Here is a 72,089-nt window from a genome sequence, read left to right on the forward strand (position 1 = left end):
GCGTGGATGGCTCTTGCCCGTGTTAAAACATATTGGGCAGATGTGGAGGCCACCATCATTGCAACCCAGAATCCGGCGGGGAGCCAGGATCCGGCCGAGCACTACTTGGAGCAGGTAACAGAAGGTGCTCGTTTAATAGAGGCTCAATGCTCGAAGAATGTCATGTTTGAGTGACAAATCATTTCTTTGTAAAAACAATTGTATTTTAATTAGAGAGGCTATGTTTATACTTTCGCCCGAAAGTGTTATTGTGCCTCCTGTGCGGCCGTTTGATGTGTATATAACCTGAAAGTTAGCAGTCGTTGGCTTCAGCCCCCACGCATATAATGCGGGGGTGTTCGCAAAAATGTGCGTGAACACACTTGATCCAACGTCTCGGTCCATAAAGGAGGTGATCGCACGTCGAACTAGGCAACCGGACTATATAGCTTTAACACTTTCACTTGGGCACGTGTGTACATGACAGGGAAACGGTCCTTCATTAATGCGGAGGGATCCTAACGATTCCGATGAGTTCTCAAGTGGTTGACCAGTCTCTCGCTATATAATGACAGTCAGTTTTTGGCTTTCTATACTGAGGCGCTCATCCGGAATAACCAGGGCACAATCGCAGTAGTTCTCCTTTGGCCGCCTTGGCCGATAGAAGCGGAACGTAAGGCGGCAAACCTAGGAGCCGGGCAAACCCAACATTTGACCAAAGACATGATTCGGAGCTGATGCATATAAGGCCTAACTCGCGACACCGAACACTCCCGAAGGTATTCGGACTTTATAACATATACTGGACTGAGTAGTGCCCGTGATTAGGAACCCTGTATTTCCAGGTACGTGCATTAGTCTGTCGTGGCGAAATGCCAATAACGCCAGTATCCCCTGTGGGTGTATTGGGTACCCATGGGATGTCAAGCAACAAGAGACAATAAAGAAGGTTTACACAGGGGCTTAATCTAAAGAGAAACCTTTGAGCGGGGCCCTGCTGCACGTCTGCACCTTTGTCTCCGTTGTGCCATGTCCTGGGAGGGTATCGCACGAATGGTGTCTGTAAAAAGGAAAACTCATGTAAAAGAGTATGATGTAAGCGTGCGAAGAGTTAGTTATTATCAATGGATAGTAGAAGTGTAAGACATTGAACTGTTAATAAGGTCAAGCCAAAATGTGGGCTTTATTTGCATGTTTGCAGCCCTTGGTCCCATCTATGGGATTACATGTATAGCACCCAGCTTAGGTTTATCTGGGCTGTTACCGCCGATGGTGTGCCGGGCTCGTCTAACCGTGTCCGTGGTCTTAACGACCGAGCATGCGTTCTGATAGGAGAGGCCGCTTAGTATCCGGCTGCTAGAGCCGCCACATACTCTTCCGCACGTAAGGAACGCTTTATATTTCCGCTAACGGTGATGACGCCACATGGACCGATCTTGAGTTTAAGGTAGGCGTAGTGCAGTACTGCGTTGAAGCTAGTGAAGGTCGTTCTTCCGAGTAATGCATGATAACCACTTCGAAGGGGAGCGATGGTGAAGAGTAATTGTTCGCTTCTGAAGTTGTTTGGGGAACCGAATGTCACCTGTAATACAAGGGAGCCCCTACAGCGGGCCTCAATGCTAGGTATCACCCCTTCAAAGGTGTTGTTACTTTGGCTGATTCTGGATGGGTCTATCCCCATCCCGCGGATAGTGTCCTGGTATATTAGATTGAGACTACTCCCGTCGTCCATAAGGACACGAGTGAGATGGTACGGTCGATTATTGGGTCGAGCACCAAGGCAGCCGATCCTCTGTGCCATATACTAGTCGGGTAGTCCCTGTGATCAAATGTGATTGGGTAGGCCGACCAGGGGTTGAGTTTGGGGGCGACGGGCTCTACAGCGTGTGTGTCTCTGAGCGCGCGTTTGCGACTTCTCTTGGGTATGTGAGTCGTGTAGATCATGTTTACTGTATTTACCTCTGGCGGGAATTTTTTCTGTCCCCCAGTGTTCGGCTGGCGAGGATCATCATCGTCTTCACTTGGTGTTTCCCTTCCCTTGTGTTCGGCATTTAACTTGCCGGCGTGCTTAGAGACCCAACATTCTCTATGAGTGTGGTTCACAAGTTTTTCGGGGGTGCCATGAATTTGGCACAGTCTGTCCAGGACTTTGTTCAGGCCGGACAGTCCCTCTTTGCTTCCTTTAAATGGCTTCTTTTGTTGACCGGGTCGAGAGCCCCTGAATCCGGTGTTGACCGCTGTGTTGTCCGGACTTTCTTCCTTGTTGCGACGCTTGTTTTTATTGCACCATGGTTTCCTGTTGCCATCCCTGATTTCGGATGTGCCTGGGTCGCTGGTGCCTTTACGGGCCAACCAGCTGTCTTCACCCGCGCAAAAGCGGGTCATAAGGCTTGTTAAGGCTGCCATTGTCCTCGGCTTTTCTTGGCCGAGGTGTCTGGCAAGCCACTCATCCCGGATAATGTGCTTGAAGGCCGCTAGGCTTCGGCATCCGGAAAGTCGACAATTTGATTCTTCTTAGTGAGGAATCTATTCCAAAGCTTGCGGGCTGACTCTCCGGACTGTTAAATTATGTGACTTAAATCGTCAGCGTCCGGAGGACGGACATAGGTCCCTTGAAAATTGGCCCTGAAAGCGTCCTCAAGTTCCTCCCAACTTCCGATTGAATTTTCGGGGAGGCTTTTCAACCAGTGCTGAGCTGGTCCCTTCAACTTCAGGGGAAGGTATTTAATGGCGTGGAGGTCATCCCCACGAGCCATGTGGATATGAAGGATAAAATCCTCAATCCAGACCCCAGGGTCTGTCGTTCCGTCATATGCCTCTATGTTCACGGGTTTAAAACCCTGTGGAAATTCGTGGTCCAGTACCTCTTTGGTGAACCACAGAGGGTGAGCAGCCCCTCTGTATCTGGACATATTGTGGCATGATGTCGACTGTTGTTGTGTCCGGTGCTGATTCTGAACTAGTATTCTATTAGTCTGATCGTTTTGGTGACCATAATCCTGCGCCGGAGCGTGTCCTCTAGATCCATAGATGGACCTGGTCGCGCCGGCCTTTTTGTCCAGGAGCTCATGTAAATCGTGTGCGGCATCAGTAGCTGCTCTATTGCGGTCATGAAGTGGTTGGTCTGGCCTACTGGCCATATTGTTCTTCGGCGGAATGGCCTCATCGTCGAATTCTGGCAGCAGCTTACGGTTTGGGTAGCTCTTTGTGTGGCGATCGTCGCCGTATTATTCTTTAGTGTCTATTACATTATTCCATCTGCGGTTGAGCGTTTCCTGCGCGGCCTTAAGCCTTTGCTTCTGCTTTTTTAGACTTCTCGCAGTGGCCATAAGCCTTCTGTGGAGGTTATCTCGTTCCAAACATTTTTTCGGGATGATGAATGCATCATCGTCCGGACTGTGCTCTTCTCCCGAGGCAGGTTGATGAGTTCGGCCCTCGGGATCGCTGTGATCAGGTGTCTGCTCCGAGCTGTGTTCGGCGTGACCTGTCTCATCCCGCTCCATCGCTGGGTCCATATGGTCATTGTTGCCTGTGCAGTTTACTGGGGTGTCGATCTTTCTAGTGTTGTTATCGCTATTATTACTGTGGCTGGATTTAGAGTGGCGCCTGCACCGTCGTTTTGGCTTTTGTCCAGGGGTTTTATCCTCCGTTGTGTCTTTGTTGTCGCCATCGTCCTCCTTAGGCGTGTCCACCATGTATATATCATATGATGAGGTGGCATTCCAGCGCCCCGTGGGCGGTGGTTCCAAATCGTCCCCCGTGCCGACGTCCATACCGTCGGTATCATCGGAGTTGGAGTCAAGCATGTCTGTTATGTCATCGATAGTGGCTATGAAGTGGGTGGTGGGTGGGTAACAAATTTCTTCATCGCCTGCTTCCCCCTCGAGCCGGAAATAGTTCGGCCAAGAGTCTCCTGACAAAGAGAGAGACCTTAATGAATTCAGCATGTCGCCAAAGGGCGAGTGCTGGAAGATATCCTCAGCGGTGAACTCCATTACTGGAGCCCAAATAGATTCAGCGGGCTCAGGGGCGTGCAATCTGGAACCTACAGCCGGACACAAGTCCGGGGGTCCAGCGACACAGACTTCCTTAGGGGTGGAGTCCGTGTTCGGCTCTACGGCCGGTGAGTATGTGGCCTCTGGGCATGGTCCATCCACCCGTCCTCGGACGACGCGATCTGCCCCGGATTTAGGTCCGGAGCTCTTGCAGGTGCGATATCCCGAGTATTGTCTGACAGCAGGTTTAAGCCGTGCTCGTCGTGACTGTTCGGCGCTCCTGGCGTAGGCCCAAATCCGTTGAAGATCAAGTCTCCGCGGATATCAGCCATGTAGTTCAAGTTTCCGAACCTGACCTGATGGCCAGGGGCGTAGCTATCGATCTGCTCCAGATGGCCAAGCGAATTAGCCCGCGGTGCGAAGCCGCCAAACACAAAGATCTGTCCGGGGAGAAAAGTCTCACCCTGGACTGCGTTGTTGATGATTGAAGGAGCCATCAAGCGTTGCAGCGATGACACAGAGGAACTCTCAATGAAAGCACCAATGTCGGTGTCAAAACCGGCGGATCTCGGGTAGGGGGTCCCGATCTGTGCGTCTAGGCTAATGGTAACAGGAGGCAGGGGACACGGTGTTTTACCCAGGTTTGGGACCTCTCGATGGAGGTAAAACCCTAGGAGCTAGCCTATGATGATTATGATTGTCCTTGTCCTATGGACTAAACCCTCCGGTTTATATAAACACCAGAGGGGGCTAGGGTTACACAGAGTCGGTTACAAAGAAGGAGATCTAACATCCGGATCACCAAGCTTGTCTTCCACGCAAAGGAGAGTCCATCCGGACACGGGACGAAGTCTTGAGTCTTGTATCTTCACGGTCCAACAGTCCGGCCAAAGTATATAGTCCGGCTGTCCGGATACCCCCTAATCCAGGACTCCCTCACCCTTCACATGATGAGGAGGGCCAGCATGCGCGCCGAGGTGCTGACGGAGATGGCGAACGACTCCGGGGCCGTGACGTGGCTCCTTGTAACATGGTTAGAAGTCGAGGCGCATTGCGGTCCACACAGCTTTCGCCGCCACCCACGCCAGCAGAAGCCCTAGCACGCGCGCAGCTACTCCTTGATTTTCCTCCCGCCACGGAGAAGCTCGACGAATGGAGGGCCACCATCCGGGGCCTCGTCGGCATCGCTAACAACGATGAGTTGCGGCCGGCAGGACCCGTAGGCTATCGCTCCGTCAGGCCACCGCATGCCAGCGGAGGCTGGGCCGGAGGCGATGCGGCCACGGTGCAGTCCCCTCCTCCATCCCGAACCCCGCGGGTGTCGGTCCGTCGCGACGTCGCTCGTGATGATATCTCCATAGCATCGTCTGACCCGCGAACCCACCGCGACCAACGCTAGGTTCTTCGGGAGTGAGTTCATGAAGACGCTCGAACCACCATCGAGCGCCGGCATGACGCGCGCCACCAATCGGACAGGCGGGCAGGGCCCACTACGGACCACCCAGCACCGGGAGGCTACGGTGGCCTACCTTACGAGGTAGGTTGTCCGGCCTTCACCTATGAGCTGCGGCAGTTCCAGTGGCCCTCCCATAGCACGTTCAAGCCCGACGTTGGCGAAAAGTACAACGGCAAGACTCACCCGTTGCAGTTCCTCAGCATCTGCACCATCGCAATGCAAGCTACTGGGGCCCGCGACGACAAGGTGCTTGCCAATTACTTTCCGTTGGCACTCAAGCCCAATGTTATGTCATGATTGATGCACTTGCCGATAGACTCCATTTCTTCTCGGGCAGACCTATGGCATGATTTTGTTGGCGCCTTTACCGGAGGCCACCAAGCTCATGGCTAGGCGAGTGATCTGCATATCATCCCCCAGAAGGAAGGAGAAAACTTGCGCAAGTACATCCAAAGGTTCAGCCGAGTGTAATACAACATCCACGATGTTCATCCTGCCGCCTTGATCAGTGCATTCCATCAAAATTTCATAAGATGCGTGAAGAGCTGGCAATGAACAAGGTCCGGGATGTAGCCGAACTTTATGTTCTGGCCGATCGGTGCGCTCGCTCTGAAGAGGGAAGGAAGTACCCCGACAAAGACGCCAGCGCGGAAACCGACTCCACGGATGATACCACCACCCTGACGAAGAAGGGCCGGCGTCGTAACAGTAAGCACAGGAGCAAGACTGTGCTTGCCATCGAGGGGTCCGACGATATCGGCACCACCAAGAAACCCAAGGCAAGTGACCCCGACAAGGACATTGCCGGGTGTGCCGCTTGCTGGGCCTTGGCGGCCGCCGATAAGCCAGGGGGCTCCGACAAGCAGTACTGCAAGATCCACTGCACCAAAGGCCACAATCTCTAGAACTGTCGGCAAGTAGAGCTGCTCGCCGAGAAGCAGAAGGCCGAGTACGAATGGCGGGACAAGGAGAAAGGCCAAGAAGGTGCCAAAGGATCTGGCAAGAAACGTGGCGGCCAAGGGGGCCGCCACGGCAAGGACAATCAGCGGGAGAGGCCCGCCCGGGGCCGCGACAAGAAGCAGGAAGATGATGATCATGACGAGGACGATGAGTCCGCCCACCATGAGTTTCAGAAAGCCACAGAAGCCATGTGCGTCGATGGTGGCGCCTTGCTGCATACATCCCACCGCCAGCTCAAGCAGTGGGCGCGTGAGATCACAGCGGTGGACTCGTCGGTCAACGCACGGAAGCTACTGAGGTGGTCCAGCACGCCTATCATCTTCGACATTGAGGACCACCCTGACCGCACTACTGCGGTCGGGTGCTTGCCGTTGTTGGTCTCACCAACAATCCGCAACCTCAAGGTGACGAAGATGCTGGTTGAAGGCGGGGCCGGTCTGAACTGGATCTCGCCTGTTGTGATCAAGAGGCCGCAAATCCCTGATGGAGACCTCGAGGAGACGGGCATGTTCCAAAGGGTCAACCCAGGGAGGAGCCAGCCGAAGGGAAAGGTAACGCTGCCCGTGACGTTCGGAGGCGAGCTAAACCACAGGACGGAAAGGATTATCTTCGATGTAGCCAAGATCCCCTTACCCTACAACGGGATCCTCGGTCGCCCGGCACTAGCCAAGTTCCTGGCGGCTTCACATTACGCCTACAACACGCTGAAGATGCCCGGGCCGATGAATATCATCACTGTCCCCTCCGACAAGAAAGATGCTTTGATTTGCGCCGACCAATTATACCGGGAAGCAGGTGCGGCAGCTGCCGCCAAGGCACCTGCTCCTGCCGACGAAGCCCCAAGGGGAAGAAGACCAACGAGACCCCTCGCACCTACTCCGGCAAGCGCACCTCTTCGGGGTGTTGCGCTCCCGTAGAGGACGTGTGATACGTCTCCAACGTATCTATAATGATTGCTCCATGCTACTTTATCTACTATTTTGGCAAATATTGGGCTTTATTATCCACATTTATATTATTTTTGGGACTAACCTATTAATAGGAGGCCCAACCCAGATTTGCTGTTTTATGCCTATTTCAGTGTTTCGAGGAAAAGGAATATCAGACGGAGTCAAAACGGAACGAAGTCAACTGGAGAAGTTAATTTTGGAAGGAAACAAACCTGATGGGCTTGGAGTGCACGTCAGGGGAGTCCCAAGCCGCCCACGAGGGTGGGGGATGCTCCCCCCTGGGCGCGCCCCCCTACCTCGTGAGCACCCCGGAGGTCCACCGACGTACCCCCTACACCCATATATACCTACGTACCCTAAAACTTCCAGAACAAAAGATAGATTGGGAGTTCCACCGCTACAAGCCTCTGTAGCCACCAAAAACCTCTTAGGAGCCCGTTCCGGCACCCTGCCGGAGGGGGATCCCATCACCGGTGGCCATCTTCATCATCACGGCGCTATCCATGACGAGGAGGGAATAGTTCACCCTCGAGACTGAGGGTATGTACCAGTAGCTATGTGTTTGATCTCTCTCTCTCGTGTTCTCTCTCGTGTTCCCTCTATGGAACGATCTTGATGTATCCCGAGCTTTGCTATTGTAGTTGGATCTTATGATATTTCTCCCCCTCTACTCTCTTGTGATGAATTGTGTTTCCCCTTTTGAAGTTATCTTATCAGATTGAGTCTTTATGAGAACACTTGATGTATATCTTGCCTTGGTTATCTGTGGTGAAAATGGGATATCATGTGCCACTTGATGTATGTTTTGGTGATCAACTTGCGGGTTTCGTGACATTGGGAACCTATGCATAGGGGTTGGCACACGTTCTTGACTCTCCGGTAGTAGCTTTGGGGCACTCTTTGAAGTACTTTTATGTTGGTTGGATGAATCTGAGATTGTGTGATGCATATCGTATAATCATGCCCACGGATACTTGAGGTGACAATGGAGTATCTAGGTGACATTAGGGTTTTGGTTGATTTGTGTCTTAAGGTGTTATTCTAGTATGAACTCTTTTATAGATTGATCCGAAAGAATAACCTTGAGGTGGTTTCATACCCTACCATAATCTCTACGTTTGTTCTTCGCTATTAGTGGCTTCGGAGTGACTCTTTGTTGCATGTTGAGGGCTTGTTATATGATCTATCTATGTTATTATTGTTGAGAGAACTTGCACTAGCGAAAGTATGAACCCTAGGCCTTGTTTCGTATCATTGCAATACCGTTTACGCTCACTTTTATCATTAGTTACCTTGCTGTTTTTGTATTTTCAGATTACAAAAACCTATATCTGCTATCTATGCTGCACTTGTATCACCATCTCTTCGCCGAACTAGTGCACCTATACAATTTGCCAATGTATTGGGTGTGTTGGGGACACAAGAGACTTTTTGTTATTTGGTTGCAGGGTTGTTTGAGAGAGACCATCTTCATCCTACGCCTCATACGGATTGATAAACCTTAGGTCATCCACTTGAGGGAAATTTGCTACTGTCCTACAAACCTGTGCACTTGCAGGCCCAACAACATCTACAAGAAGAAGGTTGTGTAGGATACATCAAGGTCTTTTCTGGTGCCGTTGCCGGGGAGGCTAGGTAAAGGGTACTCACACTCCGTCACTAAGCTCTTTTCTGGCGAGGTGAGTGCTTGATGGTATATCTTTAAATCTTGCAATCGAATCTTTTTGTTTCTTGTTTTAGCACTAGTTAGTCTATAAAAGAAAATTACAAAAAAATTGGAATTGAGTTTGTCTCATACGCTTCACCTTTTTAATATCTTTCGTGAGTATGATGGAAAGGAAAATTGTGCTCAAGTACTAGAAGAAGAATTACATAGAATTCTTGGCATAAAATATGTGAATGATGAGCATGATTGCAATGTTGTTAGTATGAATTCCTTGAATATCCATGATGCTAATGATATGCAAATCCACAAGCTTGGGGAAGCTATGTTTGATGAAGATGATATTTTTTGTCCCCCAAGCTTTGATGAGCAAATTTACTATGATGAAAGCATGCCTCCTATCTATGATGATTATTGTGATGATACCTATGCTATAAAGAAGAAGTTTGATTATGAGAAGAGTGGTAAATTTTCTGTGCTAGTAGATCATGAAAAAATGCTTTAGGTGCTGGTTATATTGTTGAATTTATTCATGATGCTACTGAAAATTATTATGAGGGAGGAATATATGCTTGTAGGAATTGCAATAATATCAAGTTTCCTCTCTATGTGCTTAAAGTTTTGAAGTTATGCTTGTTTTACCTTCCTATGCAAGTTGATTATTGTTCCCATAAGTTGTTTGCTCACAAAATCCCTATGCATAAGAAGTGGGTTAGACTTAAATGTGGTAGTCATATGCTTCATGATGCTCCCGTTATGTTTCAATTCTTATCTTTTATGTGAGCATCATTGCCATCATCATGCCTAGCTAAAAGGCATTAAAGAAAAGCGCTTCTTGGGAGACAACAAAATATTTATCCTTACTGTTTTTGCGTGTTCACATGATTATGCTACAGTAGTAATCATGTTTTATAGCTCTTGTTTCAATAAAGTGCCAAGTAAGACCTTTAGGATGGCTTACTGTGATAGTTGTGTTGATCCTACTGAAAATCAGAAACTTTTGCACCCAGTAAATTAGTTTTGTTAATTCACAGAAACATGCTTCTGATCTGATTCTTTTTGCTCTAGATTGGTGCATGAATTTCTTCGGACTTCCTAATTTGGTAGGATTTTTGGAGTTCCATAAGTATACATCTGATACAAATTACTACAGACTGTTCTGTTTTTGACAGATTCTGTTTTCTATGTGTTGTTTGCTTATTTTGATGAATATATGAGTAGTACCGGAGGGTATGAACCATAGATAAGTTGTAGTACAGTAGATATTACACCAATATGAATTTAGAATGAGTTAATTACAGTACCTAAGTGGTTGTTTTATTTTCTTATACTAACGGAGCTTACGAGTTTTCTGTTGAGTTTTGTGTGGTTGAAGTTTTCAAGTTTTGGGTAAAGATTCGATGGACTATGGAATAAGGAGTGGCAAGAGCCTAAGATTGAGGATGCCCAAGGCACCCAAAGGTAATATTCAAGGACAACCAAGCAACTAAGCTTGGGGATGCCCCGGATGGCATCCCCTCTTTCGTCTTCGTTCATCGGTAACTTTACTTGGAGCTATATTTTTATTCACCACATGATATGTGTTTTGCTTGGAACGTCATTTCCTTTTGTTAGTTTTTGCTTTCTGTTAGTTATAATAGTGTTTTCCATCTTTAGTTTCAATAAAGAAGTCAAGGATAGCCTTTGCCATGCTTATTTTGCTAGTATACATGTTGCTGTTTGAAAAACAGAAAGTTTACCGCTGTTGCAAAAATTCCCTAGAAAAGTCAGAGAGTGGTATAATGTTGAATCTTTTTGAATAATGAGCTCTGATAAATTTATTACAGTGGGAATTTTAGTTCATAATTTTTGGTGTTAGGGAAGTATTGATACTCTTGCATTCTTTACATACTGTACTGTTTTGGCAGATTGCTGTTATGTTTGCATTGTTTGCATATGTTTGCTTGTTTAATGATTCTATTTGAGGATAGGAGAATTAAATATGAAGAGGCATTTAGTATTCAATGTTGAATAATAATTTTTGTAATTTGTTACAGTAGAAAATGATAAGGTTTTGCATTGGTTTATACTAACCTATCTCACGATTTCTTGTTGAGTTTGTTGTGAATGAAGCTTTTGATAAAAAGAGAAACCATGATATGAGAGGAATTAAGGAGACACAAAAGTTCGAGCTTGGGGATGCCCAAGGCACCCCAAGATAATATTTCAAGAAGTCTCAAGCATCTAACCTTGGGGATGCCTCGGTAGGCATCCCACCTTTCTTCTTCAACAACTATCGGTTAGTATCGGTTGAGCCTAAGTTTTTGCATCTTCACATGAGTTGTGCTATCCTTGCAATGTAGTTTTCTTTAGCTTTGATTGATGTTTGAATAAAGTATCAAGATCTGAAATTCTTAAACGAGAGGGAGTCTTCGCATAGTTGCATAATTATTTGACTACTCATTGATCTTCACTTATATCTTTCGGAGTAGTTTGTCATTTGCTCTAGTACTTCACTTATATCTTTTAGAGCACGGTGGTGGATTTGTTTTAAAGAAACTATTTGATCTCTCATGCTTCACTTAGATTATTTTGAGAGTCTTTAATAGCATGGTAATTTGCTTAATGTTAATATACTTGGTGTTCAAGATATGTGAAAATTTCTTTTGAGTGAATTGAATACTAAGATAAGTTTGATGCTTGATAATTGTTTTGAGATATGGAGGTGATAATATCAAAGTCGTGCTAGTTGGGTGATTATGAATTTGAGAAATACTTGTGTTGAAGTTTGCATATCCCGTAGCATCCACATATGGTTAAAGTTCTGTAACAAATTTGAAACATGAAGTGTACCTGGCTTGTGCATCCTTATTAGTGGCGGTCGGGGACGAGCGATGGTCTTTTCCTACCAATCTATCCCCCTAGGAGCATGCGCGTAGTACTTGAATTTTTGATGACTTCTAAATTTTTGCAATAAGTATATGAGTTCTTTTGACTAATGTTGAGTCCATGGATTATACACACTCTCACCTTTCCGCCTTTGCTAGCCTCTTCGGTACCATGCATTACCCTTTCTCACCTTGAGAGTTGGTGCAAACTTCACCGGTGCATCAAAACCCCGTGATACGATACGCTCTATCACACATAAACCTCCTTATATCTTCCTCAAAACAGCCACCATACCTACCTATCATGGCATTTCCATAGCCATTCCGAGATATATTGCCATGCAACTTCCATCATCATCATCATGACATACATTACTTTTGTCATCTTGCCATTGCATGATCATGTAGTTGACATCGTATTTGTGGCAAAGCCACCGTGCATTATTTTTCATACATGTCACTCTTGATTCATTGCACCATCCCGGTACACCGTCGGAGGCATTCATATAGAGTCGTATCTTGTTCTAAGTTTCGAGTTGTAATCCTTATGTTGTAATCAATAGAAGTGTGATGATCATCATTATTAGAGCATTGCCCCAAAAAAAGAGAAAGGCCAAAAAAAAGAAAGTCCCAAAAAAAGAGAAAAAAATAAAAAGGGCAATGCTACTATCTCTTTTTCCACACTTGTGCTTCAAAGTAGCACCTTGTTCCTCATGTAGTGAGCCTCATATATTGGCTTCCAAGTAGCACCTTGTTCCTCATGTAGCGAGTCTCATAAAGTTGTCCTTTTCATACTAGTGGGAATTTTACATTATAGAACTTGGCTTGTATATTCCTACGATGGGCTTCCTCAAATGCCCTAGGTCTTCATGAGCAAGCAAGTTGGATGCACACCCACTAGTTTTCTTTTGTTGAGCATTCATAGCTCTAGTGCATCCATTGCATGGCAATCCCTACTCCTCATGTTGACATCAATTGATGGGCATCTCCATAGCCCATTGATTATCCTCGTTAATGTGAGACTTTCTCCTTTTTTGTCTTCTCCACACAATCCCCATCATCATATTCTACTCCACCCATAGTGCTATATCCATGGCTCACGCTCATGTATTGCGTGAAGGTTGAAAAAGTTTGAGATTATTTAAGTATGAAACAATTGCTTGGCTTGTCATCGGGGCTATAGAAGTTGGGAACATCTTTGTGTGACGAAAATCAAGCATAGCCTAACTATATGGTTTTGTAGGTTCTTTTGCCATGTTATTTTGAGAAGACATGATTGCTTTGATTAGTATGCTTGAAGTATTATTATTTTTGTGTCAATATGAACTTTTGTCTTGAATCTTTCGGATCTGAATATTCATATCAGAATTAAGAAGATTTACGTTGAAATTATGCCAAGTAGCACTCCGCATCAAAAATTCTTTTTTATCATTTACCTACTCGAGGACGAGCAAGAATTAAGCTTGGGGATGCTTGATACGTCTCCAACGTATCTATAATTTTTGATTGCTCCATGCTACTTTATCTACTGTTTTGGGCAATATTGGGCTTTATTATCCACTTTTATATTATTTTTGGGACTAACCTATTAACCGGAGGCCCAACCCAGATTTGTTGTTTTATGCCTATTTCAGTGTTTCGAGGAAAAGGAATATCAGACGGAGTCAAAACGGAACGAAATAACTGGAGAAGTTAATTTTGGAAGGAAACCAACCTGATGGGCTTGGAGTGCACATCAGGGGAGTCCCGGGCTGCCCACGAGGGTGGGGGGCGCCCCCCTACCTCGTGAGCACCCCGGAGGTCCACCGACGTACCCCCTGCACCCATATATACCAACGTACACTAAAACTTCCAGAACAGAAGATAGATCGGGAGTTCCGCCGCCGCAAGCCTCTGTAGCCACCAAAAACCTCTCGGGAGCCCGTTCCAGCACCCTGCTGGAGGGGGATCCCATCACCGGTGGCCATCTTCATCATCCCGGCGCTATCCATGACGAGGAGGGAGTAGTTCACCCTCGGGGCTGAGGGTATGTACCAGTAGCTATGTGTTTGATCTCTCTCTCTCTCTCTCTCGTGTTCTCTCTCGTGTTCTCTCTCGTGTTCCCTCTATGGCACGATCTTGATGTATCCCAAGCTTTGCTAGTGTAGTTGGATCTTATGATGTTTCTCCCCCTCTACTCTCTTGTGATGAATTGAGTTTCCCCTTTCGAAGTTATCTTATCGGATTGAGTCCTTATGAGAACACTTGATGTATGTCTTGCCGTGATTATCTGTGGTGACAATGGGATATCATGTGCCACTTGATGTATGTTTTGGTGATCAACTTGCGGGTTTCGTGACATTGGGAACCTATGCACAGGGGTTGGCACACGTTCTTGACTCTCCGGTAGTAGCTTTGGGGCACTCTTTCAAGTACTTTTATGTTGGTTGGATGAATCTGAGATAGTGTGATGCATATCGTATAATCATGCCCACAGATACTTGAGGTGACAATGGATTATCTAGGTGACATTAGGGTTTTGGTTGATTTGTGTCTTAAGGTGTTATTCTAGTACGAACTCTTTTATAGATTGATCCGAAAGAATAACTTTGAGGTGGTTTCGTACCCTACCATAATCTCTATGTTTGTTCTCCGCTATTAGTGGCTTCAGAGTGACTCTTTGTTGCATGTTGAGGGCTTGTTATATGATCTATCTATGTTATTATTGTTGAGAGAACTTGCACTAGCGAAAGTATGAACCCTAGGCCTTGTTTCCTATCATTGCAATACCGTTTACGCTCACTTCTATCATTAGTTACCTTGCTGTTTTTATATTTTCAGATTACAAAAACCTATATCTACTATCTATTTTGCACTTGTATCACCATCTCTTCGCCGAACTAGTGCACCTATACAATTTGCCATTGTATTAGGTGTGTTGGGGACACAAGATACTTTTTGTTATTTGGTTGCAGGGTTGTTTGAGAGAGACCATCTTCATCCTACGCCTCCTACGGATTGATAAACCTTAGGTCATCCACTTGAGGGAAATTTGCTACTGTTCTACAAACCTGTGCACTTGCAGGCCCAACAATGTCTGCAAGTGTCAGGACCCCGACTCGATGTCACATCGATCTAGCCGGTAACACTTCGTATCACTTTGCGGCCTCACGCACGGTGTTCCCACGGGTGTCGCCTTACCTTTGCCCGGGACCGTTTGCGCCTTTTGGCTCACGTATATGATAGTGTCGCTAGCATCCATATGATAAAGAGCCCGGGCTGACATGACTAGTCGTAAACCCAAAGTGGCACAGACTTACAGGGACAGGCATCCATGACCCTAAGTGTTCCAGAGCAGTAGCAAGCTACCATGGCTCAGCGGTAACACTAGGAGACATTTCCCGGTAAGAGAGGCTACTAAAGATAAACAACTAGATAGTCAGATCCCACACATACCAAGCATTTCAATCATACACACAATATGCTCGATATGTGCAATACAACGAAGCATCACAACATGACTCTACGACACAAGTACTTTATTTAAGGCTCAGGGAGCCATACATAACATACACCAAGGTACGGGTCTCACGACCCAACATACAAGTCATACAGTCATACAAACCAGCAGCGGAAGTAACTTGTCTGAGTACAGACAACTAGTAAAATAAAAGAGGCTTGGAAAGCCTAGCTATACTACGTGGTCCTTCACAAGCTCAGGGTCACCACCTGGGTCTTTAGCCTACTCGTTGATGTCAACGTCTACATAGAACCCATCAGAAGGGGTTGCAGCGACTTCTGTAAAAATGTAGATTATAGCAACATGAGTACAAAGGTACTCAGCAAGACTTACATCAGATCCTACATACATGCATAGTATCAAGAAGGGTTGGTGGAGTTATTGCAGCAAGCCAGCTTTGACTCTTGGCTAGGCTATCCTACGATACTCCAACTTGAAATGGTTTTGCGCACACGAGTCCACTACTCACCACTTCAATACACTACCGAGGATCCACCTCCGTCTTCCTACGGAAGAGCCATCCTCGGCACTCACTCTTATCTTGAGGCTTTTAGTAGTTTCCATTTACTTGTCTATGAACTGTATAGGCAACCAAGTAGTCCTTTACCGCAGACGCGGCTATTCGAATAGATCATGTTAACCCTGTAGGGGTGTACTCCTTCATACACGCTCTCACCACTTACCGTCGTTTACACGACATGTACTCGGCAACCTTCAAGCGGAAGCCCAACGTGGGTGTCGGCCACGACCTACCTAATCACCTAAGCCTCCAGTCCAGGTTTATCGCCTATCCAGGTTCCATCCGCAGGGAGTCCGGCCGAGGTTTCCCATACGGCCCCGAACGATGTGAACAGGGTTCCCGAGATACCTAACGGGTATTCGGTACACCGTGCCACGTACCTACCGCATCACAGCCCACCCCTATGGTCAGCGCTGTCCACGGCCTCCAGTAGGCTACAAACACCAGAAACTACTTGCAACTCCTGGACGGAGAACTAGGGTGAATAAGAAGCCGAGAGGGTCCATTGGTTTCGGGCCCAATGCATGGTAGTAGCTGATTCTTAAATCACACATACAGATCTCAGTGCTTAAGGCCGGCTTCAATGAAACAACCCACCATGTACTCCTACATGGCCTCTCATCGATACCTTTACCAAATCGTGTTCACCACACCACTCTCATTACCGACATAATCATTTCACTCTAGCCCATCACCCAGATGAACCAGACCTGACACGACTCTAAGCATAGCAGGCATAGCAAGGTAGGAACAACACATACATAGGGCTCAATCAACTCCTACACATGCTAGTGGGTTTCATCTAGTTACTGTGGCAATGACAGGTCATGCAGAGGAAATGGGTTCAACTACCGTAGCACACAGCAGTTTGAATCGCGTTGTCTTAATGCAGTAAAAGAGAGCAGGAGCGAGAACATGGGATTGTATTGATATGATCAAATGGTTGGTTGCTTGCCTGATGGTTCGATGCACTGATACGGTTCTTCGCTAGGGTAATCACGGTACTCCTCGGAGGCAGAACCTGTCGCAAAGGACACCGATACACAACCATCACCAAACAATGTGCAACAATATGATGCATGCATGAAACATAGCAATATGAGTGTGTTGGGCTAATGCAACTAAAACCAGAAGGGTTTGAACAAATTTGAATCATAGATTCAAATTTCAAACTCAAACATGGCCTCTTAAAGTGCTTTTCCTTGTTCTGCTTGAAACATCAATTTAACTTGTTTAATCATGCATGAAAATAGTACAGATGGATAGATTGGATTTTTCTGATCATTTTTCATATATAATTTGTCCAATCTGGAGTTACAGAATAAAAGTTATGAAATTTTGAAGTTTAAATAATATTCTGGAATTTCCTGATTTAAATTAAATCCAGAAATTATAATTATTGCGCCAGCATGACGTCAGCATGACGTCACTAGTCAACTGCGGCTGGCTGGGGTCAAACCTGACGTGTGGGGGCCACACGTCAGTGACAGGGGGGGTTTAACAGGGTTAAATTAATCCTAATTAGGGATTAGTGGCGCTGGGGCCCACTGGTCAGTGTTAGGGGGTTAACTAACAGTGGTTAGCGCTAATCCTAATTAGTTACAGGGCTGGGCCCACCTGTCAGGGACTCAGGGGGGTCCTACCGTGGTCAAAGTGGGTCAAACCCACCGGCGACGTGACGCCGGCGAGGCCCGAGACGGCGGCGCGATGCGGGATCGCGCTATAGGGCACGGGCGAGGCCGTTCTTGGGCTCGTTGGAGAGCTCTTGCTCCCGCGCGTCGAACGGTGGTGGTGGCCGAGCCTGGGGTGGCCGGTACCGTCGACGGCGAGCTCGTGAGCGGCGGCCGGAGTTCGGGTGCGGTCGGAGTCGGCGTTGCAGGGTGTTTGGGGAGGCGTTGGTGCGTGCTGCGTGCTCCTAGTGAGGCGTGGAGCACGATAGTGTGTTCGGTTGGGCGCTACGGTGACCGTGGCCACGACGGCGACATCGCCGGCGGCGTGGAGCTCTCGGCCAAGGTGGGGCTAAGGCCTAGAGGTCGAAAGAGACCAGGGGAGAAGGGGGAAACGACTCGGGGGCTCACCGCGGTTGCAGTGGGCGTCGAAGCGGGCTCGGAGACGCGCTGGAGACGGCGAATTCGACGGCGATGATGGTCGGAGCCCGAAGAGGGGAACGGCGACGTGGCGGCGATGCAGGGCTTCCGGAGGCCCGTGGAGCGGTGGGGAGGAAGAGGGGGTTGTGGCGGAGCTTCTGAGCTAGTCGGGGGAGCGAGGGGTGGCCGGAGACGGCTGCTATGGCGAACGGCGGCGACGGTGGTGTTCGGCCGTGTGAGAGAGAGAGCGAGGGAGAGGAGGGAAGAGCCGAGGGCGAGTGAGAGAGAGCAGGGGGGAGGCGTGGCGTCGTCCGGGGCATCGAGCGAGGAGGGGAGGGCAGGCAAGCAGGGAGAGAGGTGGCATGGGGCGATGGCGCGCGCGCGCGCCGGCCACACTCCCCTCCCTCTGTCGAGGACGAAGACGACAGAGGAGGGAGGTGGGCTGGGCCGGCTGCTGGCTGGGCCGGCCAGCTGGCTGGGCTGCACAGGGAGGAGCCCAGGTAAGCTTCTCCCTTTTATTTTTTTCTGTTTTCTAATTTCTGACATTTGTTTTGATTTAAATAATATATTAAATCATTTATTTAACTTATGCCAATTTTTGCAGGGGCTAGATATATTATTTCAGAGCTCCTTTATAAATGGCATAATATTTGGACATATATTAATATATATAATTAATATATTTCCAAAGCAAATATTTATGCATTAATTCCAAATGCCCAAAATAAATACCTATGAGCTCTTAAAAATATTGGTTTGATTATTATCTCTGTCCAATATTTTCAGAGAGCAACATGAGCATTTTCTTGGACCCTTTTGGAGAAATTTTTATTTGGGTCATTTTCAAAATGATTCTGAGGGTTTCACAAATCCCCATTTCAAATTAAATGGAATTTTAAACATGATGCACACACTCTGATGCATGACTAGCTAGGGTGTGACAACTCACCCCCACTCAAAAGAATCTCGTCCCGAGATTTGGGTTCCTCCGGGAAGAAGGCGGGGTACTCGAGTCGAAGATGATCCTCCCTTTCCCAAGTTGCTTCATCCTCAGAATGGTGCGACCATTGTACTTTGAGGAACTTGATGTTCTGACGTCGGGTGATACGTTCGGCCTGATCGAGGATACGAACGGGGTACTCCCGATATGTAAGATTATCTTGGAGATCAAGCGTTTCGTGGTCCACTTCACGGATAGGATCCGAGAAGCAACGCCTGAGTTGCGAAACGTGGAAGACATCGTGGACTCTGGAGAGATGCGGAGGTAGTTCCAGCTGGTAGGCAACTTCTCCTCGTTTGGCGAGAATGCGAAAAGGTCCAATGTAACGAGGAGCCAATTTGCCGTTGATACCGAAACGATGGGTTCCCTTCAGAGGGGTGACCCGAAGATAAGCCTTCTCGTCAACCTCGAAAGTCATAGCCTTATGCTTTCGGTCATATTGACTCTTTTGACGGGATTGGGCTGTTTTCAACTTTTCACGAACGATACGAACTTGTTCTTCTGCTTCCTGAATCATATCCGGGCCAAAGAATTGTCTTTCCCCGGTCTCTGACCAGTTAAGGGGTGTTCGACACCGTCGTCCATAGAGAACTTCAAAAGGGGCTTTACCCAAGCTAGATTGATAGCTGTTGTTGTAAGCGAATTCGGCAAATGGAAGGCACTTCTCCCAGTCCATTCCGAATGAGATAACAGAGGCTCGAAGCATGTCTTCTAGAATCTGGTTGACGCGTTCCACTTGACCACTCGACTGAGGGTGGAAAGCGGTGCTAAAGGAGAGACGAGTTCCCATAGCATTTTGGAAACTTTCCCAAAATCGAGAGGTGAAAAGACTTCCTCGATCCGAGTTAATTTCCAAAGGAACACCATGGAGGGACACTATTCGGGAGATGTATAAGTCTGCCAGCTGACTAGCAGTTATACTCTCACGAACAGGTAAGAAATGGGCTACTTTGGAAAGACGATCGACCACGACGAAAATAGCATTATTCCCTCTCTTGGTCCTGGGAAAACCGGTAATGAAATCCATACCAATTTTATCCCATTTCCATTCAGGAATAGCTAAGGGTTGAAGGGTGCCAGCAGGCCGTTGATGCTCTGCTTTTACACGACGACAAACGTCGCAATTAGCAATATACTAAGCAATTTCTCTCTTCATCCTAGTCCACCAGAACCTCTGGCGTAGATCCTGATACATCTTAGTACTACCGGGATGAATGGCGAGAGGGGATTCATGAGCTTCCTTAAGGATCAAACGCCTCAGTTTCCGCACTTTGGGAACCACTAGTCGATTCCCGAAGTATACGACCCCTTGATCATTAATGGAGAAGCAATTCGCAATTCCTTTCTGAATGTTTCTCTTGATGCGGGAGATTCCCAGATCTACCTTCTGTGCTTTGATAATCTGATCCGTAAGGGTAGGTTTTGCCACCAAGGTGGAAAGAAAACCTTGAGGAACAATGTGAAGGTTAAGCTTCCGAAATTCCTCATGGAGAAGCGGTTGACTTTGTTGTAACATCAGGTTGTTACAATAAGATTTACGACTTAGCGCATCAGCCATGATGTTGGCTTTCCCTGGGGTGTAGGTTATCCCTAAATCGAAGTCTGTGATCAACTCAACCCAACGTCTTTGCCTGAGGTTCAGATCCGGTTGGGTGAAAATGTACTTCAGACTTTGGTGATCAGTGAATATTTCGCAACGATTACCGAGGAGGTAATGTCGCCAAGTCTTAAGTGCATAGACTACGGCTGCAAGCTCTAGATCATGAGTAGGATAATTCTCCTCATGTGGGTGCAATTGCCGTGAAGCGTAAGCAATTACGTGTCGATCTTGCATGAGAATGCAACCTAGTCCTTGTCGCGAGGCGTCGTAGTAGATAACAAAGTCCTTGGAGAAGTTTGGCAGTACCAGTACGGGAGCAGCGGTCAGGCGTCTTTTCAGTTCCTGAAAGCTGTGCTCACATTGTGGAGTCCATTCGAACTTCTTATCTTTCTTGAGGAGTTCGGTTAGAGGTTTGGCAACCTTGGAGAAGTTCTCGACAAAGCGACGACAATAGCTCGCTAAGCCTAGAAAACTCCGAACTTGCTTGACCGATTCAGGTGGAGTCCAATTAAGGACGGCTTGAACTCGCTCGGGGTTAACAGCAATACCTTTACCAGATATTACATGACCCAGATAGGTCACTTCTGACAACCAGAATTCACATTTCGAAAATTTGGCATAAAGGCGATGCTCTCGAAGTTTCTTCAACACTAGCCTTAAATGTTTGGCATGTTCTTCCTCGTGCTTGGAGTAGATGAGTATATCATCGAGATAAACTACAACGAATTTATCCAAATACTCCATGAAGATTGAGTTCATTAACCGAGAAAAGGTGGCTGGAGCGTTGGTTAAACCGAAGGACATGACGGTGTACTCGTATTGGCCATAACGAGTAACAAAGGCCGTTTTAGGGATGTCCCCGCTTCTGATTTTTATTTGATGGTAGCCCAACCTCAAATCCATCTTGGAGAAGACTGAGGATCCAGCGAGCTGATCGTACAGGTCGTTGATCCTGGGAAGTGGATATTTGTTCTTGATTGTGACCAAATTGACAGGTCGGTAATCTACAACCATCCGGTCCGTACCATCCTTCTTCTTGACGAAGAGGACGGGGCAAGCCCACGGAGATGAGCTAGGCCGGATGAAACCCTTTTTCAAGGACTCATCGAGTTGTTTCTTAAGCTCGGCTAGTTCTAGGGGTGCCATCTTATAGGGTCTTCTAGCAATCGGAACGGTTCCTGGAATGAGATCTATTACGAACTCAACATCCCTGTCAGGTGGAACACCTGGCAATTCCTCTGGGAAGACATCCGGGAAGTCACAGACTACTGGCACGTCCTCAAGGTCTGGCAAAGGGCTGGCGTTAAGAGAATATAATTGTCGCTTGGCTATTCGGGTCAAGACATTGACTATCTTCCCCGAAGGATGGGTGAGTTGAATAGTCCTAGAGAAGCAATCAATTTTGGCTTGATGAGCTGACATCCAGTCCATACCCAAAATGATATTAATATCTGAAGATTTAAGGGCTATCAAAGATGCGAGAAAAACAAGTCTGTCGACTTGGATTTCATTTCCATGGCTTACTCTAGAAGTTTGCCATTTGGATCCCGGAGTTTGAATTACCATAGAGGTTGGCATATCACCGAATGCGACGTTATGCAAGCGAGCATAGTTTTTAGATATAAAAGAATGAGAGGCTCCTGTATCGAAAAGAACAGATGCCGGGTGGCAATTAACAAGAAGCGTACCGAGAACGACGTTGGGATCCTCTTGAGCTTCTTCGGCAGAGATACAGTTAACATGGCCACGTGAAGCGGTGACAGGTTTGGCGTGGAATATTTTCCCTGTCGGCTTGCCACGGCCAACAGCTTTAGCAGACTGGTTGGGGTTGGTCTGGGGAGACTCACGCATATAGTGACCAGATTCCCCACACTTGAAACAAGTCACGGAACTGGTACGTGGAGGAGCATTGTTGGTTGGACCCCCATAGGGCTTGGTCGGTGCAGACTGTTGAACAGGGCGAGGCGCCTGGAAAGATGGCCTCGGTGTGAACCTGGGTGGCAGGGCGGTGTTGGGCACCCACACGCGGTGCTTCTGAGGACCAGCACCGGATGAGGAACCCATATCACGGCCATGCTTGCGTGTTGCGTCATAGTCAGTCTGACCAGTTTCAGCACTGATGGCTTTGTTGACAAGTTTCTGAAAAGATGTGCACTCATGCAGACGGAGGTCGCGGCGAAGCTCAGGACTAAGGCCCTTACGGAACCTTGCTTGCTTCTTGGCGTCAGTAGACACTTCCTCAGTTGCATATCGGGCGAGATTACCAAACTCCCTGCTATAGGCATCCACAGAAAGTCGGCCTTGGGTGAAACTGCAAAATTCTTCACGTTTACGGTCCATGAGACCCTCCGGAATGTGATGTTCACGGAAAGCCTCGCTGAATTCAGCCCAGGTAGTGACATGGCCCGCTGGGCGCATAGCTCCATAATTCTCCCACCATAGACTGGCGGGGCCTTCAAGATGATATGCAGCAAAGGTGACCTTGTCAGCCTCCGCTACCAGTGCGGAACGCAGTTTGTGAGCGATACTGCGAAGCCAGTCATCAGCGTCGAGAGGCTCGACGGAGTGGTGGAACGTGGGTGGATGCAATTTGATAAAATCACTGAGTGACACCACGTTAGCCCACTGATGGTGTGCTGTATTCTGTTCAATACGCTCCAACAAACGGTTGGTCTCCCGCTTGTTTCTCTCAGCTTCCATCATAACCTCGGCTAGTGAAGGAGGATGAGGCAGATTTTCATTCCTGCCTTCACTGCCTTCGGCCTGCTCTTGAGGAGCAGGGTTAGTGCGCGTGTTGACCATCCTAGGTAAACAAGACAATGATCTAGTCAGGATGATAAAATTCCGACATAGGACATAAAATGTAAGGAATAATTCGGAATGCAAGATGATCATCCGTATGACATGGTAAATACAGAAACTGCTTCTTTATTCCATCGTCATACACACCATACAGGGTTTAGTACAAGACCAAACAAAGTACTATTACGGTGAAAGAGGATTACATCTCATTGGAGGCATTCCAAGCTCCTATACATTATTTTTCTACACCTCCGGAAAGAGTACAAACTAGGTCATATCCCACGAGTCACGCGGGACGATAGACGACACAGCTAGTGCGAACTAGTGATACTATTGCTAACTCAGACCGATCCGTAGTACTCCTAGTAGAAGTCGCCTCCATAGCCTGGAAGCTCAACATGATCATCCGGAAACAGACGATCTCGCGGAGCTTGTGGACCATAGGGGCTAGGATGAGGTCTTGGACCAACAGACGGTGGCCTGCGGGGACCGCGAGGTGGGGTGATGCCTCCTACATCACGCCAAACCATCACGTCCGGCAGAGCAGATCTCACAGGATAGAGATCGCGCATATCCGAATATCCAGCTTGCACCGCCGGTGCGAACCGAGTCAAAGTGGCCCAGTGGTCAGCACGGGTATTGAAGAGCTCTAACCTTAAGGCCCGATTTTCACGGTCCTTATCCTCGAGCATCTCAGCAGTGGTGCGAGTCCGTGAATCCTCCTGAGTGGGGTCAGCATAGATAGCCTGGAGATACCCTTGTGCTCCTGGAAGTGATCCTGGCATATACCGGAAATCAGAGTCCCGAAATAAACCAGATCTGACTCGCATAATGGTCATCATAGAGTAGGCGGCGTCCTGCACAGCCATCTCAATAGTAACCCCGAGTCCATAGGAGCAGTGAAGAGGCTCAGTGGATCCAGGATAAGATGGAAATATCCTGACAGTGCAGAGATACTGGCTTTGATTAAAGTCTCGGAATTGCTCTTCGACCATGTACTCAGGATACCAGCGGTATCCAGCCTCAGTCATTACCCTGACCAACTTGGCAGTATGGCCGGGTACATCTAGGCATCGAGTCAGGCGAACCACTTGATTGAGGTCGCGAGTGGCCATCTGAAAGCACAATCATAATGCAAAGGCATTAGAATTTCTAGCAAAATTTCGGCAGCATAACAGCTGTAAATGCTCAAAAAGGATTTTGAGACATTTGACAAAGGATTTCGTACACACTCAACATCATCATATCAAAGTTCTGAAACCATTCTAACAACATAATGTGGTAGTAGAACTGAACTAGGCTTGTATCCATCAAACTTATAAGGTACTACTGATTAGTAACACGTGATCCTGATAGAGAGAACAGATCCTAATTCCTTAACCCCCGATAGAAGAATGGACTGACTCAGATCAGAATGTCATAAGATAGAGAAGTAAAAAGAGCCTTACGTTCCAACCCACAAACAATTCCCCTACATATAACTAAAGAATTTCTAGACTCAACATCGACCAGTTTGGCTTGAAGAACCTACAGGCAGTCCGGCTCTGATACCAACGCTGTCAGGACCCCGACTCGATGTCACATCGATCTAGCCGGTAACACTTCATATCACTTTGCGGCCTCACGCACGGTGTTCCCACGGGTGTCGCCTTACCTTTGCCCGGGACCGTTTGCGCCTTTTGGCTCACGTATATGATAGTGTCGCTAGCATCCATATGATAAAGAGCCCGGGCTGACATGACTAGTCGTAAACCCAAAGTGGCACAGACTTACAGGGACAGGCATCCATGACCCAGCTTCGAACGTGTCGGTCATCAGCAAGTGGGTCCGGGCTGTAGCACTGGGCTAGCAGGACTCCGGTAAACCGGGCTGTAGCGGGCTAACAGGACTCCGGTACTCAAAGCGTGACATTTCCCCGAAGGGACAGACACAGGAACGAAGAAGGACACATGCCGGCCAGCCTAAGTGTTCCAGAGCAGGGCTCAGCGGTAACACTAGGAGACATTTCCCGGTAAGAGAGGCTACTAAAGATAAACAACTAGATAGTCAGATCCCACACATACCAAGCATTTCAATCATACACACAATATGCTCGATATGTGCAAATACAACGAAGCATCACAACATGACTCTACGACACAAGTACTTTATTTAAGGCTCAGAGAGCCATACATAACATACACACAAAGGTACGGGTCTCACGACCCAACATACAAGTCATACAATCATACAAGCCAACAGCGGAAGTAACTTGTCTGAGTACAGACAACTAGTAAAATAAAAGAGGCTTGGAAAGCCTGACTATACTATGTGGTCCTTCACAAGCTCAGGGTCACCACCTGGGTCTTTAGCCTACTCGTTGATGTCAACGTCTACATAGAACCCATCAGAAGGGGTTGCAGCGTCTTCTGTAAAAATGTAGATTATAGCAACATGAGTACAAAGGTACTCAGCAAGACTTACATCAGATCCTACATACATGCATAGTATCAAGAAGGGTTGGTGGAGTTATTGCAGCAAGCCAGCTTTGACTCTTGGCTAGGCTATCCTACGATACTTCAACTTGAAATGGTTTTGCGCACACGAGTCCACTACTCACCACTTCAATACACTACCGAGGATCCACCTCCGTCTTCCTACAGAAGAGCCATCCTCGGCACTCACACTTATCTTGAGGCTTTTAGTAGTTTCCATTTACTTGTCTATGAACTGTATAGGCAACCAAGTAGTCCTTTACCGCGGACGCGGCTATTCGAATAGATCATGTTAACCCTGCAGGGGTGTACTCCTTCATACACGCTCTCACCACTTACCGTCGTTTACACGACATGTACTCGGCAACCTTCAAGCGGAAGCCCAACGTGGGTGTCGGCCACGACCTACCTAATCACCTAAGCCTCCAGTCCAGGTTTATCGCCTATCCAGGTTCCATCCGCAGGGAGTCCGGCCGAGGTTTCCCATACGGCCCCGAACGATGTGAACAGGGTTCCCGAGATACCTAACGGGTATTCGGTACACCGTGCCACGTACCTACCGCATCACAGCCCACCCCTATGGTCAGCGCTGTCCACGGCCTCCAGTAGGCTACAAACACCAAAAACTACTTGCAACTCCTGGACGGAGAACTAGGGTGAATAATAAGCCGAGAGGGTCCATTGGTTTCGGGCCCAATGCATGGTAGTAGCTGATTCTTAAATCACACATACAGATCTCAGTGCTTAAGGTCGGCTTCAATGAAACAACCCACCATGTACTCCTACATGGCCTCTCATCGATACCTTTACCAAATCGTGTTCACCACACCACTCTCATTACCGACATAATCATTTCACTCTAGCCCATCACCCAAATGAACCAGACCTGACATGACTCTAAGCATAGCAGGCATAGCAAGGTAGGAACAACACATACATAGGGCTCAATCAACTCCTACACATGCTAGTGGGTTTCATCTAGTTACTATGGCAATGACAGGTCATGCAGAGGAAATGGGTTCAACTACCGTAGCACACAGCAGTTTGAATCGCGTTGTCTTAATGCAGTAAAAGAGAGCAGGAGCGAGAACATGGGATTGTATCGATATGATCAAATGGTTGGTTGCTTGCCTGATGGTTCGATGCACTGATACGGTTCTTCGTTAGGGTAATCACGGTACTCCTCGGAGGCAGAACCTGTCGCAAAGGACACCGATACACAACCATCACCAAACAATGTGCAACAATATGATGCATGCATGAAACATAGCAATATGAGTGTGTTGGGCTAATGCAACTAAAACCAGAAGGGTTTGACCAAATTTGAATCATAGATTCAAATTTCAAACTCAAACATGGCCTCTTAAAGTGCTTTTCCTTGTTCTGCTTGAAACATCAATTTAACTTGTTTGATCATGCATGAAAATAGTACAGATGGATAGATTGGATTTTTCTGATCATTTTTCATATATAATTTGTCCAATTTGGAGTTACAGAATAAAAGTTATGAAATTTTGAAGTTTAAATAATATTCTGGAATTTCCTGATTTAAATTAAATCCGGAAATTATAATTATTGCGCCAGCATGATGTCAGCATGACGTCAGTAGTCAACTGCGGCTGGCTGGGGTCAAACCTGACGTGTGGGGGCCACACGTCAGTGACAGGGGGGGTTTCACAGGGTTAAATTAATCCTAATTAGGGATTAGTGGCGCTGGGGCCCACTGGTCAGTGTTAGGGGGTTAACTAACAGTGGTTAGCGCTAATCCTAATTAGTTACAGGGCTGGGCCCACCAGTCAGGGACTCAGGGGGGTCCTGCCGTGGTCAAAGTGGGTCAAACCCACCGGCGACGTGACGCCGGCGAGGCCCGAGACGGCGGCGCGATGCGGGATCGCGCTACAGGGCACGGGCGAGGCCGTTCTTGGGCTCGTTGGAGAGCTCTTGCTCCCGCGCGTCGAAAGGTGGTGGTGGCCGAGCCTGGGGTGGCCGGTACCGTCGACGGCGAGCTCGTGAGCGGCGGCCGGAGTTCGGGTGCGGTCGGAGTCGGCGTTGCAGGGTGTTTGGGGAGGCGTTGGTGCGTGCTGCGTGCTCCTAGTGAGGCGTGGAGCACGATAGTGTGCTCGGTTGGGCGCTACGGTGACCGTGGCCACGACGGCGACATCGCCGGCGGCGTGGAGCTCTCGGCCAAGGTGGGGCTAAGGCCTAGAGGTCTAAAGAGACCAGGGGAGAAGGGGGAAACGACTCGGGGGCTCACCGCGGTTGCAGTGGGCGTCGAAGCGGGCTCGGAGACGCGCTGGAGACGGCGAATTCGACGGCGATGATGGTCGGAGCCCGAAGAGGGGAACGGCGACGTGGCGGCGATGCAGGGCTTCCGGAGGCCCGTGGAGCGGTGGGGAGGAAGAGGGGGTTGTGGCGGAGCTTCTGAGCTAGTCGGGGGAGCGAGGGGTGGCCGGAGACGGCTGCTATGGCGAACGGCGGCGACGGTGGTGTTCGGCCGTGTGAGAGAGAGAGCGAGGGAGAGGAGGGAAGAGCCGAGGGCGAGTGAGAGAGAGCAGGGGGGAGGCGTGGCGTCGTCCGGGGCATCGAGCGAGGAGGGGAGGGCAGGCAAGCAGGGAGAGAGGTGGCGTGGCGCGGTGGCGCGCACGCGCGCCGGCCACACTCCCCTCCCTCTGTCGAGGACGAAGACGACAGAGGAGGGAGGTGGGCTGGGCCGGCTGCTGGCTGGGCCGGCCAGCTGGCTGGGCTGCACAGGGAGGAGCCCAGGTAAGCTTCTCCCTTTTATTTTTTTTGTTTTCTAATTTCTGACATTTGTTTTGATTTAAATAATATATTAAATCATTTATTTAACTTATGCCAATTTTTGCAGGGGCTAGATATATTATTTCAGAGCTCCTTTATAAATGGCATAATATTTGGACATATATTAATATATATAATTAATATATTTCCAAAGCAAATATTTATGCATTAATTCCAAATGCCCAAAATAAATACCTATGAGCTCTTAAAAATATTGGTTTGATTATTATCTCTGTCCAATATTTTCAGAAAGCAACATGAGCATTTTCTTGGACCCTTTTGGAGAAATTTTTATTTGGGTCATTTTCAAAATGATTCTGAGGGTTTCACAAATCCCCATTTCAAATTAAATGGAATTTTAAACATGATGCACACACTCTGATGCATGACTAGCTAGGGTGTGACAGCAAGTAGAAGGTTGTGTAGTAGACATCAACGTGCCAGAGAGCTCCGCCGGCAAGAGCAAGAAGTCCAGAGCTGCACCATCAGAGACCAAGAAGGTGCCCGTCAAGGAGGACGGCACGGGGGGAGCTTTTACCATAAGCTCCACCCTCGATAAAAAATAGGAAAGCGAGCTCGCCACTTTCCTGTGGGCAAATATCGATGTGTTTGCATGGCAAGCCTCCGACATCCCCGGCATTCCTAGGGAAGTGATTGAGCACCATCTTGCTGTCTGTCCTCATGCGCGGCCCATCAAGAAGATGGTCAGGAAGCAAGCTCTGGAAAGGCAAGAGTTCATCACGGAGGAGATCAGAAAACTAGAGGCGGCAGGCTTGGTAAGAGGAGTACTCCATCCGACGTGGTTGGCCAATCCGGTAGTAGTGCGCAAGGCAAACGTGAAGTGGAGACTGTGTATTGATTACACAGAAATCAATAAGGCTTGTCCAAAGGATCCCTTCCCGTTACCGCGCATTGACCAGATTGTTGACTCCACGGCTGGGTGTGACCTATTATCATTCCTCAACACCTACTTGGGATACCATCATATCTCCATGACGAAAGAGGACGAGGAGAAGACAACATTCATCACCCCATGTGGTATGTATTGCTTTTTACGGATGTCTTTCGGGTTGAAGAGTGCTAGCTCAATCTTTGCAAGAGCGGTCCAAATTGGTTTTGAGCCCCAGCTACATAGAAATATGGAAGCTTATATGGATGACATAGTGGTCAAAACCAAGGACAAAGCAACACTTGTGCAAGATCTGGAGGAAACATTTGCAAACTTGCGCAAGATCAACCTCAAACTGAACCCTGAGAAGTGTGTCTTCGGTGTCCCGTCTGGCAAGCTTCTCGGATTCTTTGCATCCTAGCGCGGGATTGAGGCAAACCTAGACAAGATCAAGGCCATCAAGCAGATTGAGGCACCCAAGTAGATCAAGGACATGTGTCGGCTCACTGGCTACATCGCCGCCATGAGCAGATTCATCTCCAAGTCAACGGAGCGTGCCCTTCCCTTTTTGAAGATCTTGAAGAAAATGAGGCCAGTGGAGTGGACCCCGGAGGCCGAGGCAGTGCTGCAGGATTTGAAGAAATACCTCTCCTCTACCCCCGTGTTGGTTGCGCCCAAACCACAAGAACCCTTGCTGCTGTATCTAGTGGCAACAAATCAGGTGGTTAGCGCCGCACTAATGGCGCAGAGAGAGGTCGACGAGGAGGCAGCAGCAGTGGCAGAGTCAATAGATGGCAAGCCGGAACCCTCTCCGGCAGGGCTCGGTCCCGGCAAGACTGAGTCCCTGGCAGAGGCTGACGCCAGTGCCACAGGACCCACGCGACCGGGTGAAGTGGCGCAAAAGAAGAAAATGATGCAGCACCCTGTTTACTTCGTCAGCTCCCTCTTGCAAGGGGCTAGGTAAAGGTACTCAGGTGTGCAAAAGCTGCTCTTCGGCCTCCTTATGGCCTCGAGGAAGCTGCGCCATTACTTCCAAGCGAACGAGAACACAGTGGTCACCCGCCTTCCATTGCAGCGGATACTGCATAACCCAGATGCAACGGGGAGGATCGTGGAATGGGCCCTGGAGTTCTCAAGTTTCGGTTTAAAGTTCGAAAGTACCTCTACGATTCAGAGCAGAGTCTTGGCAGAGTTTGTTGCATAATGGACCTCGATGCCCAACGAAGAGGTGCAAGAGACCACTCTCCCCGGCAAGGAAACGAGCCGCAACTGGATCATGTACTTTGATGGGGACTTTTCGCTGCAAGGCGCCGGTGCTGGTGTGCTGCTTGTCGCACCCACCGGAGAGCACCTCAAGTATGTCGTCCAGATGCACTTCCCCTGGGAGATGTCAACTAACAACACCGCCGAGTATGAGGGTTTGCTTGCCGGTCTCAGGATCGCGGCGGACCTTGGAGTCAAAAAGCTCATTGTCAGGGGCGGCTCACAACTCGTCGTGAGGCAGATCAACAAAGATTATCAAAGCCCGTTGAAGGAAGCTTATGTAGATGAGGTGAGGAAACTGGAGGAGCGCTTTGACGGTATACAAGCGGAGCATGTCCCTCAGACGGAGAACGACATCGCCGACTACCTATCAAAATGCGCTGCCCTCAAGCTACCTGTGGAACCAGGTACTTTTATGCTTCAGTTAACTCAACTATCCATGGAGACATCAACCGGACAGAACAAGCGGAGGAAGCTAGGCTCCGGCAAGTACTTCCCCACCGAGCTCCCCGGAGCTGCCGGCGAAGATGTTGCCGTGGATGACGATCCTGCCGCGGGGCAACCGACTCTGGCAGGACCTCAGGTCATGGCCGTAGAGACGGCCGCTCCCATGGAAGAAGAGATGCCTTTGGTCCTTGTCATCGAGCCACAGGCTCCGGCATGGGCGCAACACACCGTCCAATTCCTCCAAAGAGGACAGCTTCCTAAGGAGCAGGAAGAGGCAGAAAGAGTAGCCCGCCGGTCCGCTCTGTACCAATTCATTGATACGTATTGTAAAGAAAAAGACCGAATGGGGTGAAATTAAAGTGCACCTCCCGGGAGGAAGGACTAAAGCTATTGGCAGAGATACATGGAGGCATATGTGGCTCCCACATAGGGTCGAGGGCCCTTGCCGGCAAGGCTTTCTTCTGGCCCACCGCCCTCCAGGATGCGACGGCACTAGTAACCAAGTGTGAAGAGTGCCAGTTCCATTCGAAGAAGCTTCATGAACCAGCTCAAGCCCTTCAAACTATCCCTCTCTCCTGGCCCTTCTCGGTTTGGGGCTCAACATATTGGGCCCCTTCCCCCGTGCTGTTGGGGGCTTTGAGTACTTGTACGTTGCAATCGACAAGTTCACAAAGTGGCCAGAGGTGGAAGCAGTGAGGAAGGTGACGGCGCAGTCAGCCATCAATTTCTTCAAGGGACTAGTGTGCCGTTTTGGGGTACCCAACAGGATCATCACCGACAACGGCACACAATTCACAAGCCATGCCTTCATGTAATACATTCAGGATCTCGGCAGCAGGGTCTGTTTCGCTTCTGTGGAACATCCACAGAGCAACAGCCAAGCGGAGAGAGCAAATGCTGAAGTCCCGCAAGGCTTAAGAACGAAGACTTTTGACAGGCTGCGCAAGAGTGGAATACGCTGGATTGATGAGTTGCCGGTGGTTCTTTGGTCGATCAGAATGACGCCAAATTGAGCCATAGGCCAGACACCCTTTGCCCTGGTCTACGGGGCAGAAGCAGTTCTCCCCAGGAACTCATATACGGGTCACCTCGAGTGCTCGCTTATGATGAGCTTGAGCAAGAGCGATTGCGGCAAGATGACGCAATGCTCCTTGAGGAAGATCGTCTCCGGGCGGCTGTGAGAGTAGCATGCTAGCAGCAAGCCTTGCGCCGCTATCATAGCCGCAAGGTTCATGCCCGGAGCTTTGAGGAAGGCGACCTTGTTCTTCGGCACGTTCACTCGGCCAAGAATTCCAACAAGTTGATGCCAAAGTGGGAAGGCCCTTATCGGGTAACACGAGTCACCAGGCCCGGCGCAGTCCGGTTGGAGACCGAAGATGCCATTCCAGTGAGCAACTCCTGGAACATCGAGCATCTCCGCAAGTTTTACCCATAAGGCGCGGCTGCTGGGCCTCTCGGCAAGGCACCCTTTTGTACAAGCCTTGCCGGCAAGGCATGTAACCCTTTGTACGAAACTAGGCGCAGACCCTGAGCATAAATAAACGAAGCGCTGGCGTCCTAAGTCGTAGCACGCATGCTAGGTCGAGTCTCTTCCTCGGTTAGGGTTGATAGTGCTTGGCGGAGGCTAACCCCTTGCTTAGAGGTCGAGTGCGCGTATCTTTGTTCTTCTCTGTCTTCTTTGGTTCACACGACACATAAGTATTCTTGCCGAGCTATTTTGGAAGAAAGGAGACGGACCGGCGTCCGGCCCCCGGCAAGCCAAAGTTGCCGGCGGCTGCAAGAACAAGGATCCATCCGCGGCAAGCCAAGGTTGCCAAGGGCTGCAAATCTATATAAGTTCTCTATACTCTTTCATGCATTTCGTTATGGACTAGGATATGTGAAACCTTGTTTTATTTCCAGGCTACCGTGCTCCCTGTTCTCCGAACCCAAGGATTATCTCCTAGGTTCGGATCTGGTCGTAGTCGCAGCAGCAAAGAAATGAAATGAGAAGCCTAAGCCCACCTCATCCCTGCCTCCGCGAAGGGTGTGAGAAAGGTCGAGCGAGGTGGGGGGACAGCAAGGCCTATTGCCGGGCGAAAAGCGTTTATCTTAAAAAATAACAAGGAATCGCTCGTTGTCGTGGGTTCCACCCGCGAACGAAAAACCCGGCAAACATCCCTTTTTCATTAAAAAACATCCCGTACATGTACAGTTCATACGAAATGAAAAACACGAGCAAGGGGATTACAAGTTCTAAAGTTAACGAAGGCCCGAAGGCTTACAAGACTAAAAAGAGATAAGATGCCAGTAACCCCTTTCTTGTCCCTCTCCTCAGGAGGCAGGTCAAGAAAGCAAAAGGGTAAAAGGGGCGCCTAGGCGAGCTACGAGTGGCAGAAAGCACCAAGAGAACATCTCGGTGGCTGTCCAAAGGCTGGATGGTGATAGCGGCACCAGAGGAGGAGCTCGAAGACGAGGTGACAAGACGTCAATATGCGATGAAGGCGTCGGTGCCCGCGTACTCCGACTTAACGGCCTTGCTGCCCGCCCTCTTCCTCTTCCGCAGCCTCCCAACACCAGCCACCCGAGGAGACGACCCCGAGAAGTTCAAGGAGCCGGCGATACGGATGATGTGCTCGCCGGTGCCGTGCAGAGCGGCGCCCGACGCCTAGTCGAACCCATCATCCTGCTGCCCGCTACCCTCGTCATCGTTGCCGTTGTCTTCCTCGCCACTCTCGCTCGAGGAGGAATCTTCATCGTCAGAAGAGCTCTCCACGCAGCACCTTACGCGAGTCCTGAAGTGCCCGAAGATCTTGACAGAGAGGAGGCCACTCTCCATTAGTTTGAAATGGAGAGTGAGCCCCTCCGTCAAGTTGTGGATGCGAGCGAAAGTTTTCCACCCTCGGCGGAGATACATGACGTGAGGGGCGGGGAACTCGATGTCGGCCCATGTGCCGCTGTTCCCACAACCCCTCATATGCAGCGGCAACACCTGCGGCAGATCCAGCTCCATCTCCCGCGCAAATGGAGTCGGGAGGCGAAGACTACGGCGCGGCGGCTAGCGCAGCCTGATGAAGAATTCGCAAGGGTTGTCCCCGACGTGGCACTCCACCGGAGGAGGGGCCACTGGCGGAGGCGAGGCCGATCTGCCGCCCCGTCCTCCTCTTCCTCGAGCGCCACGACGGCCTCGAGTTCGCCCCCTCCCCTTCCCTCTAGTGGCCGGCTCTGCCGCTACGAGATCCTGGGGAGGAGAGATGCATTGTCTAGCCGAGACCCTCGCCACCACCGATGAAGCGTCGCCACGCCTCCTCGCCATGGCAGAAGAAAGGAGGAAGCAGGAATGGGGAGAGGCAGATGACGAAGGATTGAGAGGCGCCATCCCTCCTGCTCCCCTCTTTATAGGGGGCGGGGGCGAGGCTCCGCCGCCCCCTCTCGGCCAATCCGGCCCGTTGAAGTGACAACAAGCGGGGCCGTCGACCGCCCTCCGCGCTCCATTGATGGCGCGTGGGAATCGGCCCACGCGCGCGCGACTTCCCGCATCCCACGCGCCTGTCATTCGCTCTGCATCATGCATGCAGCGAATGAGGCGCAAGGGATGTGAGCAGTGGGACGCGTGGAGCGACGGTTTGATTCCCATGCGCACGTGACTTCCTGCATGCCGCGCGCCTGTCATTCGCTCTGCATCATGCATGCAGCGAACGAGGCGCGAGGGATGGGCGCAGTGGGACGCGTGGAGCGACGGTTCCCAAGTGAGGGCAGTAAATGAGCAGCGGCCCTGCGGTCTCGAAGGGACACGCAAGCCACCTCTTTACTGTCCACCACAAGATGACGCCAGCATGCTTCCGTCACGCATGTGCACGCTCCACCACGACGCGCGTTCAACGCGGGTCGTGGGGAAGCGCAACAGACAGAACAGTTACCACGGTAAAATCCGCCCCGCCTGCCCGCGCACCGTTTTGGGCCTGGCCCAACAACGTGTCGCGCTTATGTATGGCCCAGGCCGGGGGCTCCTGTCAGTGTACAAAAGTAGGGGCTCTCCTTTTGACCCCTTTACTTGTGCACGGGCAGTCGAATCACACATGGCAGGGCTGAGGAGGGAAGCTGGAAGGAAGCCGAAGGCTCGAGACAAACAAGGCAACATCAAGGACCAAGGCCACAAAGTGCAGACGGGCGAAGCAGGTTTCCCCGGCAAGCCCCTTGCCGGGGCAACTCGCCCACACTAGCAGAGCGGGCCACCCTTGAGCCCATGGCCTGCAATGTCAACAACCACATTGGACAAGGGCTCGGGAGGCACCTCCATGGTGGTATGAAATCCTTGTAAAGACATATAATGCTCAAGATCAGATGGGGGTTGAGAGGCAACAATCCTTGCCAAGATCCTTACCGAAGAAACCCACAAGACCCCGGCACGATCCTTGCCGGGGACGCCAGCGCGCCACGGCAAGACCCTTGCCGGTCCACCCGACGAGGCTGTTGCCAGAGGCGACATTAGGGCCACTGCCAGGCCCGCACCAACCATGTCCCCGCCGCTATTCACCTGCTGGGCAGGCACCTGCATGGCAACATGCAGCCTCCAGGCCAACTCACCACACACCTACGTGGCGGCATGCAGATCTTCATGGAGGCTCCACCACCGCGCCACCTCAGCTGCTTGCCTGCCTACATGACACCGCATGCATCACTGGCCAGCGCGCGGGTTGAAGCGAGGAGGAGCAGCGACGGACAGGACGGGCCTCGCTCCCGTCCCCGATAAAGTGAAGGGACACCTAAGCCATGCATTAAATGCATCTTGTCCTGTAATACGAGCAATAAGCTCGCAATACTGTAGGCTCTTTCCACCTCCTGTGTGCCACTTTGGCAGCCCCTTTCGTCTATAAAAGGAGGCCCAAGGCATACAGGAAAAGGATTCGACTCTTTTGAACCACGCAGGATCCGTAGCTAGTTCGAGAGCTCAAGAACACTCAATACATCCACCAAGCAAGACTAGGGTTCTACGCATCCTCGCGGCCCGAACCTGGGTAAACGATCCTCGTGTCAATTACTAATCCTTCTCTTCTCACAACCCCGCGCCCCGCAACCGTAGTAGGGATTCTTGTGATCCCATAGGTGTCGTTTCTCACTGACACTCTGCTTTGGCACCACCTGCCTTGTGATGTTTAACTCTGCCAATTGCATTTTTATTAGCACCAGTTTCAATGGCTATTAAGCATGTTGCAATTAACAATTGTAACCATTTTTATACAGTTGTATTTCAATGGCTACAAACTTATAAAACATGACTTAGGATGCTATTAAGCCTGTTGCAATTAACAGTTGTATCCATTTTTTAATCTATCCCTTTGCTACCGTGCTACTCTCTGCAATGATGATATACTAGAGATGCTGCCCATTTGCTATTTTTAGTGGATGCTAACCCTGTTGTACTTAACATGCCTTTCCATGTACTTATGCAGGGCCATAATAGGCGATGATGTTGTTTGCCGTCGAGGTTAGCTGCATCCCATGTCTTACAGTATTTTATATCATTTGTGCAATTGCAGTTTGGCTTCTTACATTTACTTTCTTCTTGTAGGTACACATGTCGGCGATACTGATCAACTCTTCGACCCGGAGGAACACCTCGCCTCCGCTGCGGCCAACTTGGGGTGGGCTCTTGTCCATATGAAGTGCCCCAGCCACTACTCCTTGGGATTTACCAAGTACGAACTCACCAATTGAATCTTACCAATACCAGTTGCAATGGCCATGTTTTGTAGGGTTCATGTATTAAGCATGTTGTAGTAAACAGGCCTAGCTTGTCTTATCTATTTTCCCTACCTTTTAATAGACAACAGGGCCATTCTCTGCTCTAGTAGCACCTGCTTTGTGATGTTTAACTCTAATGATTTCATTTCTATCAGTACCGGTTTCAATGGCTATACTAGGTTGTGTGTTGCAGTAAACAACTCTTTCGCAATCAAGATATCACTACATGTGCTACCGTTTTATTACCATTTGCTATTTTTGGTGGATGTTAACCCTGTTGTAGTTAACATTGGCTTTCCATGTACTTACACAGGGCTGCAATGGGCGATGATGTTGTTTGCCATCGAGGTTAGCTGCATCCCATGTCTTTGAAATATAAGTATTTTAAGAGATTCCAATATGGACTACATAAAAAGCAAAATGAGTGAATCTAGATTCTAATCTAAACTATATCTATAATTCTATATACATCCGTATGTAGTTCATATTGAAATCTCTAAAAGTACTTGTACTTAGGAACGTAGGTAGTTGCAGTTTCGAGCATTTGTGCAATTCAGTTTAGCGTCTAACGTTTACTGGTTGATTGTAGGTACATATATGAGCAGTACTGATCCACACTTTGATCCCTTTTGTGTATGGGGCAATGGGATATTCATGAACAAGCGTCAAGTGAAGAAACCAAGAAAGATCGTTAGGCGAAAGAAACGGGTGATGGGAATTAAGCTCTTTATTTACACTTTGTCCAAGACAACATTGAACTTTAGGATGGTAAGTAATGTGTTGCCTTTTGCCCTTGCCCACAACAAGTTACTCTATTAGACCTCGATATCTAATTTTTTTTCTCTTTTCAGTGGTTTCCGAAGCTACTTACTGATGACTACCTTGCAAATTACTTGACCAGAGTGGAGGAAAATAAGGTTAAAGTATATAATTCATGCTACCATGATAATGCTCTAGAAGTCTTCCTGAAGGCGGTGAAGGATGGGCGGGCGATCGTTACAAGGGGTTGGACAAAGTTGTTCATTCCTATGGCATGCAGGAGGGCACATTATGGGCATTCCGCTTCTTCAACACCATCGGGAGCCAAAATGATTTACACTTGTCTCTTCACCTTTACCGCCTCTAAATATTGTGGTTCATCATAGTTAATTGTTGTCTAATCTGTAATTACTGAACATATTGTACTGACAATTTTACTTATGGATTCGTTATTGAACCATTGTGCTGAGAATTTGAATTCCACATTTCATATTTAAAAATTTCCAATTCGAATAATAAATAACAGGGAAAACTAAGATTATACATGAGCGAATAAAATAATGTGCACAAGGTTAGAAAGAAAACAACGTGTGCGATGAAAAATAGAGAATAGACGGTTCTTTAACGTGAAACATTTGCGATGCCTGATAGATGCACACACGGTTTTGTCTGATATGCATGTGCGATTCATGGTAATATGACAAATGTTTCAAACCTGTGTGCGTGTGTGATATGAATACCTATCGCACAAAGTTATGAAAATGGATACGTTGGCGTTAGTAGAGGCACCACACACATTTTACATTCTTGAACTGTGTGCGATAACATACCTATCGCAAATATATAGGTAGATTAAATGTTGATGTCCACCTTTTCTACACGACTATAGCGGCGTAATCATTTGGACTGTCTCCCGCATCAAAAACATAATGTCGAGACATAATGTGTGGGAGTGGGGCGACTTCTCATATGTTTATTCTATGGCAATCGTCAGTAGCCACTCGCCTATCCCCGATGGTCTCTGGGTTGTGTGGGAAGGACCCTCCTATCATAGTCACTCACTTGGCGACGGTTCAGAATGCCGTCGCGGAAAGAAGTTAAAAACCATTTGTATAGCACCTTATGGTACCAGTGTACCCATGCCCAAGTGGAAGCCCCATGCTCCATGCTGGTGGATGGTCAACTAATGGTGATCTTCGGGTCATGCCAATCCAGGGACGACCCGTGCCAACACAACAGTCGAGTACCTTCTCCTGCAGCTTGCGCTCGCAGCTCTCTCATGTGCCTCATGCAAGAGGCGGATGGACACGGTGCCCACGCTCGGGTCAGTCCCAGCGGCACGGGGAAACCCAGGGCCCCGGGCTCTGGCTCACAGTTTTGCTCCCGTGCACGTCACCCCGCAAGGTCATTGGTGTCTAGTCTCCTCGTGTAACGCCCATGGGCAAGCTCGCGAGTGTGTGTTGTTCAATGAAACTCTTGTGCACAGGTTCCTCATTAGGAATGGATCGCCGGGAGGTCTTGCGAGGTATTCCCTGAGAGCAATGGACCACCGGCACCACAGAGAGCTAAGTTTGGGCACCTTGGGTTCATCCTCACCAGCGCCAACGTTTGCCTCACGTGGCCTTCTTGCGCGTCAAGGGGGGGGAGGGGGGCTCCTGAGCATCGCGTCTCAGGAATCTTCACTAGCTACCGAGGCCCCTCACCTCCTGGCTTTGTCAAGGCACTGCGACCTGATATCCCAGCGATGGCTGAGGCACACACAGGGCTGAGCCCTACTTATGTAGCGCACAAAGACAAGCAAGAGATAAACCGAGCACGAAAAGGGAACCCGCAGATCACGGATACTTATTATAAACTTTGAGCGTTTCACAAGTTAAACCATCGTCTGACGCCTCTACGAGGCAGAATCAGTCTGTTGTAGGATGATAAAGGAAGTTTCAAGAAGAAGGGTTGTCGTCGCCATCACCGTCACCCAGCCACGGTCTCGACGGGTTCCCCGTCGCCGTTGCAGGAGAATCTCAAGCAGCATGCTCACATGGCCTTCCACAGCTTTTGGGACAGGGCCTATAACCTCGCCGAAGTTGAATCCAGATGGCGGAGGAGGAGGTGGCTGAAGACACGGGTCGCCGCCACGGAGAAAAGGTTGTGACACTCCTCTTTCCAGAATATCATACACCTTCTAGGCCGCATGCTCGAGCTCCTCGACACGCTTGGAGGAAAGCTCAATGTAGCCGGTGCCGTGGGTGGCTAGGGGAACCTCGAACTTCTCCCTGCATATGGCACTCAGGGCCCGGCGGGCCTTGAGCTCAAGAGAAGAGAAGGTGGTGTGGTCCGCCACCGCCTTTGCGTTGGCGTCAGCGTCGATCCTCTTCTCCCTGGCGTCAAGCTTGGCATTGGTCTTGGAGACGTGCTTGGCGTGTGCCTCTTGGGCGTCGGTCACCTGGCATTGTAATGCCTCCAAGCACTTGCGCTCCGCGACCTGTTCGGTCACCACCTTTGCCAATTCAGAGTCGCGATCCGCGAGGTTCACCTCACGGGCATTAATGTCTTTGTCCCGCAGTAGGAGTTGCCGTGCTTGCGTGGCCTATTCCTCCTGGAATGCCTTCAGGCTGGCTTCCGCCTCGCTGCAGCGCTTGGTGGCCACTCCTGCTTCAGCGAGCATGCTGTCAGGAGCTGCCTTTTCCTCGACAGCTTCCTTCCTGCTCTCCGCCACGGTGGCATCGGCCCGGCCCTGGGCCTCCTTGGTGGCGGTGTAAAGCTGGCGCCACCCTGAGGAGAGCTTCAGGCGCTCCTTGGTGAGGCGTGATATGTCTCCAACGTATCTATAATTTTTTATTGTTCCATGCTATTATATTACCCCTTTTGGATGTTTATGGGCTTTATTTTACACATTTATATCATTTTTGAGAATAACCTACTAACCGGAGGCCCAGCCCATATTGCTGTTTTTTGCCTATTTCAGTATTTCAAAGAAAAGGAATATCGAACGGAGTCCAAACGGAATGAAATCTTCGGGAGCATGATTTTTGGAACGACCGTGATCCAGAGGACTTGCAGTGCAAGTCAAGAAGCAGCCGAGGCAGCCACGAGAGGGTACAGCGCGCCCAACCCTATAGGGCGCGCCCCTGTCTCGTGGGCCCCTCGGGCGGCCAGCGACATACTTCTTCCTCCTATATAAGCCTACGTACCCCGAAAACATCCAGGGAGCCAACGAAACACAATTTCCACCACCATAACCTTCTGTATCCGCGAGGTCGCATCTTGGAGCCTTCGTTGGTGCTCCGCTGGAGGGGGAATCGACCATGGAGGGCGTCTACATCAACACCATAGCCCCTCCGATGAGTTGTGAGTAGTTTACCACAGACCTTCAGGTCCATAGTTATTAGCTAGATGACTTCTTCTCTCTTTTTGGATCTCAATACAATGTTCTACCCCTCTCTTGTGGAGATCTATTCGATGTAATCTCTTTTTGCGGTGTGTTTGTCGAGATCCGATGAATTGTGGGTTTATGATCAAGTTTATCTATGAGAAATATTTGAATCTCCTCTGAATTCTTTTATGTATGATTGAGTTATCTTTGCAAGTCTCTTCGAATTATCAGTTTGGTTTGGCCTACTAGATTGATCTTTCTTGCAATGGGAGAAGTGCTTAGCTTTGGGTTCAATCTTGCGGTGTCCTTACCCAGTGACAGAAAGGGTTGCAAGGCACGTATTGTATTGTTGACATCGAGGATAAATAGATGGGGTTTATATCATATTGCATGAGTTTATCCCTCTACATCATGTCATGTTGCTTAATGCATTACTCTGTTCTTTATGAACTTAATACTCTAGATGCAGGCAGGAGTCGGTCGATGTGTGGAGTAATAGTAGTAGATGCAGGGAGGTGTCGGTCTCCTTGTTGCGGACGTGATGCCTATATACATGATCATGCCTAGATAATCTCATAATTATTCGCTTTTCTATCAATTGCTCGACAGTAATTTGTTCACCCACCGTAATACTTATGCTATCTTGAGAGAAGCCACTAGTGAAACCTATGGCCCCCAGGTCTATATTTTATCGTATAAGCTCCCAATCTACTTTTATTTGCATCTTTACTTTTTGCATTTATATTTTAAAATACCAAAAATATATTTATCTTATCATACTATCTCTATTAGATCTCACTTTCGCAAGTGGCCGTGAAGGGATTGACAACCCCTTTATTGCGTTGGTTGCGAGTTCTTTGTTTGTTTGTGTAGGTGCGTGGGACTTTTGAGGAGCCTCCTACTGGATTGATACCTTGGTTCTCAAAAACTGAGGGAAATACTTACCTACTATTGCTGCATCACCCTTTCCTCTTCAAGGAAAACCAACGCAAGCTCAAGACGTAGCAAGAAGGATTTCTGGCGCCGTTTCCGGGGAGGTCTTCGCTCAAGTCAAGACATACCAAGTACCCATCACAAACTCATCTCCCTCGCATTTACATTATTTGCCATTTGCCTCTCGTTTTCCTCTCCCCCACTTCACCCTTGTCGTTTTATTCGCCCTCTCTTTCCCTATCTCCTCCTCTCTTTCGCTTGCCTTTTTCTGTTTGCTTGTGTGCCTGTTTGTCCTTATGGCTTTGCCTAAGGGTACCGACCACCTTCTTAGAAGGTTGGAAGAGATTGAATCAAATATTAGAAGCTTTATGAGTTTGCAATTTGGGCATAATAATTTCTTCAAAAAAGAGCTTAAGGAACAAAAAGGTTTTTTGGGGTTTATGAACAAAGAGCTTGATCATATGAATAAAGAATTTTATGGTGTGAACTCTCAAATTGCCCGGCTTGAAAATGCTATAGCCAAAATTTCTTATAAGCAAGCCACATTAGTCAATAAGATGGCCGCCAAACCAGAAAAGTTAGATGAAAATAATGATGAAGATCTTAAAGTTATTGATGCGTCTACTATTAGATCTTTATTTTGTGATATGAATCTTGATAATTATGGGACTGAAGATGAGTCAACTTTACCTAGAAGGCATCCCAAGAATTCGGAGTTTTTAGGTGTTGATGCTAAATTTGGTAAAACTGGGATTGGAGAGGTCATGACTTTAAATAGTATTGAACCCACTATCTTGGATTTCAAGGAATTTGATTATGATAATTGTTCTTTAGAATGTTGTATTTCCTTGTTGCAATCCGTTGTTAATTCTTCTCATGCTTATAGTCAAAATAAAGCTTTAGCAAACATATCATTGATGCCTTGATGCAATCTTATGATGAAAAACTTAATTAGGAAGTTTCTATACCTAGAAAACTTAATGATGAGTGGGAACCTACTATAAAGATTAGAATTAAAGATCTTGAGTGTTTTTCTTTTTATGATTTGGGTGCTAGTGTTTCCACGATTCCGAAAACTTTATGTGATATTCTAGGTTTCCATGATCTTGATGATTGCTCTTTAGAATCGCACCTTGTGGATTCCACCATTAAAAAGCCAACGGGAAGGATCAATGATGTTCTAATTGTTGCAAATAGAAATTTGGTGCCCGTAGATTTTATCGTTCTTGATATAGATTGCAATCTTTCTTGCCCTATTATTCTTGGTAGACCTTTCCTTAGAATGATTGGCGCGATTATTGATATGAAGGAAGGGAATATTAGATTCCAATTTCCATTAAAGAAAGGCATGGAGAACTTTCCAAGAAAGAAAGTCAAATTACCTTATGAATCTATCATGCGAGCTACTTATGAATTTAGTGCCAAAGATGGTACTACTTAGATCTATCTTCGCTTTTATGCCTAGCTAGGGGCGTTAAATGATAGCGCTAGGTGGGAGGCAACCCAATTTTCTTTGTGTTTTTTTGTTTTTGTTCCTGTTTAGTAATAAATGTTGCATCTACCTTCTGTTTTGATGTGTTTTTATCCTTTAATTAGTGTTTGTGCCAAGTAGAACCTATAGGATAACCTATGATGATAGTTAATTTGATTCTGCTGAAAAACAGAAAGTTTGCGTGCACGAATTTAGTTTTGTTAAATCACAGAAACGTGATTTTGCGTTGATTCTTTTTTCTGCTGATCAATAGACAAAGTTTCCAGGAATTCCTATTTTGGTAGGAGTTTTAGAGTTCCAGAAGTTTTCGTTAGTTACATATTGCTACAGACTGTTCTGTTTTTGACAGATTCTGTTTTTCGTGTGTTGTTTGCTTATTTTGATGCATCTATGGCCAGTAAAATAGTTTATAAACCATAGAGAAGTTGGAATACAGTAGGTTTAACACCAAAATAAATAAATAATGAGTTCATTACAGTACCTTATGTGGTGGTTTTGTTTTCTTTCACTAACGGAGCTTATAAGATTTCCTATTGAGTTTTTTGTTGTGAAGTTTTCAAGTTTTGGGTAGAGCTTTTATGGACTATGGAATAAGGAGTGGCAAGAGCCTAAGCTTGGGGATGCCCATGGCACCCCAAGATATTCAAGGATAGCCAAAAGCCTATGCTTGGGGATGCCCCTGGAAGGCATCCCCTCTTTCGCCTTCATTCATTGGTAACTTTACTTGGAGTTATATTTTTATTCGCCACATGATATGTGTTTTGCTTGGAGCATCGTGTATTATATTAGTCTTTGCTTTTTAGTTCACCAAAATCATCCTTGCTTTACACACCTTTTGGGAGAAGCCCACTTGATTAGAATTTGCTAGAATACTGTATGTGCTTCACTTATATCTTTTGAGCTTTGTAGTTTTTGCTCTAGTGCTTCGCTTATATTTTTTAGAGCACGGCGGTGGCTTAATTTTGAAGAAATTGCTAGTCTCTCATGCTTCACTTATATTATTTTGAGAGTCTTTTAGAACAGCATGGTATTTTCTATGGTTACAAATTTGGTCCTAGAATGATGAGCATCCAAGTAGGGTATAATGAAAACTATCATAGAAAGTGAATTGGATGCTATGATCAATTTGATGCTTGATAGTTGTTTTGAGATATGGAGGTAGTGATATTAAAGTCATGCTAGTTGGGGTTATTATAAAAAACGCTTGTGTGGAGGTTTGTGATTCCCGTAGCATGCACGTATGGTGAACCGCTTCGTGATGAAGTTGGAGCACAATTTTCTTTATTGATTGTCTTCCTTTTGAGTGGCGGTCGGGGACGAGCGATGGTCTTTTCCTACCAATCGATCCCCCTAGGAGCATGCGCGTAATACATTGTTTTTGATGACTTGTAGATTTTTGCAATAAGTACATGAGTTCTTTTGACTAATGTTGAGTCCAGGAATTATACGCACCCTCACCTTTCCACCATTGCTAGCCTCTCTTGTGCCGTGCATCTTTCGCCGATACCATACACCCACCATATACCTTCCTCAAAACAGCCACCATACCTACCTATTATGGCATTTCCATAGCCATTCTGAGATATATTGCCATGCAACTTTCCACCATTCCATTCATATTACACGCATTACTTTTGTCATATTGCTCTTTGCATGATCATGTAGTTGAAATCGTATTTGTGGCCTTCATAATTTTCATACATGTCGCTCTTGATTCATTGCATATCCCAGTACACCGTCGGAGGCATTCATATAGAGTCATATCTTGTTCTAGCTTTGAGTTGTAAATCCATAAAAGTGTGATGATCTTCATTATTAGAGCATTGTCCCAGTGAGGAAAGGATGATGGAGACTATGATTCCCCCACAAGTCGGGATGAGACTTCGGACTTTACAAAAATGAAAAAAAAAGAAGAAAGGCCAAGAAGAAAAAAAGGGGGGAAAGGGCCAAAGAAAAAAAATAAAAAAATAAAAAAATAAAATAAAATGAGAGAAAAAGAGAGAAGGGACAATGCTACTATCTCTTTTTCCACACTTGTGCTTCAAAGTAGCACCATGATCTTCATGATAGAGAGTCTCCTATGTTGTCACTTTCATATACTAGTAGGAATTTTTAATTATATAACTTGGCTTGTATATTCCAATTATGGGCTTCCTCAAAATGCCCTAGGTCTTCGTGAGCGAGCAAGTTGGATGCACACCCACTTAGTTTCTTTTGTTGAGCTTTCATATATTTATAGCTCTAGTGCATCCGTTGCATGGCAATCCCTACTCACTCACATTGATATCTATTAATGGGCATCTCCATAGCCCGTTGATACGCCTAGTTGATGTGAGATTATCTTCTCCCTTTTGTCTTCTCCACAACCACCATTCTATTCCACATATAGTGCTATGTCCATGGCTGACGCTCATGTATTGCGTGAAAGTTGAAAAAGTTTGAGATTATTAAAGTATGAAACAATTGCTTGGCTTGTCATTGGGGTCGTGTATGATTAAATACTTTATGTGATGAAGATAGAGCAACAGCCAGACTATATGATTTTTAGGGATAACTTTCTTTGGCCATGTTATTTTGAGAAGACATGATTACTTTGATTAGTATGCTTGAAGTATCACTATTTCTTATGTCAATATGAACTTTTATTTTGAATCATTTGGATCTGAACATTCATGCCACAATAAAGAAAATTACATTGAGAATTATGCTAGGTAGCATTCCACATCAAAAATTCTGTTTTTATCATTTACCTACTCGAGGACGAGCAGGAATTAAGCTTGGGGATGCTTGATATGTCTCCACATATCTATAATTTTGATTGTTCCATGCTATTATATTACCACTTTTGGATGTTTATGGGCTTTATTTTACACATTTATATCATTTTTGGGACTAACCTACTAACCGGAGGCCCAACCCGTATTGCTGTTTTTTGCCTATTTCAGTATTTCGAAGAAAAGGAATATCAAACGGAGTCCAAACGGAATGAAACCTTCGGGAGCATGATTTTTGGAACGAATCTGATCCACAGGACTTGGAGTGCAAGTCAAGAAGCAGCCGAGGTGGCCACGAGAGGGTAGGGCGCACCCCCTCTCTCATGGGCCCCTAGGGCAGCCATTGACGTACTTCTTCCTCCTATATAAGCCTACGTACCCCAAAAACATCCAGGGAGCCAACGAAACACAATTTCCATCGCCGTAACCTTCTGTATCCACGAGATCCCATCTTGGAGCCTTCACCGGCGCTCCGCCGGAGGGGGAATCGACCATGGAGGGCTTCTACATCAACACCATAGCCCCTCCGATGAGTTGTGAGTAGTTTACCATAGACCTTCGGGTCCATAGTTATTAGCTGGATGGCTTCTTCTCTCTTTTTTGATCTCAATACAATGTTCTACCCCTCTCTTGTGGAGATCTATTTGATGTAATCTCTTTTTGCGGTGTGTTTGTCGAGATCCGATGAATTGTGGGTTTCTGATCAAGTTTATCTATGAGAAATATTTTAATCTGCTCTAAATTCTTTTATGTATGATTGAGTTATCTTTGCAAGTCTCTTCAAATTATCAGTTTGGTTTGGCCTAGCTTTGGGTTCAATCTTGCGGTGTCCTTACCCAGTGACAGAAAGGGTTGCAAGGCACGTATTGTATTGTTGCCATCGAGGATAAAAAGATGGGGTTTATACCATATTGCATGAGTTTATCCCTCTACATCATGTCATCTTGCTTAATGCGTTACTCTGTTCTTTATGAACTTAATACTCTAGATGTAGGCAGGAGTCGGTCGATGTGTGGAGTAATAGTAGTAGATGTAGGCAGGAGTCGGTCTACTTGTTGCAGACGTGATGCCAATATACATGATCATGCCTAGATAATCTCATAATTATTCACTTTTCTATCAATTGCTCAACAGTAATGTGTTCACCCACCGTAATACTTATGCTATCTTGAGAGAAGCCACTAGTGAAACCTATGGCCCCGGGTCTATATTTTATCATATAAGTTTCCAATCTACTTCTATTTGCATCTTTACTTTTTCATTCTATATTATAAAAACCAAAAATATATTTATCTTATCATACTATCTCTATTAGATCTCATTTTGGCAAGTGGCCGTGAAGGGATTGACAACCCCTTTATTGTGTTGGTTGCGAGTTCTTTGTTTGTTTGTGTAGGTGTGTGGGACTTTTGAGGAGCCTCCTACTGGATTGACACCTTGGTTCTCAAAAACTGAGCGAAATACTTAAGCTACTATTGCTGCATCACCCTTTCCTCTTCTAGGAAAACCAACGCAAGCTCAAGACGTAGCAAGGTGCCGTTTGGCATCCTGGAGGTCTGCTCTAAGCCGATCGAGTGCGACCTGAGAGTTAGCCAAGGCCCCACTGTTGGTGTCAAAACCGACGGATCTCGGGTAGGGGGTCCCGAACTGTGCGTCTAAGGCTAATGGTAGCAGTAGGCGGGGGACACAATGTTTACCCAGGTTCGGGCCATCTCGATGGAGGTAATACCCTACTTCCCCCTTGAGTAATCTTCATGATATGAGTATTACAAGAGTTGATCTACCACGAGATCGTAGAGACTAAACCCTAGAGACTAGCCTATGATTATGATTGTTCTTGTCCTACAGACTAAAACCTCCTGTTTATATAGACAATGGAGGGAGCTAGGGTTACACGGAGTCGGTTACAGAGAAGGAGATCTATATATCCGAATTGCCAAGCTTCCCTTCGACACAAAGGAGAGTCCCACCCGGACACGGGACGAAGTCTTCAATCTTGTATCTTCATAGTCCAACAGTCCGGCCAAAGTATATAGCCCGGCTGTCCGAGGACCCCCTAATCCAGGACTCCCTCAGTAGCCCCTGAACCAGGCTTCAATGACAATGAGTTCGACGCGCAGATTGTCTTCGGCATTGCAAGGCAGGTTCCTTCTCCGAATACTTCATAGAAGATTTTGAACACAAGGATCGTGTCCGGCTTTCAAAACAAATTTCACACACCACCTTAGAGAGCATAATATTCCACAAATCTAATCTGTTGACAACTTTTCATAGCGTGACATCACGCCGCGGCCCGGTCTTTATACGTACTGTTTTTCCCAGCCTGCTACTGCACATATTGCGAGGCGGTTTTATTGGCACGTCTTATCGAAGCATAGATCGTGTCCCCCTTATCATGGGATTCTCATCAATACGGCTGTGGGTAACCCAATCATGCTGTTAGTATGACTCCTCGGTTTTAGGCAAGTTCCAAATGACCACGCGGAGGACGCTTGATATTCACCCTCTTTATAAAGATGTCCAGACCCGTCCTTTTCTTTCCATGCCCAATCCTTCCCTTCCTCTACCTCGAGTTCCAACACCCAAGGTTGAGGCTAAGCGCTTCGGACCTTCAATCATGTCCGTATCCAACCTTCAAGGCCAGTGGATGGCCTCTTCTGTCACAGAGGGGGACATCAAGAAGCTTAGGGACGCTAGGTATCTGACCGCCGAAATCCCCAACAGGCTACCTATTCAAGGGCAGGTGTTCCCCACTCCCGAACCCAACGAGAGTGTCATATTTGTTTCCCACTTCCTTCAAGGGCTTGTCTTTAGTCTTGATCCCTTCGTAAGAGGGCTCATGTTCTATTACGGGCAAGATTTCCATGATCTAGCTCGAGATTCCATCCTTCACATCTCGTCGTTTATCGTCGTGTGTGAAGCCTTCCTCCGCATTACCCCACACTTTTGCTTATGGCTCAGGACCTTCAATGTGAAGCCGAAGATGATCGACAGGCGACACACGGAGTGCGGAGGTGCTATAATAAGCAAAGGTGCCGATGCCCTCTAGCCAAAGGGCTCCTTCACGGGGGTGTCCAACTTATGGCAACGGGAGTGGTTCTACATCACAGCACCCCGAGGTACAAAGCGGGCGGCCGCCCCAACCTTCTGCTCGGGCCCTCCGCCCCAACTAGCGTCATGGGTTAACAAAGGGCTGGACTGGGAGCCAGTTAATGACGTGCTGACATTGCAAAGCCGCATCCGAGATCTCCTCAAGAGGGATGTCAGTCTCATCAAATTAATTCAGGTAATGCTAGTTCATCGGGTCCTGCCATGCCAACGTCGATCTCTCTGTATGTGGGAGTTCAACCCGAAAGGACCGCGAACTATTCAGCACTTCTTCGGTGTGACACTCGAAGGGATGTATCGATTGTACTTCGGATCACGAATAAAGTGTCCGGACACCACCTAGGATGCGGGTCTGAACTGGAACCATCCAGATACCCAAGTAAGTAACTCCGCGACCGAACCTGCCGTTATTATATTTGTTACAACATCATTCTGAAAAATTTTCCTTTGCCAGGAATGGATAAGGAAGGCGGAGAGGATCAGGTGTTCGACCGCTCTTCCAGAAGGCTCACCAGATCATGTACTAACCAGGATGCCATCAACCGAGCTGTAAGTGAACAAATGCACTATGGTAAATATGTCCTGCTTTATCTCTGAGAATAATAACCGAGACATATATTTTGCAGTCCGGCTCATAGCCCTCCTCAACAAAGCTCATCTTCGGGGGATCTTCTTCCGGAGATGATGGAGAGCGAAACGCCTCCTCCTACCTCCTCACCTCATAGGGCGGACGACCCCGTGGTGTTGTCGCAGAGGATTTCTCCTGATCCACAAAGGCCAGAAGGTAACTCTTTGGCCGCCCGAAGTCCGGAGTATTCGGCTCCTAAGGAGAACAACAAAAAGAGCCCAGGACTATTCGGTGTACAACCGGACACGTTGATGGATCTTTTGGAGCAAGTGGCTATCTTAGAGGCACATCATACCTTAATGGGTACGGTGGTTGAGAGGATCTCATCCGCCAAAAGTGGGTTGAATGAAGCTTTTGCGAGCCTGCTAAGAGGCTTTGAGGTACGCTAAGTAATATATATATTTTTGATTGTACGCACACGCTAGGTGTGCTCTGTATAGGTAGTAGCCCCTGAGACTCTAGTTGCCGTCCAGAGGCAACAAATAGAGGATCATAGTCTCAGGTAATGATAGCGCTGCTTTCATGCGCAGGCGGCTGAGGGTCCGACGGCTGACCGGACTGCTAATTTTGCTGAATTGAGGCGCAGCTTGATGTGGCGGTTGCGGACATCATGCTTGTGAACAAGCGGCTTGATGAGGCACAGGGTATGTATATTCGGGTGGTCAGCAAATATTAAGAGGAGCATAATGGTAGTATCTATAATATGCTTTGACTGCAGATGGAGCTGCTGCCGTGGAGACCCTTCGGGTAGAACTTGCCCGAGCCAAGGAAAAAGCCAGGAGAAGTGATGCGGCCACCCTGAAGGCGGCCAAAGAGTTAAAAGCCGAACAGGCTTCTCATTGCCAGAGTGAAGAGAAAAAGGCCAACATGGCTCTTGAGCTGCAAAATGCCACTAGTCGGTATGAGCTCCTTGAAAGGGAAAGCCAAGCAAAGACGGCTGACCTGAAGAAGGCCTTGGAAGCAACCAAGGAAACGCGCTCTGAAATCAGAGCGGCGCGGGAGGAGCTTCGTCAAGCTGGAGATATCGCAGCTGGGAAGCCCTTCTTATTGCGGACAAAGTTCAGCGATCCGAAGTATGCCCCTCTTGACCAATTGTGGACTTCGGTAGACGCATACCTGGATTTAGCAAAAAGTGCTACTGACACAACTAAGTATTTCAAAGATCAGAAAGATCCTCAGGTGGAAAGATTGTTCTGGTCGCAGTTCAGTAATCCAAGGCGTCCGTTGCTGTTGAATGAGCAAATGGCCGAGTGGGCCGAGCTCCATAGGTTGTCCGAGCTTGCCATGAAGTCTGTCGTGGATCATCTTTGGCCGAAAGAACCGAGTCCGGATAGTTATTTTGGTTTAGTACAATGATTTCTTCGTGTTGTGCCGCATATCGACGCTGTCAAGAGGTCGGCGTGCATAGAGGGTGCGCGGATGGCTCTTGCCCATGTTAAGACATACTGGGCGGAGATGGAGGCCACCGCTGTTGCAACAAGGGGTCCGCCCGGGGGTCAGAACTCGCCCGAGCACTATTTTGAAGAAGTCCTGGAAGGTGCCAGTTTAATAGAGGCTCAGTGCTCAAGGAGTACCATGTTCCAGTGATATGTGTCTTGATTGTAAAAACAATGCTATTTTGATTATAAAGGTTGTATTTATACTTTTGCCCATAAAGTATTACAGTGCCTCCTGTGCGGCCGTTTATGTATGTATGTATATAACTTGAAAGTTTGCAGTCGTCAGCTTCAGCCCCCACACACGTAATGTGGGGGTGTTCGGTAAAGGGCGTAGTCACACTTGATCCAACGTCTTGGTCCGTTTGAGGAGGTGATAGTGCGGCGAACAAGGCAATCGTACTATATAGCTTTAACACTTTCACTTAGCCATAGGAGTTTGACAATGGGGCTACTATATAGCCCCTGGTACTTCCGCGGTCATCCGAATAAGGTGCGTGTACATACTTGGTCGGGAAACCAGTCCTTCGTTAATGCGGAGGAATCGCGAAGATTCCACTGTGTCATCGAGTGGTTGACCAGTCTCTCGCTTTATCATGACAGTCTGTTTTCGGCTTTCTCTACTGAGGTGCTCATCCAGGTGAACCAAGGCACACTCGCAGTAGTTCTCCCGGTGCCACCTTAGCCGATAGAGCGGAACGTAAGGTAGCAAAACACGGGAGCCGGGCAAAGCCAACTATTGACCCAAGACATGATTCGGAGCTGATGCATATAAGGCCAAACTTGCAACACCGAACACTCCCTAAGGTATTCGGACTTTATAACATATACTTGGCTAAGTATCGCTCTCAATAATTAACCCTGAATTTCCAGGTACATGCATTAATCTGGCGTGGTGGAAAAAGCTTTCCCAATAACACCAGTATCCCTCTCGGTTGATTTGAGTATCCAGAGGGTGTGAAACAACAAGAGACAATAAAAAAGGTTTACACAGGGTCTTAATCACAAAAGAAACCTTTGAACGGGTCCCTGCTGCACATCTGCGCCTTTGTCTCCATTGTGCCGTATCTTGGAAGGGTGTGGCACGATGATCATCTACAAAAAGGAAAAAACCCAGGTGAAAGAATCTGGTGTGATCGTGCGAAAGCTTGGTTATTCTTAATGAACCATAAAAATGCCATCTACTATTGTACTAATAGGGTCTAGCCGAATTATGGGACCTTTTACATGCAGGCAGCCCCTAGGACCACATATGGGGGTACATCCCTCGACCCAAGCTTAGGTTTATCTGGGCTGCTACAACTAGTGGTGCGCCGGACACGTCTAGCCGTGTCCGTGGTCTTTACGATCGATCATTTTTTCAGATAGGGGAGGTCGTTCAGTGGTTTGGCTGCTAGAGCCGCCACATTTTCTTCCGCATGTAGGGAACGCTCTGTATTTCCGCTGATTGTGATGACGCCAAGTGGACCGGGCATCTTAAGTTTAAGATAAGCGTAATGCAGAACTACATTGAAACGAGCGAAGGCCGTTCTTCCGAGTAGTGCATGGTAGCCACTTCGGAATGGAGCGATGTCGAAGATTAGTTCTTCGCTTCGGAAGTTGTCGGTCGAGCCGAATACAACCTCTAATGTTAGAGAGCCCGTGCAGCGGGCCTCTATGCCTGGTATTACTCCTTTAAAGGTAGTACCGCTTTGGCTGATTCTTGACGGGTCTATCCCCATTTTGCGGACAGTGTCCTGATATATCAGATTCATACTACTGCCACCGTCCATGAGGACTCAAGTGAGATGGTATCGGTCATTTATTGGGTCGAGCAACAAAGCGGCCGAACCTCCATGCCAGATACTAGTCGGATGATCCCTGCAATCGAAGGTGATCAGGCAAGCCGGCCATGGGTTGAATTTGGGGGCGACGGGCTCTACAGCGTATACGTCTTGGAATGCGCGTTTGCGCCTCCTCTTTGGTATGTGAGTTGCGTAAATCATGTTCACTGTTTTGACCTCTGGTTGAAATTTTTTCTGTCCTCTAGTGTTTGGCTGGCACGGTTTGTTCTCGTCTTCACTTGGTGTCTCCCTCCCTTTGTGTTCGGCATTTAGCTTGCTGGCCTGCTTGAAGACCCAACATTCTCTGTTGGTGTGATTTGCAGGTTTCTCGGGGGTGCCATGAATGTGACATAATCTGTCTAGATTTTTGTTTAGGCTAGACGTTCCATCTCTGCTGCCTTTGAATGTCTTTTTCTGTTGACCGGGTCGAGAGCCTCTGAATCCGGCGTTTACCGCTGTGTTGTCTGGGTTGTCTTCATTATTTCGACGCTTGTTTTTATTGCGTCGCGGCTTCCCATTGCCATCGCGGACTTCGGATGTGCCTGGGTCGCTGGTGCCGCTATGGGCCAACCAGCCGTCCCCGCCCGCGCAGAAGCGGGTCATAAGGCTTGTTAGGGCTGCCATTGTCCTCGGCTTTTCCTAGCCGAGGTGTCTGGCGAGCCATTCATCTCGGATACTGTGCTGGAAAGCCGCTAAGGCTTCGGCATCCGGGCAGTCGACGATTTGATTCTTCTTGGTGAGAAATTTGTTCCAAAGCTTACGGGTTGACTCTTCGGGTTGTTGGATTATGTGAATTAAATCGTCTGCATCCGGAGGTCGGACATAGGTCCCTTGAAAATTAGCCCTGAAAGTGTCCTCAAGTTCCTCCCAACTTCCAATTGAGTTTTCGGGAGGCTTTTCAACCAGTGCCGAGCTGGTCCTTTCAACTTGAGGGGCAGGTATTTGATGGCGTGGAGATCATCCCCGCGAGCCATGTGGATGTGAAGAATAAAGTCCTCAATCCAGACCACAGGGTCTATCGTTCCGTCGTATGCCTCTATGTTTACGAGTTTAAATCCCTCTGGAAATTCATGATCCAGCACCTCATCGGTGAAGCACAGGGGGTGTGCGGCACCCCTGTATTTGGATATGTCATGGCATGGTTCTGACGGTTGTAGTCTTCAGTGTTGATTCCGAGCTGATTTCGATTAGTATAGTCTTTTTGGTGGCTGTGATCCTGTGCCGGAGCACGCTTCCTAGATCCATAGATGGACCTGGCCATACCGGCTTTTTTGTCCAGGTGCTCACGTAAATCATGTGCTGACTTGTGTGCAGCGTCATTAGCCGCCCTGTCGCGGCCACGTGGTGGTCGGTCCGGCGAATCGGCCGTATTATTTTTTGGCGAAATGGGCTCTATAGCCTCGTCGTCGAATTCGGGCAGCAGCTTGTGCTTTGGGTAGCTCTTTGTGTGGCGATCGCCACCGTATTTTTCTTCAGTGTCGAGCACTTTGTTCCATCTGTGGTTGAGCGTATCCTACGCGGTCTTAAGCCTTTGCTTCTGCTTCTTCAAGCTTCTCGCGGTGGTGATAAGCCTTCTTTGGAGGTTCTCTTGTTCCAATTGCCTTTCAAGGATGATGAGTGCATCGTCGTCTGGACTATTCTCCTCTCTGGAGACAGGTTTATGAGTTTTATCTCCGCCATCACTATGATCTGACAGCGGCTTCGGACTATGTTCGCCGTCCCCTGGCTCATCCTGCTCCATTGTTGGGTCCATGGGATCGTTGTTGCCTTTAGAGTCAACAAGGGTGTTATTTTTTCTTTCGCTGTTATCGCTGTTTTTACTGTGGCGGGATTTAGAGCGGCGCCGACGTTGTCGTTTTGGTTGCTTCTCAAGAGGATTATCGTCAATTGCATCCTTCCGTTCCTCGCTATTGTTTTCTTGGGGTGTGTCCACCATATATATATCATATGATGAGGTGGCTGTCCAGCGCCCTGTGGGCGGTGGTTCCTGTTCTTCTCCTGCATCATCGTCCATACCGTCGATGTCTTCAGAGTCGAAATCAAGCATGTCGGTTAAGTCGTCGACAGTGGCTATTAAGTGGATGGTGGGTGGGGAACGAATTTCTTCGCCATCCGCTTCCCACACAAGTCAGACGTAGTTCGGCCAAGAGCCTCCTGACAGGGAGAGAGACTTTAATGAATTTAGCACGTCGCCCAAGGGCGAGTGCTTAAAGATATCCACGGAGGTAAACTCCATGATCAGTGCCCAATCAGATTCGATAGGCACGGATGCACGCAGTTCGGAGCCTATGGCCAGAGATGAGTCCGAGGGTCCGATGACACAGATCTCATTGGAGGTGAAGTTTGTGTTCGGCTCTAACGCCGCTGAGTGTGCGGACTCCGTGGCGGGGTCCATCCACCCGTCCTCGGATGGCACGATCTGCTCCGGATGAAGAGCCAGAGCAGCCGCAGGTATGATCTTCCGAACACCATCCGATGGCAGATCTAGGTTGCTCCTCGTGATTGTTTGGTACACATGTCATGGGCTCGAATCCGTCGAAGATCAAGTCTCCGCGGATGTCGGCGATGTAGTTTAGGCTTCCAAACCTGACCTGATGGCCACGGGCGTAGCTGTCGATCTGCTCCAGATGGCCAAGCGAGTTGGCCCGCACTGCGAAGCCACCAAATACAAAGATCTGTCCGGGGAGGAAAACCTCACCCTGGATCGCATTGTTGCAGATGATTGAAGGAGCCATCAAGCCTTATCGTGACAACACAGTGGAACTCTCAATGAAAGCACCAATGTCGGTGTCAAAACCGGCGGATCTCGAGTAGGGGGTCCCGAACTGTGTGTCTAAGGCTAATGGTAACAGGAGGCGGGGGACACAATGTTTACCCAAGTTCGGGCCCTCTCGATGGAGGTAATACCCTACTTCCTGCTTGATTGATCTTGATGATATGATTATTACAAGGGTTGATCTACCATGAGATCGTTGAGACTAAACCCTAGAGGCTAGCTTATGATTAGGATTGTTCTTATCCTATGGACTAAGCCCTCCGGTTTATATAGATGCCCGAGGGGGCTAGGGTTACACAGAGTCAGTTACAGATAAGGAGATCTATATATCCGAATTGCCAAGCTTGCCTTCCACGCAAAGGAGAGTCCCACCCGGACACGGGACGAAGTCTTCAATCTTGTATCTTCATAGTCCAACAGTCCGGCCAAAGTATATAGTCCGGCTGTCCGAGGACCCCCTAATCCAGGACTCCCTCACCCGCGCCTGATCAAGGTGGCACAGTTCATGAGTGTGAGAGCCTCGCGGGAGGGGGGGGGGGCAGGGAGGGGGGCAGCGCCTCTGCGCTTGTTGTTATCATTACCGAGGAGGCCCCGACGTCCACCGCCTAGGACACGGGGGGCTCCAAATCCTTACCCGCGCTCGGCTCCCACGGGGCGCCTGGGAGAACTGACACGGCGACCAGCTAGCTCTCGGAAGCGGACACAACTTTAGGTTGCGCCATGAGGCGCCCCGTGCAGCGCTCGGTGGCTGGGGTAAGGATAGCCGACAGAGGCTGAGATGCCCCCTCCTTCTCCGTACATCGAAACTTAGCGGCCTTGGTCGTTGGCGCTAGCGGTGTCGGGAGTTGGCCCGCCGCGGCTTTGGTGGTTGGTGCCGGTGGCATCAGGGGATGAGCCGCTGCGCCTTTGGCGATTGGGCCTTTTCGTGGTGTTGGAGAGGCGTTGGGCGCCGCTGTGGCGCCAACGCGCCCGAGCGTGACACCAGACCGGTGCGAAGCACCCCCGCAGCCGCCAAAGCTATGGCCGAGTACTGTCGCCGCCCTCAGGACGGAGGTCACCTTCGCCTCGGCAGTTACATTCTTCTTTTTCTCCTTGCCGCCGCCCTGGCTCCTGCATGTGGGAGGGGTTAGCATGGACACATAGATCGCAGGTGCGTTGGATAAGAATGGACCAGGGTGCTTAGTCGTCCTAGGCGCCCCACTTCCTCTTCCTCTGGGCGACCGACAATGTGCCACCAACGCCCTCATGAGCCGCCCCGGTGCTGCTTGCGGGGCGCTAGGTGCTTTCCTCAGCGAGTCCGACCGGGCCTGCCCCCACCCTGAGGGCCAAGGGAACCCCCGGAGGGGATTCCACCGCTAGGGATGCGAACATTGCCTCGACTTCTTGAGCCCCAGCCGCTGGTGGCTGGGCGGCCTACTGGCTGGTCTCCTTCTCCTCCATCGTGTCGGCGGGCTGAGGAGATGATGCCTGAGGCTGCAAGTCTGCGTCATTGTCCCCGAAGCCACCCAGGGACCAGCGGTGAGGGAGCGGCGACGCCTGGCCAACGTCCTCTTCCTCCGTCACCTCCGAGTCCTCATCACTGTTGCCCTCGCTGGAGGACAGCACCACCTTGGAGGGGGCCCTGTGCGGGCCACCGTGATCCCTCAGCGCGAGCCTCCATTTGTCGAAGGTGGGCATCTTCACGACCAGCTCTGTCATGTCCTGTAGATGTACAACGCGGTAGCGGCCTCAGGGGGGTTGATGCGGAGCATCCTACGGTCATCCCCATGGACCTACCTTTGTCTCCCACTACACCACTTGGACCAATGACAAGAGCCCATGCGAGAGCTATCGAATACGATGTTAACTCTCTCCTTGTTGAACTCCCCTTTGACCCACTTGAGACATGGCTACTACCTCAAACGGTGATGCTTTGTGTGCTTAGGTACCAAGGAAGCAACCAAGGAGAAGTTATGGTGCAAGATGAACATCAAGAGCATGAAGACAATCTGCCCAGCCCAGAAGGACCGATAAAACCGGCCAAGAACCGCCCAACTACCGGCTGGGCGGAACAACGCTCGACTACCGCCCAACAACCGGTCCAGCTTATGTGATCGAGCGGTGCAAGGTAGGTACTGCACTGGTTGTACCGGTAACTGCCAGAAGACCGGTACTACCGCTCCAAACACTGGTACAACCGCTATCCCCTTCGGTGTACACCTCCGGGAACCAGCACCTGAGCTCCCAACGATACTACCTCCCTGCCTGAGCTCCCAACGGTACAACCGCCCCCATGACCGGTACTACCGGCCTGTCTACGCACAGTGTATCGGGCCTCCGGCCCATGTATCCTCTCCCACTTACCCCTTCGTGGCTTAGCACTATATATAGACCCCCTCCTCCTCCTAGTTAGGGTCAGCATTGTGATATCTCATATTTGAGATAGAGCTTTGCTCATCCACTTGGTTACTTCTCTTTGGAGCTGACGACCTCTTTGGAGAAGATCCCCCAAGCGGATTGAAGACCCCATCACGGGAAGACCTTCAACACCTGCTCTCGGAGAAGACCCTTTGTATCATCCTTTGTTGACTTTGAATCGTGTATCACTCTTTGTGTTTCTAGGATCTAGCATATGTGCGACCGTATCTTATTGGTTGAGTGATTTCTCTTGTGTTTACCCTCCTTTTCCCCTCGCGTTCCTCGTGTTCTTGGTAGGATTTCCTCCAAACGTGAAAGATCGGGCATCTAGGGTTCTACCCTACATCATCTTGGTATCATGAGCCACGATGATCACGTATTTGGAGCCCCTACCCCTCTTTTTCTAGCTTGATTTTGTTGTGTTCTTCCCCAATTTCCAAAATCCCCACCAAAAATAGCCCCAATTTTTTTGTGATTTGTTGGGGTGATGAAGTTTTGTTGGATTTGATCCATGGATTTCGTGTGTAGAAGGTAGATCTAGCTTCCCCACAAGTTTCCCCACCTTCCATCCTCAAAATCCATCTAATTTTGCCCCCGAAATCATCCATTTCCGCCCCAAAATCACCCCGATCCAGATCTGTGAATTTTCCCGACCCCAGCGGTAGTACCGCCCATGCAAGCTGTACTATCTCTGAGCATCAGGAGCGGTACAATCGCCCACCCAAGCGGTACAACCGTCCCTCCCAGGTTCCGTTTCGGCTGATTGACAGTTTTCCCCATAACATCCACATCCGGAGTCCGATTTTCATGTTCTTTAGATCGTTGAGAAGCTATTGACTTGCCCCATCCACCTTGATAGGTTCCAACATCACTTGACACCATAAAAATTCCAAACATTGGCATCTTTGCCTAGTGCTTTCACCACATCATCCGCTACACCACCACCGCATTCCGCTACCATCATTTGTCTTTGGTTTTGAGAATTTGAGTTGTAGTTCCCGTGTCCTATCGTGTTTCGGCTATATAGGTACGGTGCGACATCAACAGTGCCACCGCTCTTCTTCGTCAAGGACTCGTCATAGACAACAACCGTCCTTCCTTACAAACGACTACATCGACGGTAACCCTTTGTCATCTTGGTATCGTGGTATCCATTCATGATACATTCCTTGCCATTGCTTTGATAACCACCATAGCCTTACTTTTGTGTGCTTACCCATCGAGACTAGCCTTTGAGTATTGCTGGCAACATGACTTGTGCACATTACTGATCATACTTCCCATAGCATACATACCATATCATAGTGGTGCATATCTTGGTATCATCTTTTGTGTCACAAAGTTGTCATCGCATACAGAATTGCTATCTTGGTTCGTGAAGTTTGCATGAGAAAAGGGCTCAAAAGTGAAACAGCCAAACAAGCTTTTAAGCAAAAGGGAGAGATAAGCAAAGAGCTTATAAGCAAGAACTATAGCATCATACTACATTAAGATTGTCATATTCGATCATCTTGGATCATACCATTGGAATACCGTACATATAGCATACTTGGGATAGAATTCATTGCATTTTTGCTTAGTAGGTTGTGCACAAGTTTCGTATCCGCCTATTGTGCAATTGTGCTAGCGTCTCTCTAGTGTTGTGCAACAAGAGCATTTTCATGGTTTCCACATTCATCTTGGCTCATTCCTTGGTTGCACGACCCCACTTATCTATTTGCGTGTGTGTTTCCGTGTACCATATCTTGCTATTGGTCTACTTGTTGCATTTGCAAATTGGTGAATCTCTTCCAACATTATTGAGGCTCACAAACAATTGCATCAAATTTTGTGCCACCATCCTAACCGAGCTCCACCATAAGCTTTTACTTGTGTAGGTGTACCGACAAGAATTGGTACCAATTGTGCTATTTCCTTGTTCCATAATTGAGTGACCATTGATCCATCTTCATCATCGGTCAAGGTACATTTGGTATAAGTTCTTCTCTTTCTCCCACTCACATATTTGCTTGAAATGATGGATAGGCCAAGTTCTTCTACCAACCCACTCTTCATCGAGCAAGACGATGATTTGACATCCTATGTCACCAAGAGCCACCTCTTTGGTGCACAAAGAGCTTTGCACCAAGAACAACAAGCAATGAGCGACCGCATCGACAATATCACACTGACTTGCAACTGTCCGATCAACAAACAAGAGACTACTTCGACAACAAGCTCAACACTCACAAACAAGAGAACGATGCAAGAATGGACGAGATTCGTGCCTTGTTGGTGAACTACCATTCTTCCACTTCGTCCTACTCAAGACGGAGCCGCTCGAGTTGACACTCCGACGACACCTTCTCCGGCTCAAGTACACCGACATCGAACACTCTACGTGGAGCCGTGCGTCAAGACCGTCAAGCATCTCACAATCCTCTACACGACAATCATCCACAAGAGCAAGTTGACGAGCAAGCACATCATCATTGACAAAACCAAGTCCCTCTTACACAAGAACAAGAAAGGCAATGTCAACGCCTCCAAGAGGAAGAGCGAGTGCAACAACATCAAGACGAACAAGATGCCGAAGCTCAACATCTTCAAGAACAACAACGTGAAGCACAAGCTCTTGAGGCGCAACGTGCCCTTCAAGAATCAAGTCGAGCCATTGCCAACCGCAACCGAGATAGACGCAATCAAGAGGAATCACTTCGCGAAGAAATTCAAGAGCGAAACTATCAAGCTAGAGTGCATCGTCAAGTTCCTCAAGCTCCTCCACAGGCTCAACAAGCTCCTCCACAAGCTCAAGTTCATCAAGAGCAAGATGACTATGGAAATCCTCCATGCCAAGAGCAATATGAGGTTGACAATCCTCCATGTCAACGGCGTTATCATCACCCTCGCTCCCAACACAATGAAGAGCAACACTATGGCAAGCTCAAGTTCACCATCCCAAGTTCCATGGAAGTAACGATCCCGAAGAGTACCTTTCATGGGAATTGAAGGTCTACAAGATCTTTCGTTTGCACAACTATGAGGAAGAGAAGAAGATCGCTATGGCATCCCTTGAGTTCCAAGACTATGTGCTCATATGGTGGGAACAAGTCCTTGAGCGCCGAGAAGCAAGAGGTGAACCACCAATCACCACATGGGAGGATAATGAGAGATGTCATGCGCGCACGCTTTGTGCCAACCTACTACAACCTCGACCTCTTCTAGAAACTCCAACTCCTCAAGCAAGGAACAAAGAGCGTTGAAGAATACTACAAGGAAATGGAGATTGCCATGATAAGAGCCAATGTCACGTCAGATGATGAGCAAACTATGGCCCGTTTCTTGAATGGCCTCAATCATCCCATCAACAAGATTGCCGACTTCCAACCATACTCAAACCTCATTGATCTCATGCATCAAGCTACCAAAGCGGAACGCCAAGTGCAAGATGACTTCAAGTACGCCAAGTACTCTTCGAACAGCTACAGCTTCTCCAACAACCAAGCTTCAACGACTCCAACACCTTCTACCTCAACCAAGCCATCTACAAGCACCAGCGACAAGTCGAGTTGCAAGAAAACTTCGACAACCTCAAGTCGTCCTCCTACTACAAGCAACTTCAAGACGCATGCTTCATCATCTACTCCAACCGATGAGATCGTCAAGACAAGTTCCATCAATTGTTTCACATGTGGCGGCCGAGGCCACAAGTCCTTTGAGTGTACCAACAAGCGCACCATGATCCTCAACGACGACGGAACCTATGACTCCATGAGTGAAGAGGAAATGGAAGCCCTTGAGCAAGTGGCCATGCAATGGCATGTGAATGAGGATGAAGATGATCAAGTATTTTGTGATGAGGATTCGAGCTCCGCTCTCATTGTGTCCAAAGTCTTGAATCTTCAACACCAACAAGACAAAGACCAAAGACGCCACATCTTCCCCACCAAGGCCAGCATCAATAGAAGGTCCGTCAGGGTCATCACCGATGGAGGGAGTTATCACAACTTGTCAAGTGGACAACTATGCTCCAAGCTCCAATTGGTAAAGATGAAGCACCCGCACCCCTACAATGGTCAATGGCTAAGTGATGTAGGATAGAACCCTAGACGCCCGATCTTTCACGTTTGGACGGAATCCTACCAAGAACATGAAGAACAAGAGAGGGGAAACGAGGGAAACACATGAGAGAACACTCGACCAACGAGAATAAGGTCACACATATGCTAGATCCTCGAGACACAAAGTGATACTAGATCCGAATCCAACAAAGTATGATATATAGGGTAACCGGTTCTTCTCTGAGAGGAGGTCTTCAGTTCCTCCCGTAAGGGGCCTTGAATGCAAATGGCTCTTCTCCATAGAGGCACAGTCTCTCCCGGTGGAGCAGATCCGGATGGATGAGCGAGGCTCTATCTCACAAATGAGCTATCACAACGCTAACCCTAGCTAGGAGGAGGGGAAGGTCTATTTATAGTCTTAGTACAAATGGGGGCCGAAGTGAAGGGGTACATGGGCTTTAGCCCGAAACTGCGTGCATACAGGCAACGGACGTTCGCTGGGCACCAGTCGCCCGGTGGGTCATGGGCGTTCGGACGTCGGGTAGTCGTCCGACTTCCGCTATTTATGTTCTGTGATGGTGCTGTCCGACGTCCGGTCACTTAAAACAAGCTTATCAACACCAGAAAGGTCTTTGTCCACATTAGCATAAAGGCACTCTTTCCTAAGGGTTTGCAACACGGTTCTAAGATGGGTGACATGCTCTTTGAGGGATTTGCTAAAGACAAGAATATCATCAAAATAGACCACAACAATTACACCAATATAGGGACGAAGAACAAAGTGCATGACTCGCATAAAAGTATTGGGTGCTTCGGATAAACCCATTGGCATAACTAGCCATTCATATAAGCCAAATTTGGTCTTAAATGCGGTTTTCCATTCATCAACTTCTTGGATGCGTATTTGATAGTATCCACTCTTAAGATCAATCTTAGAGAAAATGGCGGCTCTGCTAAGTTCATCAAGCATATCATCTAAGCATGGAATAGGATAATGGTATCTAACGGTGATAGCATTGATGGGATGGCAATTGGAAACCATGTGATAAGTACCATCTTTCTTTGGAACAAGTATGACAGAAACGGCACAAGGGCTCAAACTTTCACGTACTTGACCGTTGTCGATGAGTTGTTGTACTTGCCATTGGATCTCCTTAGTTTCCTAAGGGTTGATGTGGTAGGGAGCCTTGTTAGGTAGAGGTGCTCTGGGATGAGGTCAATTTGGTGCTCAATGCCTCGTAGTGGAGGTAGACCCGGAGGTAGCTCATCGGGGAAAACATCCTGGAATTCCTGCAAAAGAGAAGACAATACTAAATGTAGATCGTGAGAGGTGTTAGTTTTTGGTGCCTCCTCTTTGCACACAAGGACAAAGTGCATAACACTTGATGGGTTCTCACACACTTCTCTCATCTCACTTTTGGTGGAAAATAGGACTAAGTTTTTCTTGTCACTCATCATGGAGGCACTCGATTTTGGCTTGTGGAGCTCACTCTCTTTTGGATGGATCACTCTCTCACTCTTTTCTCCATGATGGGTGGCTTGCTTGTCAGCGATCACTTGACTAGGAGACATAGGCCGTAGCACATATTCCTTGCCTTTCATCTTGAAGCTATAGTGATTGGTACACCCGTTGTGGATGACGTCGCGGTCAAATTGCCATGGTCGACCAAGAAGGAGGTGGAAAACGGACATCGGAACGACACCACACTCCAAAGTGTCTTCATATGCTCCAATTTTGAAGGAAACTTTGACCGTATTCTCAACTTGTATAGTGCCGGAATCACTTAGCCATTGAACCTTGTATGGGTGCGGGTGCTTCATCTTAACCAATTGGAGCTTGGAGCATAGTTCTTCACTTGCCAAGTTGTGACAACTACCTCCATCGATGATGACCATGATGGACCTTCCATTGATGCTGGCCTTTATGTGGGAGATGTGGCATCTTTGGTCTTCGTCTTGTTGATGTTGAAGAGTTAGGACTTTGGAGACAACAAGAGCGGGGCTTCCATCTCCTCTTCACTCATGGAGTCATAGGTTCCGTCGTTGTTGAGGATCATGGTGCGCTTGTTGGTACACTCAAAGGACTTGTGGCGTCGGCCGCTGCAAGTGAAACACTTGATGGAGCTTGTCTTGACGGTCTCATCGGTTGGAATAGATGATGAAGCGCGCAGCTTGAAGTTGCTTGTAGTAGAAGGAGGACGACTTGAGGTTGTTGAAGTTTTCTTGTAACTCGACTTGTCGCCGTTGCTTGTAGATGGCTTGGTTGAGGTAGAATTTGTTGGAGTCATTGAAGCTTGGGTGTTGGAGAAGCGGTAGGTCTTGGATGAGTACTTGGCGTACTTGAAGTCATCTTGCACTAGACGTTCTGCTTTGGTAGCTTGATGCACGAGCTCAATGTGGTTGGAGTAGGATTGGAAGTCGGCAATCTTCCTGATGGGATGATTGAGGCCATTCAAGAAACAAGCCATAGTTTCCTCATCATCTTCCGTGACATTGGCTCTTATCATGTCTATCTCCATTTCCTTGTAGTATTCTTCAACACTCTTTGTTCCTTACTTGAGTAGTTGGAGCTTCTTGAAGAGGTCGCGGTTGTAGTAGGTTGGCACAAAAAATGCTCGCATGACATCTTTCATTTGAGCCCAAGTGGTGATTGTTGGTTCACCTCTTGCTTCTCGGCGCTCAAGGACTTATTCCCACCATATGAGCGCATAGTCTTGGAACTCAAGTGATGCCATAGCGATCTTCTTCTCTTCCTCATAGTTGTGCAAATGAAAGATTTTGTGGACCCTCAATGCCCATGATAGGTACTCTTCGGGATCATTGCTTCCATTGAACTTGGGCATGGTGAACTTTAGCTTGCTGTATCGTTGCTATTCATTGTGTTGGGGTCGAGGGTGATGATGACGCCCTTGACGAGGAGGATTATCAACCTCATGTTGCTCTTGGCGTGTAGGATGTCCATTTTCGTCTTACTCATGATGAACTTGACATTATGGAGGAGCTTGTTGATCTTGTGGAGGAGCTTCAGGAACTTGTCGATGCACTCTTCCTTGGTAGCGTCGCTCTTGAATTTCTTCTCGAAGTGCTTCCTCGTGATTGCACCTATCCCGGTTGCGGTTGGTAATGGCTCGACTTGATTCTTGAAGCGCACGTTGCGCCTCAAGAGCTTGTGCTTCACGTATTCGGTGTTCTTGACGTTCGGCCTCGATGTCTTGTTCGTCTTGATGTTGTCGTGCTTGCTCTTCCTCTTGGAGACGTTGACGTTGCCTTTCTTGTTCTTGTGTGAGAGGGACTTGGTTTTGTCGATGGCGATGTCCTTGCTCGTTGAATTTCTCTTGTGGATGATTGCCATGTAGAGGATTGCGAGGTGCTTGACGGTCTTGACGCACGGCTCGACATAGAGTGTTCCATGTCAGTGTACTTGATCCGGAGAAGGTGTCATCGGTATGTTGACTCGAGCGGCTCCGTCTAGAGGATAAAGAAGTGGAAGAATGGCGGTTCACCAACAAGGTACGAATCTCGTCCATTCTTGCATCGTTCTCTTGTTTGTGAGCGTCGAGCTTGTTGTCGTTGTAGTCTCCTATTCGTTGCTCGGAGAGTCGCAAGTCGGTGGCGATATTGTCGATGCGGTTGCTCATTGCTTGTGTTGGAGACGACTTTGACGATCCGACTACAAACGTGCAACGGTGTTGCGCCTTAGCAATCGCTAAACCAACTCTGAGAGGTTATTGACCACGCCGGAGCACGATCAACTTGACCACGAAGGTCTATTCCTACAAGCAATCAAAGAACAAGCAAGAATATGATTAAGCAATCTGAATATTGCGAATATGGATGAAGTATTGATAAAAGTGGGGTTTCATAAGCGGTCTTGGTCTGGTCGTTGGACACAAATGAAGTACATGAAGTTGCAGTGATGGCTAACTTTTAACTAAACAAAACCCAAGTCTAAACGGTGCCTTAAGGGCTGTATTTATAGGGAAAAGAGAGGGGATTTCGTCCACCCTTGGCAAGGTGGGACTAAAACACCTCCTAAGTCGTTTCCCCTACAATACGGACTCTTAAAAATAAATTACATGGGCCTGGTCCAAAAATAAGGTAGCGCAACACCAATAATAAGCTATGGACGAAATTTATGACAGGCCATCTTGTATATTTCGTCCATCTTCTTGTATGTCATTGAGGGAGTCCTGGATTAGGGGGTATCCGTACAGCCGGACTATGTACAACGTCCGGACTATTGAAGCGTGAAGGTTCAAGACTCAAGACTTCGGCCCGTGTCCGGATGGGACTCTCCTTTGCGTGGGAGGCAAGCTTGGCGATCCGGATATTATATTTCCTTCCTTTTAACCGACTCCATGTAAACCCTAGCCCTCTCCGATGTCCATATAAACCGGAGAGGTTGGTCCTTAGAAAGCCGATCACAATTACATTCATACCATCAAAGGCTAGCTCTTAGGGTTTAGCCTCTACGATCTCGTGCTAGATGTACTCTTGTACTACCCATATCATCAATATTAATCAAGCAGGAAGTAGGGTTTTACCTCCATCAAGAGGGCCCGACCCTGGGTAAACATCTGTGTCCCTTGCTTCGTGTTACCATCAGCCTTCACGCACAGATCGGGACCCCCTACCCAGGATTCGCCGGTTTTGACACCGACATTGGTGCTTTCATTGAGAGTTGCTCTGTGTCGTCGTTGTCAGGCTCGATGGCTCGTCTCATCGTCAAGGACGACATTACTTCGGAAGGAGCTCTGGCTATAGGCCAGACGCTCCGACTCGGCGGCTTTATCATGGCCACCCCATCGGCGGTAGCGCTGATGATGGCCTCTCGGGTCATCAATCATAACCTTTGCGTCAGTTCGGAACTTGCCGAACAGATGGACCCAATGGAGCTCTCCTCCCTTAATGAACTCTTGGATCGCATCGCCGCTCTGGGAGTCGCTACAAACTATGACCGGATCGGGCTTAAACCCGACCGAAGGGACATCAGGTCCCCGCCAGCCACCCATGAGGTAGCGATAGTGGAGGAACCACACGCGGATTGTCCCTCAATTTTGAGGACGAAATATGTTCGGATTGCCGAACTCCTTGAGCCGAAAACCTGCTCAAAGGGAAGCACGCCCCAGGCCCCGGACTTAGAATCGGGCACCGGGCCAAAGGAATTGGGCGATATCCCGGATTCTGAGCTGTTAAGCGCGCAACCGCCCGCGCCCTTGGGCGTTAGATCGGATCAAAATCCAGATTCCATTAGCAACACCTATCTGGACTTAAACTATCTCTCCCGCTTCAGGCAAGAGCCCTAGGAGACGGTACACCATTACTGGGCCAGATTCCTCCTTGTGCTTAACAAGGTCAAGGACTGCCACGAGGAGAACATGGTATCACTCTTCTGCAAAAACTGCACGTACGAAGGGCTCCTCAATGCTATAAGCCGCCGCGACATAGTATGCTTCACGTACTTGACAAACATAGTACGGAAGTACTGTGCGATGGAGAGTGCTTGGAAGACCCGAACAGAATTTTGGGATAGTACTGCTCTCACCAAGACCTTTGTCCGAACTAAACGGATGAACTCTCGTAAGTTGTCTGATCCAATCCCTAAGAAAAGAAAGCCCGCCCCAGGGTGGGGATCCGTATTGGAGGAATGGCTCGACGGGCCATGTAAGCTCCATAGTACTCCGGATACAATGCCAACTCATAGCCTTAGGGCATGTTGGATACTCCGGCAGGTGGCAAAAAGTGGTGAGAATCTTCTTGTAAGCCATAAAGCGGAATAACATCCTGCCAGCGGACATAATACGGTACTAACAGTCTTTGAGACTTTTGCCTCGAACAACAGGCGCAAGCGGGCTCATCGAAGCTCTGCAGAAATTTGCCAGGTGGCAAAGATAAACCCCTGGAACGACACTTCAATAACTTTCAATGCCAGTGATGAACCTCGATTCCAGACTGTCCGAGCACCGGCCGCTCTGGTCCTCAGCCCAATCATGGACGATTTTCGGCTCACCAAAGTGCTCATGGACGGCGGAAGCGGGTTAAACTTGATCTATGAAGAAACGCTCAACAAAATGGAAATTGATAAGGGCCGCATTGAGCAAAGTGGTACCACCTTCAGGGGAATCATCCCTACTCGGGAAGCGCGGTGCGTAGGAAAAATCACACTCGATGTGGTACTCCGCACCCCGGAGAAATACAGGTCTGAAGAAATCACATTCCAAGTGGCTCCCTTTAGCAGCGGATACCACGCCCTTCTTGGGCGAGATGTGTTTACAAGCTTTCAAACTGTACCCCATTACGGGTACATGAAGCTTAAAATGCCCGGACCCAATGGAATCATCACTCTAGCTAGTGATCCGGACGTCACACTTCGCGCCGAAAACAAAACCGCAGCACTAGCCCTGGAGGCATTATCTGAAGCCCTAGCGGCCGAAGAGTTAACAACACTGCGGGCCACCGTAGACAGGGATGACGTGATACTCGACAAACGACCCAAGTCCACCTCATTTAAACCTGCAGATGAGATAGTCAAATTCCAAGTCCACCCAACGGACCCTGCCAAAACAGCATCCATCAGGACATAGTTGAGCCCCATGATGGACGCCGCACTACGAGATTTCTTACGCGAGAATTGGGACATTTTCGCCTGGCACCCTTCGGACATGCCAGGCATCCCACGTCGGCTGGCCGAACACAGCCTCAATATTCTAAAGGGATACAAACTGGTCAAACAAACCCTAAGGCGGTTTTCATAGCCCAAACGGCAAGCCATGGGGGAAGAGCTAGCCAAGTTGCTTGAGGCCGGATTCATCAGAGATATTAAACATCCGGATTGGCTGGCAAATTTGGTAATGGTACCAAAAAAGGACAAATCTTGGCGCTTATGCGTCGACTTCAAAGACCTCAACAAGGCCTGCCCCAAGGATCACTTTCCACTCCCTTGCATCGATCAAATCATCGACGCCACAACTGGACACGACTCGCTGTGTTTTCTCGACGCATACTCCGGATACCATCAAATAAAGATGACAGAGTCTGACCAAGCTGGAACAACTTTTATAACGCCATATGGCCCTTTTTGCTTCAACACTATGCCTTTCGGGCTCAAGAATGCCGGCGCAACCTATCAACGCATGATTCAAACATGCCTGGAAAAACAAATTGGCAAAACAGTGGAAGCATATGTGAACGACGTAGTCATAAAAACTAGACACGTCGAAACCCTAATAGATGACTTGAGGCTTACATTCGATAACCACCAGACATACGACATCAAGTTAAATCCGGAAAAATGCATTTTCGGTGTCCCCTCGGGGAAGCTGCTGGGCTTCATTGTTTCCAATAGAGGAATCGAAGCGAATCCAGCAAAAATCCGAGCTCTGTCACAGTTGGATATACCAACAGACCTCAAGCACATCCAGAAGCTAGCTAGATGTGTGGCCGCTTTGAGCCGCTTTGTAGCCAGGCTAGAAGAAAAGGCATTGCCTCTTTACCGCCTCCTTCGGCGCACCGAACACTTTGTATGGACGGATGCAGCCGCGGCCGGACTCGAGGAGATAAAGACCTTATTGGCCAGTAATCCAGTCCTAATAGCGCCAAACATCGGCCAAATGTCAGGACCCCGACTCAATGCCACATCGATCTAGCATATAACACCTCACATCACTTTGCAGCCTCACGCACGGTATTCCCACGGGTGTCGCCTTACCTTTGCCTGGGACCGTTTGCGCCTTTTGGCACACGTATATGATAGTGTCACTAGCATCCATATGATAAGGAGCCCGGGCTGACATGGCTAGTCGTAAACCCAAAGTGGCACAAACTTACAGGGACATGCATCCATGACCCAGCATCGAACGTGTCGGTCATCAGCGAGTGAATCCAGGCTGTAGCACTGGGCTAGCAGGACTCCGGTGAACCAGGCTGTAGCGGGCTAACAGGACTCCGGTATTCATCGCGTGACATTTCCCCGAGGGGACAGACACAGGAACGAAGCAGGACACATGCCGGCCAGCCTAAGTGTTCCGGAGCAGTAGCAAGCTACCATGGAAACACTAGGAGACATTTCCCGGTAAGAGAGGCTACTAAGGATAAACAACTAGATAGTCAGATCCCACACATACCAAGCATTTCAATAACATACACACAATATGGTCGATATGTGCAAATACAACATGGCATCACAACATGACTCTATGACCCAAGTATGTACTCATTAGGCTCCGAGGAGCGAGATATTACAAACAGGGGTCTCATGACCGAACATTCAGAGCATACAAATCAAAGCACAAGCGGAAGCTTAACATGTCTGAGTACAGACATCTACAAATGAAAAAGGCTAAGAAGCCTGACAATCTACCAGATCCTGCCGAGGGCACAAGATCGTAGCTAAGGTAACAAGCTAAACGTCGAAGTCCACGCGAAACTACTAGTGAGACTGAAGTCTCTCTGCAAAACATAAACTAACATGAGTACAAATGTACAAATGTACCCAGCAAGACTTACATCAGAACTAACTACATATGCATCATTATCAACAAAGGGGATCGTGGGGTTTAACTGCAGCAAGCCAGCTTTGACTCGGTGGCTATCCTGAACTACGACTGCAAGTAACTCTTTTGAGGTGGCGCACACGAGTCCACATATTCACCATATCAATACACCACTATGGATCCGCTCCCGTCTCCCTATGAGAACGCCATCCATAGCACTCACGCTTATCTTGCGTATTTTAGGGTATCCACTTTCACTTGTCTATGAACTGATATAAGCAACCCAGAAGTCCTTTACCGCGGACACGGCTATTCAAATAGATGATGTTAACCCTGCAGGGGTGTACTTCTTCATACATGTTTCCACCACTTAGCGTCTGCACACGACATGTGCTCGGCAGACTTCAAGCGAAAGCCGACGTGGGTGTAGACCACGACCTACTTAAACACCTAGGTCTCTAGTCCAGGTTTATCGCCTATTCGGGTTCCATCCATGAGGAGATCCGGTCGGGGTTTCGCTCACAGCCCCAAACGATGTGAACAGGGTTCTATGACAGCAAACGGGCGCCCGGTATACCCGACCACGTGCCTACCGCATCACAGCCCACCCCTTCGGTCAGTGCTGCGCACGGCCTCCAGCATACTACAAACACCAGAAACTACTTGCAACTCCTAGACAGAGGACAAGGGTGAATAAGAAGTCGAGCGGGGTCATATTTCAGGGCCCAATGCATGGTAGTAGCTGAATCATGGATTACAAACACAGAACTCAGTTCCTAAGGACGGCTTCAATGAGACAACCCACCATGTACTCCTACATGGCCTCTCACCGCTACCTTTACCAAATCGTGTTCACACACTTAGCTCACACATAGTAGGACATGTTCACACACCTATGATTCATTCCCGATGAATCAGACCTAACTCAACTCTAAGCAGTAGCAGGCATGACAAACAAACATGAATGAGTAGGCACAACAGGGCTCAAACAACTCCTACTCATGCTAGTGGGTTTCATCTATTTACTGTGGCAATGACAGGTCATGCAGAGGATAAAGGGGTTCAACTACCGCAGCAAGTAACAAAT

Source organism: Triticum aestivum, chromosome 6B, assembly GCF_018294505.1.
Source record: "Triticum aestivum cultivar Chinese Spring chromosome 6B, IWGSC CS RefSeq v2.1, whole genome shotgun sequence".
Lineage (NCBI taxonomy): Eukaryota > Viridiplantae > Streptophyta > Magnoliopsida > Poales > Poaceae > Triticum > Triticum aestivum.